The 64836-nt window shown below is 43.2% G+C and overlaps 4 protein-coding genes across 6 annotated transcripts; 2 read left to right on the plus strand and 2 right to left on the minus strand.

Annotated features, from left to right (window-relative positions):
• Positions 1 to 5871: 5871 nt before the first annotated feature.
• LOC114599042 (cytochrome P450 4B1-like) lies at positions 5872 to 22610 on the minus strand. Its single transcript, XM_028733571.2, has 12 exons — positions 22195 to 22610; positions 20448 to 20592; positions 19653 to 19697; positions 17022 to 17149; positions 14565 to 14689; positions 13779 to 13930; positions 11407 to 11513; positions 10689 to 10879; positions 9583 to 9716; positions 9232 to 9296; positions 7947 to 8029; positions 5872 to 6473 (listed from the first exon to the last, which is right to left on the minus strand). Exons 1-12 carry the CDS (start codon positions 22351 to 22353, stop codon positions 6296 to 6298), a joined length of 1512 nt encoding a protein of 503 aa, XP_028589404.2. The 5' UTR covers positions 22354 to 22610; the 3' UTR covers positions 5872 to 6295.
• Positions 22611 to 24624: 2014 nt separating this feature from the next.
• EFCAB14 (EF-hand calcium binding domain 14) lies at positions 24625 to 40021 on the plus strand. 2 transcript variants are annotated; one of them, XM_077928763.1, is made up of 11 exons: positions 24625 to 25145; positions 26536 to 26684; positions 30292 to 30437; positions 31091 to 31189; positions 31649 to 31759; positions 32421 to 32522; positions 34132 to 34320; positions 35917 to 35997; positions 36730 to 36838; positions 38095 to 38226; positions 39305 to 40021. In XM_077928763.1, exons 1-11 carry the CDS (start codon positions 24913 to 24915, stop codon positions 39478 to 39480), a joined length of 1527 nt encoding a protein of 508 aa, XP_077784889.1. In that variant the 5' UTR covers positions 24625 to 24912; the 3' UTR covers positions 39481 to 40021. The 2 variants fall into 2 exon arrangements, with proteins under 2 accessions (XP_077784889.1, XP_077784890.1); XM_077928764.1 differs by having other exon boundaries at positions 24628 to 25145; positions 35917 to 35982.
• A 5217-nt stretch (positions 40022 to 45238) lies between these two features.
• TEX38 (testis expressed 38) lies at positions 45239 to 49542 on the minus strand. Of its 2 annotated transcripts, none has more exons than XM_028733577.2 (3): positions 49436 to 49542; positions 47791 to 47877; positions 45239 to 45784 (listed from the first exon to the last, which is right to left on the minus strand). In XM_028733577.2, the coding sequence occupies exons 2-3, from the start codon at positions 47804 to 47806 to the stop codon at positions 45297 to 45299; spliced, it is 504 nt and encodes a 167-aa protein (XP_028589410.2). In that variant the 5' UTR covers positions 47807 to 47877; positions 49436 to 49542; the 3' UTR covers positions 45239 to 45296. The 2 variants fall into 2 exon arrangements, with proteins under 2 accessions (XP_028589410.2, XP_028589409.2); XM_028733576.2 differs by lacking the exon at positions 49436 to 49542 and adding an exon at positions 49063 to 49187.
• A 977-nt stretch (positions 49543 to 50519) lies between these two features.
• ATPAF1 (ATP synthase mitochondrial F1 complex assembly factor 1) lies at positions 50520 to 61025 on the plus strand. The gene is made up of 9 exons (XM_028733572.2): positions 50520 to 51028; positions 51806 to 51914; positions 52886 to 52921; positions 53507 to 53569; positions 55358 to 55408; positions 56395 to 56442; positions 56698 to 56793; positions 59603 to 59710; positions 60555 to 61025. Exons 1-9 carry the CDS (start codon positions 50784 to 50786, stop codon positions 60753 to 60755), a joined length of 957 nt encoding a protein of 318 aa, XP_028589405.2. The 5' UTR covers positions 50520 to 50783; the 3' UTR covers positions 60756 to 61025.
• Positions 61026 to 64836: the final 3811 nt, after the last annotated feature.

Below are 64836 nucleotides of genomic sequence, written 5' to 3' on the forward strand. Positions count from 1 at the left end.
TTCTTTTTATCTGGATTGAGTTTCAGTTTATTGGCTGTCAACCAGCCTATTAGTGGCTCCATTGCAAATGAGACATGGAACTGGATATAATCTGCATATTGATGACACCTCATTAAGATTTCTGACCTCTTCCAATAGCTTCATGTAAATATTGAAAAGCGTGGCAAACAAAAATAGAATCCCATGGAACTTCATAGCAAGAGATCGAGCACATTACCACTTTCTGAAACTGGACAAGGAAGCAGGAATAGAACCACTGAAGACAGTACAGTGGTATCTTGGTTTAAGAACAGTCCACTTTAAGAACCATTTGGTTTACAAACTCCGCAAAACCGGAAATAGTGTCTTGGTTTGAGAACTTTACCTCCGTCTAAGAATGGAATCTGAATGGTAGAAGGGCACCGGCGGCGGGAGGCCTCATTAGGGAAAGCGCACCTCGGTTTAAGAATGGTTTCGGTTTAAGAACGGACTTCCGGAATGGATTAAGTTCATAAACCAAGGTACCACTGTATTTCTAGTTCCCAAACCAGCCAATTTATCAAGAAGGAATGCAGCTGATGAGAGACCGAGGAGAAATTTCAGGGCCACGTGCCTCATCTTTCTCTCCTGGTATAAGTCATCCATCAGAGCAGCTAAACCAATTTTTGTGCTGAACCCAGACTGAAATAAATCTAGATTATCAGCTTCATCCAGCAGTTTTACATAGGGTTGACAGGTCTGAGGATGTAACCTGAAATTTCAGGGCTTTAGCCTCTTTCATCTTACTTCTAGAGGAAGAAGGAAAAGCTTAGTTGGGGACATAAACTTTGAGGACAGAATAGTTTCTGTTTGGCTTGGAGATTTTTTTGCTATATCTGTGTCCCCATGTTCATAAGGCTCTATCCTGAGCCACCAGACTCTGCTCCCTGACCCAATAGCTGCAATATTCCAAACATATTAACCAGGAAATGCCCTTGGATTTATTAATAGATTGGTTGATCCACCCTGGGATGCTGGTGTTCCCAGGCTCCAATGATGATTCTCCGAATCTGAGCCTCAGGGAACAGGGTGACCTAATTTCATACCAGGCTCTAGCGATTTTCAAAGCAATTTATCCTGCAGTTTCTCCTGAAGAACACTATTTAGACAGCATTGATCTCATGTTGTTAGTGTGTAGGTAAACCTATAAAGTTATCTATAGTTCGTTGAGGATGAGTTATTGCCTGCTTAATTCATGAAAGGAGGCCAGAGAGCTCAAAATAGATGAGAAAAAGGTTTTACAGGAATATGCACCCAACACCCCATATGAGCTATTAGAGTTAGTGCTGAGCAGGCTTTCTCTTGCTTCATGCAGAACGTCACCAGAGCTAATTTGGCTCACATTATTATCTCATTTAAGATCAGCACCATTTTAAGCAAAGGCCAGGGGAAGCAACCTGGAGGCCTGCTAATGCTAACTCTCCCCCCCCCCCCCACACACACTTTTCAGAAACATGGGGCGGCAGCTTTTCTCTGTTTATGCTATCAGTAGTAATTGCGTACATGGAGTTTTAGGGGATGGGCAGTACCTCTGGTGGGGGACATGTTGTGCTCCTTCTAGGGTTATTTGTCTAACTTACATCTCCACCCTACACTCAGCTCCTAGAAGCTGTCAGCATGTGACAGTGGCCACACCCCGGGAAATAGCTTCCACTGGCTGGCTAAACCAAAGGAAAGTAGCCAATGAGTCTCAAACCCTCTGTGAGTTAGGGTCTTCGCCTGCATGCAAAGACAGGCTCCAGTGGATTGAGCCAATGAAACCAATAATATGTTCAATGGTCAAGAATGTGGTTACTGCACGGGCCGTAGAGGGAAATGAGGGGAAGAGGGGGCTTATCAATCTGGGAAGGTATTCCATCTTGGAGAAGGAAAACACTGATCCTAAACCTCCACTGCCTTCTGGCTATACTCATTCATGAGAAAGACCCCAAGGAAAAACCCATACCTGCTGCCTTGCACAACCTCTTCAGGAGAAGAAAAGGCTAAGGAGTAAACCCTACACAAATCCAGATGGAGCCCCTAAGATGATTGAATGGCGTATTGTCCACTTCCTTCTGGCAATTCCTGCAGCCAAACTGGTGCCAAATGTATTGCTCTGCTTTCCTTTGGGTCATATCAGTGAGGCCAAGGGGGTGGGTCTTGTTGTATGAGCAGCCCAGGACCTCCATGCACACTGCCCAGGTTTGCGGCCCTGGAGGTCACTTCAGTGCTGCTAATACAGCAAAAACAACATTGTAGGCAGCAGTTAAGAGTTACCGGTTTCGGCAGCCACAGCAAGCGCTGTGATTCTCCAGCCGTTTGACTTCACCTTTGTCTCTTGAGACAGACCGATGCCAACACAGCAATAAAACTATCAGTACAACTCAGCTAGTTAACCTGAGTTAATCATTAAGCTTTATAAAGCAAGTGCCCCTGATGGCTATGCCTAAGGTATGGAATCTCAGCCATCTTGTCCAGTTGGACAAAAGCTAAATTGCAAAAGCTTCTGTTTGCTTTTACGGTTCAAACTGGTGGATAATGTGATCCATTGTGATCTGAGGCTCTGCTTAAGTTCTAGTGCAGAGCTAAGCAATGAAAGGTGCAAGAGACCATTTTTTATTCCTGTCATTCACCGTGCTATGAAGAATATACATGAATTTGTAAGATAGGGCTGAACACAGCAACACTGTCCTCTAAGCTCATGTGTATGTAGGATGGCCAGGGTAAAAAATAAGGAATTTGCTCTTGCGCCTTTAATAGCTGTGTAGAAGAGGGGATTCAGCAGGTATAGGGTGACCTGAACAATTATGTAGAGGACACCTGTCATTTCTTTTTTCTTTTTAACTTGGCCACCCTAAACTCACATGTTACAAATTCAGCCACATTCCCTGTCAGGGCAGTCCTTTGCATGTTTACTCAGGAATGATTATTACTAGGTTCAACTGAGTTTATGCGTTAAAAGCACATTTAGAATTGCAGCATTGTGGTGCAAATCACCAATGGGAAGCACATCCCATTAAAATCGAGAAGGTTTATTTCTGAGTCACATCCTTAGGAGGATAACAAAGCATGTGAAAAGCATGTTGTTGACTTTTACTGGGAAAACTGCCAACCTCTCCAAACAGCCCAATATCCTCAGTTCCAGAATTCTGGATCTTACACAAGACTTTTCTGGCAACCGTTTCAGAGGCAAATACAAACAAAACAAAAAATAGGCTAGGAGTTTAAAGGGGTGGGGGAGTGAGCTTGTTTGTGTGTGTGTGGTTGCTTGCCAATTATAAAGGGTCAGGTTCTGGCATTGTCTTCTAATATTGAATCAGATTTCATGTCTCAAACAGAGGGCATATTTCCACACAAATTCATTCCAGCCATGTACAGTCGTACCTTGGAAGTTGAACGGAATCCGTTCCGGAGGTCTGTTCAACTTCCAAAACCAAAACGCAGCTTCTGATTGGCTGCAGGAAGCTCCTGCAGCCAATATGAAGCCGCGGAAGCCCCGTCGGATGTTCGGCTTCCAAAAATAGTTTGCAAACTAGAACACTCACTTCCGGGTTTGCGATGTTCAGGAGCCAAAACGTTTGAGAAATAAGCTGTTCGGAAACCATGGTACGATTGTATCTCAAAAGGTTAATTGAGGGTATCGGGTGGAGTCATCTAGACTAACTCCCTGCAGTGCAGGAATCCTGCCCACAGCTGTCTCCGGGTGGGCTTGAATCACCAATGTGTCTGATTAACAGCTTTGTAAAATGCAGTTATGTATGGAAGTGAGAGCTGAACCATAAAGAAGGCTGATCGCTGAAGAATTGATGCTTTTGAATTATGGTGCTGGAGGAGAGTCCCATGGACTGCAAGAAGATCAAACCTATCCATTCGTAAGCAAATCAGCTCTGAGTGCTCACTGTAACGACAGATCGTGAAGCTGAGGCTCCAATACTTTGGCCACCTCATGAGAAGCGGAGACTCCCTGGAAAAGAACCTGATGTTGGGAAAGATGGAGGGCACAAGGAGAAGGGGACGACAGAGGACGAGATGGTTGGACAGTGTTCTCGAAGCTACAAGCATGAGTCTGACCAAACTGCGGGAGACAATGAAAGACAGGAGGGCCTGGCATTATCTGGTCCATAGGGTCACGAAGAGTCGGACACGACTAAACGACTAAACAACAACAAAAATGCAGTTATTATTTGCATATTATGGATTGAGAAGAGAAACCAAATGAATATGGCTTGGATACAATTACCCATGGAACATTTGACAATAGCATATTCCTTTCAAGCCAATCCTATACATGTCTACTCAAAAGTAAGCAGCACTGAGTTCAATGGGACTCACTCTCAGATAAATGCGTAGAAGACAATGTTCTTTGGTTGGTACGCAGCCAAATCATACTCAGAGTAGACCTGCTGAAATAATAGACTGAAGTTCAATTGGTCTACTGTAAGTAGGACTTAGTTGGACACCAGCCTCTCAATTCTAGCCTCAACGTGGTCACATTAACTTACATGGAAACAAAACTATAGCATTTGAATAGCTTCATTCCCCTTGAATGCAGTGGGACTGCAGCTCTACTGCATTTCCATTGCTCTGCAAGAAGGAAAAAATTCAAAACATTGAAGCCTTTAACATTGCTCCGTTCAAAAGAATAACTGACACCTCTTCATATATTCTCTTGTACAAACATGTCCAGCTGTTTGTTTCTCCCTACTCTGTTGCTTCCAAATGAGATTTTTCATTACAGCAGAGTAAAATTGGTTTCGTCTGCTTATCTTCTTCCTGAGTGTTTTGTTTTGTTGCAGTGCATCACAGCACAGCAGAAGTGCACTGGAAGAACTGCTGAAGAAGAGACCTCAAAGGCCTAAAAGATTTCAGTCATCAGACTCTTTTTCAGGGACAACTGTAAAGCAAAAACACATACACAGCTCATGTAACAGATCAGGGACCAAACTGCTGGAAAAAGAAGAGAAGGGTGGGGGGGGTAGCTAACCTGGCACACTCCAGATATTGCTGGACCACAACTCCCATCATCCTTGACCTCCTGGAAAGAGTTGCTGAGACTACTAGGCCTAGGCTGTGGTTTGTTTCCTTCAATAAAGAGTTAACTTCACTGGCCTCAGTAGATTTATTGTTTCATTGCTGACCTACTCCTAGCTCCAACCCTGACAGATGGCTTTTGTGTAGGAGAAGCCTGTTTGGTAACATGCACCCTGTCAATTGAGAATACATAAGTTCGGGAGGGGGGTGGTCTATCTGTTGCTGTAACCAGTGCTATTTTTCCTCTTAGAAATGTTTAGGGGTACTCTCATTTTCCTACTCATATTGAAATACTGCATCTCAATGTGCCCAAACTTAGATTTACAAAATGTTTAGGGGCATGTGTCCCCCCCCCAGAAAAAAAGCACTGGCTGTAAATGCTCTGCCGGGAACAAATCTGAGGACAGCTGCCTAGAGGCTATTAGTGTGTGCACATTAGTGAGTTGCTGTACATGTGTGCTTTTGTCAATAATGACTTAAGCATTAGACATGTGCCTTCCTAGGCTGGGCGTGCCTAGGTCAAGGGATACATCAAAACAACGAAAGAACAAAAATAAAAATTTAGAATTAGTAATAATTCCAAAGGTCAAACTGAGATAATTCTGACACGCATACCAGTTTCACTTTATAAAACCAGGGAGTCTTTGACTCCTCCAAATATAGTCCAGTCCTTCCCCTACACATGCTATTGGGTGTGCATACAGCCTTCCTGAAAATTCAGCTCTCCATGAACAGAAAGGCTAGTGATGATGGACAGGGAAGTGTGGGAAGGTAGGGAAGAGGTGAGTCCCAGATCTGCCCTTGGGGAGAAGCTTGGGTAAATCAAAGGAGGAATTTGAGCACTATGCCGCAATTGTCAGTTTTATTCTGTCAGTACATGTCTGTTTATTAAACAGCTGAGTGAGCTACTGTAGAGCCAAACCAGATGATACACAAGTGACCCACTCCTGGATACAGGTAGGTAGCCTTGTTGGTCTGCCGTAGTCGAAACAAAATAAAAAAATTCCTTCCAGTAGCACTTTAGAGACCAACTAAGTTTGTTATTGGTATGAGCTTTTGTGTGCATACACACTTCTTCAAATATACCCTCTCACTATATATAAGGGCCTGGTGACTTTTGTTTCAGTGTATCTGAAGATGTGTATATGCACACGAAAGCTCACACCAATCAATGTGCTCAGCCACAAATGGCTTTTATTGAAGCACCAAATGATTTATGCGACGTCCTGCTCCAAGTCTTCCACTGCACATTATTCCCGCCGCAGCTTCAGATTTGCGCCACTTTCTTCATGCGAAGGTGTATCCCTTTGTGGGAACGCAAGACAATCTGAGGGGTGGGGATAGGCGCAGGATGAGTCGGGTCAGGCGAAAGCTCGAACCGAAGCAGAGTCAGGGCCAGAGCCACTTTCATCTCGTTCATGGCAAACTGCTGCCCAATGCAGTTCCTGGAAGGACAAAGAGAGCGGGTTACAACAGAGAACCTCAGCTTGCGGAGACTCCATGCTAAACCTGAACCTTCCTGCAAATGCCCTTGACCCAAGGCTGGAGAACCTCCCTGGACTGTTTGATGTGGCCCATGACCTCCCCTGCAGCAGCTGACCCCCTAGTCCTTTCCCCCCTAGGTCCTGTACTGAAGGGGGGCAGGGGATTTTCAGGGTGTGGGAGCTGGAGAGGGAAGGAATAGCCAGCCTTTCCCCCACCTGCTTCCCTCCCCTGAAAATTGTCCCGGATAACAATTAGACATGGGGCAGGGGCGGAATTCCACTGATGTCAATGGAAGCTTCTTTCTAACTATTCTATGGGTAGATGATAGGGAGGCTGCTGGGAAAGGGGAGAGATAAAGAGAGGAGAGGAGGATGAATAGCAAGGAAAAGAGAGAAAAGCTGGGTGTGCACACACATCCAAACAGGTGCATGTGTAAATACAGGTGGGTGGGGATAATTGCTGGGGGATGCTTGTGTGTGCAAATGGAAGGATGCTGTGAGCATGGCAGAAGGGGGAGCAGCTCTACCCCCCCCACACACACACACACTTTTGGCGTCATTTCCACCTTAGGTCAGGGGTGGGGAACTTCAGGATCTGGCCACACCTACTGCATCCTATGCACCTGCCCCCCCCCCAATCACTGGCATGCAATTCTCATCAGATTATCCATAATGGACTCTGGTCCCCAGGCAGAGGGAGGATGTCGTCCCCCCCTACTGTAGGTGGGAATATATGTGCAGAGAGCATTGGGGGATAAGCCCAAATTAAAGCTCTTGTTGGCCAAAGGCAGCAATGGGGGACCTCTTTTCCATGTGACTGTGCCCAAAGGAATTGTGAAGTAGTAGGGGGCAGTGCAGAGATTCAGGACAAAGTGCTGGGCCCTGCAGCCCAGGCAGGGGATTGGGGGGCGTGGGGCATGATGCGAGAGAGCAAGTGGTAGGGGCAAACTGATAGTAAGCCACCTTCCCCTTCATTTCCCCAGAAACGACTCTGGGCCACAAGCAAGGCGGAAACTGGGGAGGAAGAAAGGAGCAACCCAGATGCCAAAAACCTTCTTTTTTAAAAAGTGGGCAGCAGTGGCAGGGAGAGAGGAGAGGAGCACCTGGGGCAAAAGAAAGTAGACTAGTGGAATGGCCAAAGTAGCAGGGGAGGGGTGGAAGTAGCAAGCATGCCCTGCACCTGGATGCCACCTTACCCAGGACTCCTGCATGATTCCCCTCACCTCCCCCATAGATGGAAGATACTAACGCCGACCTCTCTGCAAGATTGGAGCTACCCGAAAGTGACTTTGTTGATATCCCCCATGCTAAAAATGCATTTTAAATTCATCTTCACTATGCCAAGCTTACAGAGTCTTCAGAGTTTAGCTTTTCCACTACGATTTAATATCTTAAACACTGCTCTAGTTTACATCTATATTATATAAACGTCACCGTTGCCCAGCAGAGAAAGGCAGGAAGGCATGAGAGTTTCTGTTGGATACATTCTCAGGAGAAAACCTCAGAGGATCAAACACCTAAAATGAAAGCATTCATTATTTAAAAAGAGAAACAAACCCCAAACATCAGTTTGACATTTTAAAAGCCATAGAATGTTAATCAGCCCAACATCTGGTGGAAGAGAAACGTTTTTATTTGGTGCCTAAAAATATGCAATGAAGGCACCAGGGAAGTCTCCCTGGGGAGAGCATTCCACAAGCCAGGAGCCACTGCAGAAAAGGCCTGTTCTCTTGTTGCCACCCACTGAACCCCTCGTGGAGAAGGCAGTCAGAGAAGGGCCTCAGGTGATGATCACAAGGACTGGGGTGGTTCTTATGCAGAGAGGTGGTCCTTAAGGTATTGTAGCTTTGAGCCATTTAAGGCTTTATTGCTCAAAACCAGTACTTTGAATTGGGTCTGAAAACTAATTGGCAGCCAGTGCAATCAGGCCAGGAATGGTGTGCTCAAACCAGATTGCCCTGGTGAGCAACCTGGCTGCTTAATTCTGCACCAGCTGAAGTTTCTGAACTGTCTTCAAAGGCAACCCTAAGTATAGCTCATGACAGTAATCTAACCTAGAGGTTACCAGAAGATAGACAACAGAAGTTAGGCTATCCCTATCCGGATAAGGGTGCAGCTGGACTACCAGTCAAAGCTGATGGAAGGCACTCCACACCATCTTGGCTGTGAGTCTTAGGGGATCTGCTCCCTGCCTTGCAGGCCTCTTTCACCTGGCCTAGGAGGACGGGGACTGGACTGACTGCAGCTACAAAACTGAGGCTGCTGAGGATGCCAGAGACATTTTGGCTGCAAGGCTTGAGGGACTGTTTGTGTGGGTTTGTTGTTGTTCTTGTTGTTTTGTATTAGGGAGGGGAGATGTATTTGGAAGCAGAGGAGCTGTGGAGAGAAATGGGAAGCAATCACAGGGGTTCAGGGTAGGGGGGATATGGTGTGGGAGGTGGGGCAGGCCAGGTAAGGGGCACAGGTGACGATGCCATGTGTCAGCCCCTCCTCCAATATGGGGAATTGCAGTCAGTCTGCAGCTGGTATTGCTGAATACCGGGTCATCTTGGAGCAAGACCTCCCTCATCCATGAACTGATTGTGAATAAGGAGGACCTTTGCTGCATTAAAAGCTTGTTTTTGCAGAGTGAATAGTATTTAGCAATGACTTCACACTAGCAAACTGAAAGAGCATTGTTGCCTTAAAGTGAAATAGCTAGAATACCAAAGTACCATACCTCAGGATCCTTCCATACGCTGGGATTCTTGTGGATGAGATGAATGCTTATCGCAACCCAAGTTCCTGGGAAGCAATCAACATGGAAAAAATGTCAAGTTGTGTTACAAGACCCTGGGTTATCTGTTTGTTGAGGGAGTAACCATAGTGTTAAAGTGGGTTTGAGGCAGCAAAGCTTCAGATTTAAAGTCATGAATATTGTAATGACCATTTTGAATTCACCTAGGAGAAGTGATTCATTGCTAAAGCGCTCTTGCTATAATCTATAACTCACTTTTACAATGGAAGACAATGTGGGTCACATCTATAAAGACAAATTCTGGCTATGTGAGCGGAACAAAATGAAGCAAACCTTCAGGTAAAGTCCGTCCATCAAAGAATGTGATAGGTTTGCTGAGCTCTCGGGACACTCCTGGCACTGGAGGGTAAAGGCGGAGGCTCTCTTTAATGCATAGGGTACAGTAGGTCATCTTGCCAAGGTCATCCCTGAGGAAAAAGAAAGGCAAGTCAATAAAACAGGTGAAAGTTCATCCCCAGCAGCCCAGCTCTGTTCCTCAGGCAGACCAGTCCTATCTTCTCACTGTGCCAGGAGCTGTTATGCTGGTGCCACCATAATGTTGTTGAGAGTCCTGCGCTCCCTCAGCAGATGGAGCACAGTAACTGCAGGAGAACCAAACGCTAATGCAATGCCACCAACACAATGTGGGCAAAGGGTGGGGCCGACCGGAAGAAAGAGATTTGTAGCATTATTATCAATTTATGATAGGGTGGAAGGTTCACAGACTATGAAGGACCTGCTCACAAATTTATTGACAGCTGCATGAATTACTATAGCTAGGAAGTGGAAGGGGCAAGCAGAATATAACATGGAAGAATGGTATAAAGAGGTGTGGATTATAGCTATTAATGATAAATTAACATGTGCCATTAAGGTAAGACGGGGATCTAAGGAGATATGGAGGGGGGTTGTAGAATTTGTACTGTTAAAATGGAGAGGGATCAAACCATTGCAAGAAGTGTTGAAATTTTGGGAGGCTGGATAGTTACGATGGAATGGTCTTGGTGGTGGAGTGCACATATTCTTATTTATTTATGATTATTACTTTGTCAAAATAAAAAATAAATAAAAGGGGGGAAGAAAGGGATTTGTTTCTTTGCCTCTCCCTTTGCCCCTCTCTCACACAAATTACAGGCAGCAATGACAAAGCAATGGAGACTGGTGGGGATGATCAGGAGGCAATGCTTCTGGAGCCCTACTCACTTTGGGGTTAAGGATCAGCCAACTACTGAGGAAAACTCTGGCCAGAGCCTTGAGACGGGCTGGGCAGTCTCTCCTGCAAGCTCAGTGCTATCCCCCCACTGTACCCCTGCTTTGCTTGGCACATCCTTGGGAAAATGGGTGTGTTCTCCTAAATTCCCTGTATTGTGGAGAACTGTCCAATAAAAATGCGCACTCACCAGTGGATGGTGTCACGTTCCCCCAGAATGGCCTTGATCTCCTCCCTGCATTTCTGCTGATGTTCCGGATTTGTTGCAAGGCAATACAGCAGCCAGGAGATCCCACTGGCTGTGGTATCGTGGCCTTCAAACATGAAAGTGTCCACCTCAGCACGCAGATCTTCGTCAGATAGCCCACTACCATCTTCATCCTAAAGACAGATAAATGTCACCTGGGGTTCATTCAGGGATCCATTGTTTCTGACCCTTTGCACAATGCATCTGCAAAACTGCATGATTTGCAGCATTCATTTTCACAGAATGTGGGTTTTCTTGGCACAGAATGAAGAAGTAGCAGCATTCTGCCGTGCCAAAAGGCAGGATAAATATGATGTCACCATTTGTTCTTTGAAGACAAAAAGAAGTCAGTACAGATGTTGAAACACTGGTGCAATATTTTCCTTCAATCGTATTTTGTTCCTTCCCCTCTCCAAAAAGAAAGAGTTGCGCACTGCTTTCTCCATCATATGAAACTTCCAAACATTCCAAGGAAAGCTCTGGGAGATTTAATTAGTGAAGCTTCGCCTCAAGTATGCAAAATTATGAACGATGGTTGCAAGATCCTACATTCAAGTTAAAAAGTGTCACCAGTATTACAAGTCACTTGGAAATCACAGCTATATTTGGTGCAACAGATTCAAATATTGAAATGACTATGCCCCCCCCGCCCACTACTCACTTTGGCAAAGAGAAGGATGTCGAGAAAATCAAGGTGCCGCTTTTTCTGGATCTTCTGGAGTTCTTCTTCATCCCTCAGAGATTTCTTTCTCTCTTTGATTATCTTATCTGTGTCGGAAAATGAATACTATAACAGCTCATCAGAAATTACTAGCTCACTGATCAGATTCGTTAAAATGACTATGTTTAGTCCCTTACACATTTCTGGATAAGTGAATGTTTGCCATAGAATCATAGAACTGTAGAGTTGGAAGGAATCCTTAGGATCATCTAGTCCAACCCCCTGCAATGCAGGAATATGAAGCTGTCCCACCCAGAGACTGAACCTTCAACCTTGGTGTTATCAGCACCATGCTAGTGTATTTTAATGTGCATGAACCACTAATATTCTTTTTTAAGACTCCATCTCTTGCATACTTCATCAAGTATGTTCACATCTACTATATTCATTTGGAGCAAGGACTCTTATACCACATTCGGGGTTTCCCACAAAGACTTATGGGAACTGAAGCTTGTTAGAATTCTTGCTGAGAATTGTTAGGAGGCCCCCACTTCCACTTGAGGCGCCACGGAAGATGGCTGACAATACCATCTCTCCAGCTCCCACAAGGTAATTAGAGGCTGAGATGGGAGTAATCAGCCTCTCAAATTCTTCCCGGTGTAAGGGAAGATGCAGTCTCATCTGCGGATGCCCAATAAACCACCCCCAAGTTTGTAAAGAAGGAGGGGGTGGGGGCACTGGATGGAAGGCCCCCGAGGGAGTTCGGATCTCCTGGATGCTGTCCCCGCGAGCGCACTAAGTTCCATTTCTTAAGATGAAAAATTGGATTTAAGTTTTGGACATGCTTCGAGTGAGGAGGTGAAAATTAATCTGCCAATTAAGCCAGCCACTGAGGTGCCAAGAGAGATGGAGAGGAAGAAAGAATAACATCTAAGAATAACATCTAAGTCGGTATGTTGGAACGGAAGGGAAAAGGGGGGGGGGTAAAGCTTTTTTTACTATGATTTATTACAATTCCTGACAACACCCCCCCCCCCAGAAGAACCATTTACATTATTTACAGCAAGTGAGATGGGAAAATATAAACTGTGTGGAAATAACAATACTATATAATTAAATCTTTTGTTTTTTGAAATGCTTGGAAGAAGATAAAAAACCCTCCAAATATTGATATTAGAAAGAAGCAGGATCTCGTTAGCCGCTGGAGACACTTCAAAAAACTTTGGAAAGACTGAGCTGCAGAGATAAATAGTCATAGGGGGAGGTGAGCTCTTAATTTGTTATTATATCTGCACTTCAAGTCCAATTTGGCAACTCTCCTCTGGAAAGGCTAATGTTTGATGCAACCGGTCTGGGAAAATTAATGAGCAAATGCCTAGATTTGATTTCATCGGAACTGAGAGAAGATGGAATGACTTTTGGACTGATTCGGCATAAACACCAGCGTGTGAGGAGATACTGCAACAATAGGCTTACAAGCTGCAACAATAGGAGAGTCAAGCATACAAAATTCACACAGAAGCACATCATTGCTTACTTCAACTCGCCTTCAACTCAGAGGCCATGAAAGAAAAAAGGTTAACAACAGGAAGATTTAAAGGAACTATTGGAAACTCAAGGCAGTAGAGATATAAGATGATCAGAGCCCCCACCCCAAACTTGAAGCATAGGAAGTCCCCCCAAAAAATTATAATTTGGCAGAATATTTGGACTATATGATATGTATTTGTATAATTTGGAATATTTAATGTGATTTGATTGGATTGTTAAAACGGAAAAATTAATAAAAATTGTTTTTTTAAAGAGAGAGAGAGAGAGAGAGAGAGAGAGAGAGAGAGAGAGAGAGAGAGAATAGTTAGGAGGCCCTTAATAAACTATAGTTCCCATGAGCCTTCGGGGGAATCCCCATCTGATAAAGTGATATACGAGTGCTTTAAATGGATGATGTGGGTGTGACATAGGCTTTTATTTCATGACAATTTTAATGTTTTGCATGCTAAACTCTGGAGGATTCCCATGACCTTCACACAAGAAAGAGCTGTATAGGGAAACAGGAGGACTATAAGCAACATATGGCAATCAAAGCTAATCACTATCTTCAAGCTAGTGGCCTCATTCACACAACCTTTTAAAATAACGCGAACCCCCTCAGAACAGATTTAGGGAGACATGCAGGGGAAAGTGAGGGAAAGTCCTATTGTGCGAGCATCTTTTTTTGCACTGACCGGATGGTTCCTTAGCCACTGCATTGGATACAAGCTTAAATGTGTATGGCCGCTTCTCTATTCTCTGGGTCAGTAGCAGCCTGGCATTGCTTGAATCGACTTCTAAAATCTAAGGCAGAAAAAGAAAGAATGATTCAGGGAAATTACCTGTATGATGATGGGCAACCTGGCAAGCCTTCCGAAACCGATATCCTTCGGGGGTAAACCAGTAAATCAAATCACTCTGACCCAGGATTGTATGCAGTCTGGCGTACACTAAGCAACACAGATCCATGACAGCTTGGACGTAGGAATTCTCCCTGAAAGTCAAATGATGAAATCCTGGTTTGGATGCCAAATCTTACCAATGAACATTGTTCTTACAGTATAGTTTTAAGACATTAAATTAACTCTGTGCCACCAAATCAGCTCTGTGGCACCAAATCGTACAACAAAGCACATGAATAGGTGAATATTTCAAAATGTGAAAAGGGTGTGAGAAAGCTCTGGCTTTTCAGTTGCTAATACTGCTGTTCCCTCTTATAAATACTATATTAAAAGTTCAATTTTATTTTATTTTTGAGAAGGAAAGGTTACTACACTAATATAAACAACATTTTCTCAATGACATAATGTTTATGCATAATAAGAAAAATCTGGTTATTTTTGTAAGCTACTGGAGTTTTCATCTAATTACATAAGCAATCAGCGCTGAATCAGATCATAAGAGAATCCCAAACATTTGTGCAAATAGCACTGAATGTTATGTTGTTGCCACATGTGGTAGTTTAAGAGGGCATCAACTGTGTATTTCAGAGTAGTGAACTATGGTGTGGAATGCAGAAAGTAAATTCAGGAGAGCCAGATGGATCTTTTAAAATTACCGCTCAGTACATTCCTAGTCTGTGAGAGGAGCCTTTTGTCTCAGAGCTAAAAGACATTAATACTACTAACCTGTCCATTTGGCAGTTGCTGTTATAACTGAAGGCGCATTTCATGATGCTGTCAAGAGTCATCAAGCTCACGTGTTCAAAGAGCTCCACTGATTTACCTTGTGCGATCAGCTGTTCCCATTTATCCTAAGACAAGAGATGAGAAATGGTTCATAACTAATCTTACCGCTGATGTTCTCAGAGTGCAAAACCAAATCTAGTTTTTTTAGACCATGGGAAAAGCACATTGCGCAAAGCAGAAAAGAGGGGTGTCTTTGCGAGATCTCCCTATACTGGTTGGTGGGCCTAACTCTGAAAGAGCCTAACATCCAAAGGACTTGGAAAGATTTCCTGAATATTTCTCGTAGAGTAAGGCACATAGAGTCTAGTCCTTATGGGGGATTTTTAAGTAGGAAAATATTAGCATGAAGACAGGTAAGTTCCAAATAATGGAGCTCTCCCTTTTGCGTGTCTGGAGCCTGTCTACTGCGTTTTCTCTTTGTACTCTGGGTCTCAGCAATTTCTCTTCCAGCTTTTGAGAATCCTTCATTCCCAGCTCTGGGGCAACTATGTCTCAATGAAGAATAGACTTTGGGCACATCCAACTTTACTGCGACTTTATCAAGTGGCAGAAGAATCAGAACTCTCCTTTTTCTGACTCCCGACACACAGATTTGAAGCAAACTTTTCTTGAGCTTTGATTGTTAGCAACCTGTCTGATATGCTTTATGGCCTAAGACAAATGGCCCCTTATTCATGGCTCCCATATAGGCTGCAGCCCCTTGATAAAATAACCAGACAATGTTTTAAACTTGTCTCTTGGTGGCTTTCATTGCTCCTTGTTCCTTTTCTATGTTGCTGTTTTTGAAAGCCACCTTGAACTGCAGAAGATATTTTAAATAAATATAAATGGTATGGAAAAATACCTGGTGCATCCTTCACCAGCCTGGTGTACCCCAGATGTTTTGGACCAAACTCCCAGCAGCCCCAGCTAGCTCAGCGACTGGGGCTAATGGGAGCTGCAGCCTGGAGGGCACCAGGTTGGCACAGACTGATCTGGTGTATAAAACAGGTGTAATCCAGCTCATTACATTAGAATTCTACCAATCCTGCTGCCCACTAACAACAACTTTCTCAGCATCTGTCCCAAGACTTTGGCATTGTTTCCTAAGGGAGGCCCAACTGTCTTCTTCCCTACTGATTTTTTAGTGGAGGGTAAACACTTTTTAGTATTATTTTTTTAAAAAAGCATTGGGAAAAGTCTTTCCTCCTCCCAGGAGGGGAGGGGTTGTGAGCGGGAGACAATTCCCGCGTCATGCAGGGGGCGCTCCACCCCCTGCTTCAACTCCAGGGCTGGCGCCATGCCCCTCCCCGGTTGGGCACCCAATAGGGAAGCTCGGCGGGGGCGGGGCTTGCTGCTCAAACGCAGCCGCGCCAGCCATCCCCACCATTGCACACACATTTTCTTTGAGTCACCCACCCTCCACTCCCTTTAGATTAGCTGTTCCTGAGACTTTGCTATGGACCTCTGGTTGGTCGCCCTGTTTAACCAGGGGGCCTGGTAGGAGTTTTTTCCAATTGGCTAAATTGGCCCGGCCTCTTGGTTTTTTTCGCCTACCTCGTAGCAACCGTCACAACTTTCGTGGTATTTGGCGGTTAGGCATTGGAATGTGTTGTTGGTGTTTTGGGGGGCAAGGTGTGGCCATCGCCTTCCCCGACAATTTTGGGTATTCCGCTAAAGGAATCCGGCGGTCGTGGATCCTGTCCGATGTCCGTGTGGCGGGGGGCCATGGCATGACCCTCGGTGACATCAGGAAGAGAGCCTATAGTTGGATTAGCATCAACAGGCTTCCCCTACTGGTGGTTAACCCCTCCTCAGACTCACCCCTCTACGAGTGGGTGGAGTCTAATGTTCCGTGGTCCAATGCCTAAGCCAATACCTTCTCACATGCTGTAATCAATAAAGTTGTGGCCTTTACCTTACCCATTAACCTTACATTCTGTGTCCACGTGTCTTTATTCCCCAAGCGGGAATCGGGTCCTCGAATCACAATATAGAATTAACAGAATGCTAGTACAAATCAAGTCAGCCTCACAAACAGTGGAAGTATTGCTTTGCACTTACAGCAACAGTAGACGGCAAGCAACATTTTATGGCATGAATTTAGGGTGCATGGAGGGGAGAAGAGGAAGTTAGAGAGGAAGCTAGCTTAGATCAGACAGGGAGAGAAACACAAGTAAGCTTTAACACACTAAGATAGAGTACCGCTCCACCTACTGTTGGAGCAGACTAACAACTCCTTCAGTAGCCAATACACGGATCTAACTATGCATTGTTGCTTCACTCCACCGTATAGTACTATCTCATTTTTATATTTCAACTCTTGGTTAAATATTAATTGAAATGATTTTAACAAAGCAGCATCAGCAACAACAACATGTTCCAACAAAGCCAAGTAGTTACCGCAACAGGACTTACCAACATTGTTTTTGTAGACTCTGCTATCAGCGTCACATAGGGTTTCAAAATGGAATAATGGAAACCTGGAGTGAGAAGCTTTCGATGCTGTGCCCACTTTGGCCCATGCAGGACGAGCAAGCCTTTCCCTATAGGAAAACATACATTTTCTTTCAATTGAGCATCTACAAACATAAGAGTCTTGGTATATCAAACAGAACAATCTTCTCTAGCCATCAGAATTCAGCTACAATTGTTCTCTTTCTCTCTCTGTTTATTTCCTCCAAGTAGATAAATAGGTACCGCTATAGCAGGAAAGCAAACAGCATTTCCGTGTGTTCTGGCTTCTGTTATAGTGTTCCGTTGCACCAAAAGCAGTTTAGTCATGCTGGCCACATGACCCGGAAAGCTGCCTGCAGACAAGCGCCGGCTCCCTTGGCCTGAAAGCGAGATGAGCGCCACACCCCATAGTTGAATTTGACTGGAATTAACCGTCCAGAGGTCGATTACTTTTTTTTACATTTCTATTGTAGCCAATATATTGTACTGTATAGTTAAAGCCATGGTTTTCCCAGTAGTGATGTATGGAAGTGAGAGCTGGACCATAAAGAAGGCTGATCACCGAAGAATTGATGCTTTTGAATTATGGTGCTGGAGGAGACTCTTGAGAGTCCCATGGACTGCAAGAAGATCAAACGCATCCATTCTTAAGGAAATCAGCCCTGAGTGCTCACTGGAAGGACAGATCCTGAAGCTGAGACTCCAATACTTTGGCCACCTCATGAGAAGAGAAGACTCCTGGAAAAGACCCTGATGTTGGGAAAGATGGAGGGCAGAAGGAGAAGGGGACGACAGAGGACGAGATGGTTGGACAGTGTTCTCGAAGCCACAAACATGAGTCTGACCAAACTGTGGGAGGCAGTGGAAGATAGGAGTGCCTGGTGTGCTCTGGTCCATGGGGTCACGAAGAGTCGGACACGACTAAACGACTAAACAACAACAAATTGTAGCCAAATGGCAAAAAATAGACACATTTTGTCACAATCTGCCCTAAGGTTCTTGATTTTGTAGTATCAATCAGGCCTTTTCAATTTCATGTTTGCATTTATGGCTTACTTGCTGTCTGTGTGGTTTGAGTGAACTTGTTATAATAATAATAATAATAATAATAATAATAATAATAATAATAATAATAAAAAATTTTATTTATATCCCGCCCTCCCCAGCCGAAGCCGGGCTCAGGGCGGCTAACAACAGTCAAATAGTCAAACAGTCAAATTCTAAAAACATTCTAAAAACATTTCATTATAAAAATTAATTAAAATCAAATTGTTGGCAACCGATTAGGCAAAATTCTGTGCAGGTTGCCAGAGGAGGGAGTCAGGCTGCGCCCTGACCAAAGGCCTGGTGGAACAACTCTGTCTTGCAGGCCCTGCGGAAAGATGTCAGGTCCCGCAGGGCCCTAGTCTCTTGTGACAGAGCATTCCACCAGATTGGAGCCGCCGCCGAGAAGGCCCTGGCTCTAGTTGAGGCCAGCCTAACCTCTCTGAGGCCTGGGACCTTGAGGATGTTGTTATTTGCAGACCGTAGGTTTCTCTGTGGGGCATACCAGGAGAGGCGGTCCCGTAGGTACGAGGGTCCTAGGCCGTATAGGGCTTTAAAGGTTAAAACCAGCACCTTAAACCTGTTGTGAAATTTCTATACTTGCTCCTTGCTCTACAGGTCTCTCTCTCTCCCTCTTTCTTTCTTTCTTTCTTTCTTTCTTTCCTTTCTCTCTCTTACTCTTTTCCACCTGTAGCAGCTCTGTAAAAATAGGTGGCGGTTCATGTTTGAGCTGAGATTCATGTTTCAAACACAGCAAGTTGCCTTAAGCATGCATGCCACCTGATGCCTAAGTGCTCAAAGGTGACACTGCATTACACAATAGTTTACTCCCCACCCTCTTCTTGAAAATAAGTATGGGGATTGATGTGGAATTCAAACCTGTAAGGTAGAATTGTGCTGTGGCCGTGTGTATAAAATGTCATTCCAATATCTAAAGTTAAATGTAGCTAAAGTATTGCAGACAAACAGGGTGGTATCCCACATTCCAATTCTGCTAGTGCAAGAGGCTTCTGCTTGTGTGAAGGAACTTTCCCCTCCTCTCCTCTGCAGCTTCCCACACACTTTCAAAACCAGATCTGGTGGTTGGAGACCCCGAGGAAAGATTTTGAGGGCACATGAGGGCTGCAGGGAGGAGGAGAGGATGGTGAAGTCCCACTGCATGAAGAGAAATCTGCTCACAAAACAGTGCATTTCCCCCTGTCTACAATTTTATTAGTTCATAACACTTTGTAGATTTTACTTCTAGTTTTCAGAAATCACACCTAAATAGCCCAGCTAGTATCTGGATCCAATTCACTATCCTATTGGATTCTATTTTTTTTATTTAAATATCTTCCAAAATAAATGTCATGGGCAGTATACTTAAGAGGAAAATTTTAAAAAACAAAACCCAAAACATTTAAAATCTAGATGTGGAACGCCCACACCGACAGTCCCAGAATGTACACCTTTTTAATTCCTAGAGAACCTATGCTATTTACAGTATTTACAGCCTGTTATGAACTTACATTAATTCTTCTTCATAATAAAGGCCTCAAATATACATACCTATCCATGGAGTTATGTTCCGATAGGCCAAGCTGTCCTTTGGTTCTGTAAAGGGCAAGAGAGAAAGTGAAGAAGAGCAAAGAAGACAAAACTCAGTACTAACTCATAGCACTCATAGCATTTACTAATGTAGCGAACCAGTTCCCACATGATTCAGGATGATGGTACATGTGAAAGAATCACACAGGATATTGCATGTCCATCTAGATAGGAACACAGGCAAATCTTTTGCAATTCTAATTGAATAAGCTAGCAACTAAATGCTGTTGTGCATTATTGCGTTGATTTAAATGCCTGCTGGAAACAGCCAATCCTCCTAGCCTACCTTTATCCAGGGATGTAGCCGGGGGGGGGGAGTAAATAAGTAAAAATAACAAACTGACCAATTGTGTCACAGATAACTTGGTTCTGCCCCCCCCAAGGCTGCCCCCCATAAAATAAATCCTGACTACGACCATGCCCCCTTCATTGAGAAGTCCTACAAGGGTCTCCTGCTTTGTGTGTGTGGCTTACCAAAAGCCAGATAAAGCAACCACCAGCTCCCCAACTCCTGATGTTCCATTCCATTCCTTTGGGGAAACCTGGTTTTTCTGCTGCATAGGTCAGATTTACTTACGGGCAACGTGGGACACCATGCAAATCTGGTGGATAATATAGCATCTGTGACTTCCCTTTTCCCCACTGTGGATAACTGGAACTTATCATTGGCATCTGCAACTTGTATCAGAATAACTAGGAGGTCAACAATGCACATGTACCCCAATCAACCAGATATCAATGCCTTTTTTTTTTTACCTGCTCTTGCGAGTAACGGTTTTGCATAATCAGGGTGTGTGATATTTACACAGGCAGAGAAGTTTCCAAACCACAAAGGAAAGGCAAATGGATACAGAAGGCTCCAGCTTTCTACCTTCTGGAAAACCTTGGAAACAGGTAAGAGCTGCAACAAATTAAGAGAGCAAAGAAGGAGGCGAAGGTGGAATATTTTCCTGAAGGGATCAGAACAAACATTCAATCTAAATTATGCTTGAGAGTGATAGAACTAGGATCCAGCACAATACAGGAGAAGGAATAAACCTGGAATGTTTAACTATAAAACTAAACTATAAAATAAAATTTCAATTAAAATGCCTGCTGAAATAAAAAAAATATGTAATCACTAGGTTGGTAAAGAAAAAGCATTTTATATGTGATGGAGATTGTGTAACTGCACAAGGGGAACATGAACATGGAAATAATGCCTGGAAGAATAAACAGAACAAAACTGAACAGAAAAGATATACGTAAACCACAGCAAGACCCATGGACTTAATTCTCCAGGCTATTTCCTGAACACAGAAAAACTGGATTGGCCTATATTTTGACATTGCTAAATTCGGCATCTGGCACCCAGAAATGAGAAGGGGGTCCAGGAATTAGAAGGGGAGACCAGGCACACCACAAACTTTAACAATATATTGTCTCTGGTCTGCTTCATCTGAGCAGAACTTTATCCCAATCGCTGATCAGAGAAGTGTGGGAAGACAAACTCCATGCCGCAAAATGTGGCTGTGGCTGTTAATGTAAATGGCTCAAGGGGTGGTATTAAACTAAGCCTTAATCAAAGTAGACTCACTGAAATTTATCAAACTAACTTAATCATCAACATTCATTTCAATGGGTCTAGTCTGAGTAGAACTCACTTGAATGCCACCTAAGGTTCATAAACATGCAAGGTGACATTGGTCAATCTAGATAAACAAGTCATTGTGTTTTCAGGTCACCAGGTAGGATCAAAGGTCTGCTGCCTTTCTTATTCAGGTTCGGCTTCATACTTCAGAAATTTACAATGTAACCTTTTCCTCCAGGCTGAGTTGCTACCAATCCGAGCTCCATGGGCCAGTGGTCTGACTCCATATAAAGGCATCTTCCTTGTTCTAATTGCTTCTGTTAACTTAATAACAATAACAATTTATTATTTATACCCACGCATCTGGGTGGCTCCCAAGAGAATAATAATAATAATAATAATAATAATAATAATAAATAAAAAGTGATAAAACATCAAAAATTAAAAACTTCCCTAAACAGGGCTGCATTCAGATGTCTTCTAAAAGTCAGATAGTTGTTTAATCAAAGCACATACCGGTAAATAATGCGTGTTTTTATTTATTAATAAATGATACAATCCATTAATAATAATGTCTCTTAATAGTTGTGAATTTTACTCAGCTGCAAGCAACACCTCTTTGGATCGGGGATGGGGAAACTTTTTCAGCCCTTTTTCAGCCACATTTCCTTGTGGGCAAAGTTTCCACCAAGGAGGGGGAATGGGCACAGTAATGAATGTACCGTAGTAGGCTAGTTTTTACGTGCACTCACACGCCCCTGGGACGAGTGGCCCTGGGTGGAGGATTCAGAAGGGTGTATCAGGTTCTCCGGATGATGCTGGACCCGTCCCTCACCCCCACCCCACCTCGCGATGTTTTGTGCGCTGCGGCGGCGTCCGGATTTGAAGCTGCTTTTCTCCCATGCACAATAAGTCTCCTCTCTTTTCGCCTACCTCAGAGATGTTCCCATACAGCCAGTGGGTGGGGGGGCCCGGGAAACAGCTCAAAACCTTCAGTAGCTCCTGCCTCCGGCGATGCAACTGGATGACTTTGACCAGCACGCACGTTAGGCAAAAGACAATCGCCAAGTGCCAAATCCGCCACAGATCCATTGCAACAGCAGCAAGTGGGCTTCAGAGCAGGACGCGGCCTCGATCAATGTGCCTCCCACGGACAGACGAAGGCGGCGCTTCCTGCATATTATGGATGACCTCGGGGCAAAGTGTCTGCAATCGCGCAGTTGCCCAACATACCGGGTCGCCGTCAGAAAGGAAGAAGCAACCGAGGCCTCTGGGAACCTGGGCGATCGGAGAGATAGGAGCAGCTTTCTGCGGCGGGGGCGCGGGGCTGTGTCTGCAGGGAAAGGGTTAAAAAGCGTTGCAATTGCTACTGCCGCCGCTGCCAGGCGTAAAGCTCCTGAGGCAGACTGCAGCCTCCGTGGTTGCATTAAAACTAACCCAAAAAACCCACGTCACTTATATCGTTGCCGCTGTCCTCGGTCATGAAAGTATTCAACCAGAATTAAATATAAGATGATCCAAAGGTCCGCCCATTCCAGCATCCTGTTTCGCAAAAACGGCCGGCTGGGATTTAGATACACGCTTCATATGATCCTGGAGGCAGTATACAGCTATCAGTGATCAGCAGCCCTGGATAGACTCTATGAATTTGCCTAATCCCCGTTTAAAACTGTCTAAGTGAGTAGCCATCGGCACCACATCTTGTGGCAGCAAGATAATATAATGATGATGATGCAGTATTTAACAGCCAAAATATGGGAGAAGAATGATGAACAGGTGATGTAGATGCAAATGATACCCAAATGATACACCTGCACCTCCAGGATAGAATCATCAATGAGATGGCATTGAGTTGCATCATCGTCAATGCTTGGCCAATGACAGCCAAAGAGGGAAACACAAATAAGGAACTGGTTTAGTTTTCTTTTCTTCTTACATATTTTGGCTATTACTGGCATAGATTCCCAAACAAAATGCTGGACCCCACAGTTTACTGTCAACTTGCAGAAGACAATCTTCAAAACGTATGGTAGCAGCTGACAGCATGGTGAGGTGGTGGCACTCACCTAAACATCTGACAGCTGAGTTGCCACTGTTTACTAGGCAGGAAAGGGAGAGGTGGCTGCGAATCTGGTGGTCTTGCTGGTGTGTTTGCATTGACCTCCCTGCTGCTTCATCCTCTCCTCCTCAGATAAGCAGCAGTGACTCAACAGCCAGGAGATCAGATGAGTGATGCCACCCCACCACACTGATGTGTGGGTAAATAATTTGTGATAGCCCAAAAATTATTTTCAGTTGCTTACCAGCAGTTTCTGATTCTGGTCTGCATATTCTGGTTATTGGCACAAGGGCATCATGCTTGATAATGTTCTACCCTCAAACAAAGCATTGGACCAGATGCAGGGAATTCTTTTATGGAGGTGTGGGCTAAAGATTTGTAGTGCCCCGAAGATTATTTTAGGGTGTACACCCCAGGCTGCTTAATCACTATATGTTTTGATTACTATTTGCAGCATCTTGTGTCCAACGAAGTATTGGACTCAGTTCAATGCCATCTTGTAGAGGACAGTCTCCTGGAGATGTGGGTATATATTTTACGTGACCTAGTTTATTTTGGGCTGCCCAGCCCCAGCTCTATAGTCTCTTATAACAATGTTATATTACATTACACTGGCTATTATTGAAACATTTATAATTTGACATGCCCTTTATGGATGTAGGTGCTGTTCTTCATAAGAGCGTTGCTGGTGGTTTTTGAAAATTGTTTCTGCAGACTTATGCTAACTTGCGCATGATGCCCACTTTTTTATTTTCTAACCCTTCCAAACTATGTTTACTAGATCATCTAGGTGAAATTACCATCAGTGACCATTTTCCGATGGATATATATTAGAGGAACAGTGCTATTATCGTTAGCTCAGATTTATTCACAACTGTCTCAGATGGTTGCTTAAAGTTAAACCATAAACAGAACAGAACATGTTAACAAAAGACTATGAGAAGCATCTGATCCAATGAGATTCAAGGAGACCGAGTCTGAGCCCCAAGTGCATCTTGGTCAATGGCCGTCTCACTTTCCGACCGGAAGCTGCTCAGTACGTTTCGGTCATTACAGTGCTTAAAACTGACCTAATACCCCAAAGCTATATACAGTACTGGCCCTTTAATAATTTCTCTACGTTCTCGCTGTGGGCTGGCATTAACTGGCTCAGCAGCCAATGAGAATCCCCGAATACATCTACGGTTGAGAGAGGCGTGACAGGCGAAGAGGAGTTGCCCTTTTGTCCAATAGGAGCGGCCGATGCTGGTAGGCGCCAGAGCAAAGCCGTCCAGCCAGCTTCCTCAACCCTTTCCAGCCAATGGCAGCGCCTCGTATTGGCCGGCAGGCGCTGAGGGCGAGGAGGAAGCTGCGCCCGCTCAGCTGCCATGGGTCGGGCGGTTGTGGCGGGAGGAGCAGCCGATAAGAAAGAGCAGCAACGGCACCGCCGGCGTCTGAGGGCGCCGTGCCAGCCCCGCTGAGGCTGCTCCAGGGCGGTCGGGGAAACCTCCGAGACACTGAAGCTGGCGAGCCGTGGTCCGGAGTTGGGAGCCCCTCCCGGGTTGCGCTGCTGCCCGGCTTCCCCGGCTCCTGCCCCGGCCCAGCAGAAAAGGATGAAGAAGCGCAAGGAGCTCAACGCGCTCATCGGACTGGGCGGCGGGAATGGGGACCGGGGAAGCGGGAGCGGCGGCGGCGGCGGGCGCAAGAAGAGACACCCGAGGAAAGGCTCCGCCTCGGGCCACCGGCTGCTCCGCACCGAGTCCGCCGAGAGCAGCAGCAGCAGCTCTTCCGGCCCGGAGTTCGGGGACGGCTTCGGGCTCCCGGGCGCCCGCTCCCGCTTTGCCAAGTGAGGCCCGCAAGAGAAGCAGGGAGGGGTTGCGCTTGGGGAGGAGGGGGCGAGGGACCTCGGTCCGTGGAGGGTCAGGCATGGCTCGGGCAGGACGAGAGGAATGTGAAATGTAACTTTAGATACGATGTATTATTAGTCGGGGGCTGCCCCATGCGGTATTTGGGACTCCAGAGTGGGTTGGGTGGGTAGGGATGAAGGGACGGGGTTGAGGTGCATGTGGAAGAGTTGATACGTGACTAGCTCCATCGGGAGTATGCTGAGAGGAAAGGGGTTGGGGCGTTGGGAGTGTAAGGTTGACATGATTGCAGCTGAGTTGGAAAGTTGGTGACTGGGTGGGTAACATTTGGGTGTGCTGGGGTTGAAAGTGAGTTAAGGCTAATGAGGATCTGGAGCAGATTGTTAACACAAACAGTGAGTTTTTGTTCTGAGAGGGAAGCTGTCTGCGACATGAATAGCTGGGTGTGTTTCTGGTATAACTTGTTGCTCTTGCACTAAGCCCAAGTGTGTGGGTGGGACTACTAGTGCCATTCTTTTTGCTTGGTTATTATCATTTTGTTTATTTCATTTATTCAATTTATATCCCATGCTTCTTCCTGAAGGAGCCCAGGGACTGTTCTGCTAAGCTTGTTGTTGTTTAGTCGTGTCTGACTCTTCGTGACCCCATGGACCAGAGCACGCCAAATATAAATCTCCTGAATATAGCTTCGGATGCTCATAACCATGCTCTAATACATTTGATCTTGATTGATCTATACCTCTGGTTAATGCCTTTCCTGTGGTCTTTGGTATACTTTCTACTGGTAAATGGCAATCTGATGTATTAAGTCTTCAGTGCAGTTTGTTGTAAAACAAGATTCTGTTTGAGTTCTGGAAGAAGGAATCCTCAATACAGATGTGGGGAACCTTTGGCCCTTTTAAATGTGGTTGAGCTACAACTCCTGTCAGCCCCAGCAAGCATGACAGGAGTTGTAGTTCAGCAACATCTGGAAGGCTGAAGGTTTCCTGCACCAGTTCTGATAAGACTTATCCCTAAATTCTGCTTTGTGGGTCATTGTGAAAAAAGGTCAAATTCCTTCAAGCTTATTAAAACAGAAATAGTTCTTGCAATACTTCAAATTTGACTATAACCCCCCCCCCCCAAAAAAAAAAGCTGGTTGTAGTAATTTGTAATTAACGTTAAGACCAGGGAAATGTACAGAGTGCTAGATATTCTGATCCTGTGCTATTCCGTGCAGGTACCCTTTTGCCAGCTTTTGTGTGCATGTTTCCATTGGATTGAATTGTGAGAGAGTAATATATTGCATTAATATTGAATACAATGTAAGTGCCAATTTTGTGTGATATTTGGCCATTGTGATGTAGCTGAACCATTTATTTATTCATTTAGGGGTGACTACCTGCGATGCTGCAAGCTTTGCTACCCATTATGTGCTTTTGTCATTTTGGCCGCTTGTGTGGTAGCTTGTGTTGGCTTGGTATGGATGCAGGTTGCTCTCAAGGAAAACCTGGATGAATTAAAGGAGCGGTTTCGAACCAGTAAGTACTGATCTTTGGTTTTCCCTTTCTTTATAATAACTTGTGGGATATGGGACAAAGTCTTATATAGCTGGTAATTGCCAAAAACACACTATTTATAGTCTGTTTTAATATGAAGCAAACATGTTGACAAATGGTCATTTGTGTACAAAATACTATAACTCTGTTACTAGGTGTTATAACAAATCTTTTGCCATCCTCTATAAGCCACAGGTGATTACAGTGGTACCCCGCAAGACGAACGCCTCGGAAGACGAAAAACTCGCTAGACGAAGGAGTTTTTCGTTTTCTTAGCCGCTTCGCAAGACGCATTTCCCTATGGGCTTGCTTCACAAAACGAAGCTTGCCCCGCAAGCTCCGGGGATAGCGGGGAAGCGCAGCGCATCTTCCCCGCTGTCCCCAGACCTCTTTTGAAGCAAGGGGCAGCAGGGAGAAGATCGCTTCTCCCCGTTGCCAGCCCCGCAATCTCCGCGCGCGCCTTCTCCTCTCTCCCCGGACCCCTTTTGAACCAAGGGGCGGCAACGGGGAGAAGCAATCTTCTCCCCACCGCCCCTTGCTTTAAACAGGTCCGGGGACAGAGGGGAAGGCGCGCACGCCTTCCCCTCTGTCCCGGAGATTGCGGGGCAGGCAACGGGGAGAAGCAATCTTCTCCCCGCCGCCCCTTGCTTTAAACAGGTCCGGGGACAGAGGGGAAGGTGCGCGGCGCTTCCCCTCTGTCCCCGGACGGTCTCCATAGGAACGCATTGATTGATTTTCAATGCATTCCTATGGGAAACCGTGCTTCGCAAGACGAAAAACTCGCAAGAAGAAAAAACTTGCGGAACAAATTAATTTCGTCTTGCGAGGCACCACTGTAAAAACACATGGCCATACAGTGGTGCCCCGCAAGACGAATGCCTCACAAGACGAAAAACTCGCTAGACGAAAGGGTTTTCCGTTTTTTGAGTTGTTCCGCAAGATGAATTTCCCTATGGGCTTGCTTCGCAAGACGAAATGTCTTGCGAGTTCTTGCAAGTTTGTTTCCTTTTTCTTAAAGCCGCTAAGCCGTTTATAGCCGCTAAGCCGTTAATAGCCGCTAAGCCGCTAATAGCCGTGCTTCGCAAGACGAAGAGACTCGCGGAACGGATTAATTTCGTCTTGCGAGGCACCACTGTACATGTATTTTTTAAAGGCGGAAGCCATATTTATTGGCATATGTCTTATTTGAACTATTTAATGTTTACAAATCATGTAATTAGATTTCTGTGATCCTTGGTGAATGTGTTAAAAAAATTCAAGTACTCAAGAATATTTTGAAAGGCTGAGTTGCTAAAGTATCCTAAAAAATTGCAGCTGCTTTGTCTTGTGAGTGGCAGTGGGTAGACAAGTTCACATCTCTGTGTCATCTGATGGAGATTGTGAACAGGGAAGATCCATATTGATTTGGCGCCTTGCTAATTTTACTAGACGTATGAGATAGAAATTGTCATATAGAACTTCCAAGGAAGGCTAATACCATGAGGTGAAGGGAACTGCATAGGAGGAAGTGATTTTCTTCAAAGTTGTTGATGCTATATAGCTATGAAAGATAAACAAACTACCAGTTCATTTGTAACCAAGCTTTTCTTCACTGTAAACTCCAAAACACACTTCTGATCCTCCTTTTGTGATCTGTTAATCTTGGAAGGTATACATACATGTATTGATCATCACAGCAACTATAATTTGCCCTTTTGATATAATTTATATACATACCTGGATACTTGGTCCAGATCAGGTGATTTGTGAGACTATATACTGGCATATAACAAACCACTTTTGCTGTTGACCCAACTCTGTAGGGGAGAGGATTTCACAATTAATTGGCGTGTTTCCAGGAGGAAAACCACTAACGGCAATGGTGAAATACTATCTTGTTTTTTATTATGACACTTTCAGGTCACCCATCAGCTTTAGAGCTTAATCTTCAAAGCACTATTTATTCTTCAAATAGGTTACTTGGTTTTATGTCTGTTAATGAACTGTCTCTAAAATGTACTGTGTTGAATATGACAGTTTTTCATATAGGCTGAGCAATTACTGCAGTTCTCAGCTGTATTTGTCGCTTTTAAGAACTGAATTCTCTACTAAGAAAAAATTAAAAACGCAGTGTACTTAAAAAGCTCTCTGGTGTTCGTTCTAAAAGCTTTAAATAGTTCTATCCAATCTTGTAAGTTTTGACGCATTCAGAATTCAATTTTATTTCATTTTACCGAGCCAGGTCCAAGGTCCATCAATCTAAGGTTGTTGTATTAATCTACAAAGCTCTGGACAACTTAAGTCCAAGGGTACTTTAATGACTGCCTGAACCTTTATATCCTAGCTCAATCAGTGATATGATCTGTAGGAGCATTGCTAGTTATCCTTTGAGTCACTGAGGTTCAAATTATGTAGCCAGTAAAGAAAGCTTTCAGCATCATTGGCCCAGCCCTGCGAAATGCTGTTCTGGTTGAGATTCAGCAGACATCTGCTTTAGTCTTTAAACTTTTGTTGAACACTTTTTATGTCACTAGGCTTATGCAGGCAATTAAGAAAAAAAGTAAATGTGATAACTGGTAGTTTTAGATTTTGTCAGTTGTAAGCTGCCTTGATTTTTTAATGAAACACTGATAGTACACATATTTATGAAAAAATATAATAAAAATATTCTGGAATAAAGCTGTGTTTCTAGATATTAACAGACTGTTAAGTTTAATGGCATAACTGTTATGAAAGAAAATTACTAAGGAGAGCATGCTCGGAAGCATATTTGAAACTTGAAAGAAAGAGGTTATATTGTATATACACTTCATAAAGTGGTAGTGGGAGTCCCATTATACTTAGTGGGTGAAATTCAGCGTTGTGCTCTTCCAACAGCCAGTATGGTTTAGTGGTTAGTATTTTGGAGTAGAACCTGGGAGACAAGAGTTTGAATCTCTGCTTGGCCATGAAGCTCACTGGGTGATCTTGGGCCAGTCAGTCTCTCAGCATAACCTACCACACAGGGTTGTTGTGAGGATAAAAATTGGGGAGGGACTATATATGCCACCTTGAGCTCCTTGGAGGAAAGGTGGGGTATAAATGCAATTAATAATAAACAAATGTACAAGCAGCTTGTGTATTGCTTTTTTCTTGTTATGTTGCTGAAGCATATGACACAGCTGAAGGCGTAAGGACATAACAATGATTGAGTAAAAATGGAATTCAATAAAGATTACTAATAGTACCTTAGCATCATATCGTCTGTTCATCAAAATAATTCCAATGGTTATTTAGTCATTAGTGTATATAACTCATTTCCTTGACAAGAATAAACTGCCTATTTAATTCAACTTCTCTCTCTTAAGAGCAGACACAGATTACAGGAAGTTGGTTCCTGCAATACATTTTATGATGTCTTTCACATATGTCTGTTAATCTACAACTTTGTTTAGCTTACACTTTGTTCCTAAATGCACAGTGTGAAAGCTTGGCTAAAATCAATTCTAATATGTTTAGAATTCAATCCCAAATTACAAAGCAATGAAGGCATACCTATTAAAGAATTTCTGCTTGTGTTCTCAGATCTTCGTGTTGATGGATAACTATTGCTTCTGACTTTGTGTTTTAGTGGAGTCTAATCAAAAAACCTCATTCCAAGAAATTCCTAGATTGACTGAAGATCTGCTTAATAAACAAAAGGAACTGGAAAAGATTGAGAATGGAGATGCGGGATTAAGCAAAATATGGGTAAACATCACTGAAATTAGCAAACAGGTAAAGTAAGTGACCATTCAAGTAAAGTTATAATCTAAACCATTTAAAATATGTCTTATAACATCTTAGTTGAGCCATTTGCTGTTATTGGTATGGTTGCTATTGAAGAGCAACATTCTGGGTCAACGTGTATGTTGACATTTTTTAAATTGGTAAAAGTTATTAATCCATTCTTTTTACTGTCTGTGATAGTACATAATGCTAAGCCATAAAGTATGTTTCCGTAAGCCACACAGTACATTAGTTGTGTGCTGGTTCATGCAACCCAAGGGATCCTGCTTCACTTCTCCTTTGTGCAAGCAGGTAAACAAGCCATAATATAGGTAGGTTACAATAATTACCGAAGTTGGGGCCATGGTTTGCTTTCTCCCTGACAAACCATAGTAACTAAGCCACCAACAAAGTATGATTTAGGAGTGGCTAAAGTGGTCATTTGTTAGGAGGAAAAAAACATGATTTCATGTTCAGATGTCACTCAAAGCTATTGACTTTGTGGTTTATTCATGTGCTTGTGCAAAGCAGCAGGGCATAAGCTGCATGCTCCGGCATGTGGCTTGCGCACCCAGTATTAGGTGCTGTGCCATTTATGTTTAAATGATTTATCTGTAACCTACTCTGAGAGAGAATGAAATAACATCTTCCTTTCGTTTTAGATTTCTTTGTTGATGTCAGCTGTAAATCACCTCAAAACGAACATTAAATCTGCTTCTGATTTGATTAATCTTCCTGTCACAGTAGAAGAGCTTCAGAAAGTATGTACTGCACCAAGTATATTGTGTTTATCAAATTCTGCAAGCTACAAAAGTATTTTGAATCAGAGTTTTTTGAACCACTGCTATCAGTGTACAATGGTGTTAACCACTTGTAGGAAGTATGTAGGTGGGAAATGATACTGCTGCACTGGGTCACATTGCATAATGTCAGGATGTGCGCAGTTTGTTCAGTATGACTCTCCCATGTGGTTTTTTGTAAGGTTATATGGGTTGTTTGCATTGTATTGCTTGGTATTTTGGGTTGGGGTTGCATGTTCGTGTTGTTTGCATTGTTGTATTATATTACAAGTTTCTAAATGTAACCTGCCCTGGGATCTTATGTGAAGTGTGGTGGTTATTATTATTTATTAGCTACTCTTCTGGAATTAATACATTTGAGTCTCACACTTTTTAATATACCATTGATACTACAAGATTATGATTGGGGTTTTTTTCCAGAGTGTTGCTACTATAGGTAGCACTGTAACTAGTGTTCATCATGATGTTGAGAGTATGCAGGCAGCAATTGAAGAACATAAGAAAACTATAGAGACACTCCAAAATGAGATGGTAAGGATTTGTATTAATCTGATAGTAGTTCATTCTGTGATAATTCCCATATGAACTTCATTTTGGCTATGTCATTTGACAGTAAAAAAATGTCTTTTTAAAGGCAGTCAATGTTTTGGATGAAAATCAGTATTCTCCAGTTTATTATTGCAGAACTCCATATTAAAGTTTAACAGGGATGGGAAGCTTAAGTCTTTCAGATTTCTAGATACTATAAACAAATTTGTAAATATTGGTCATCTTTGAGGATGTAAATAAGTTAACGATTAATGCCCAATTAATAGGGGATTGGGTGTCTAGCCTCAATGGACTTTCCTGATCCACCCTCTTCATATGCTCCTTGTACTATTTCTTAAATCAAGCAAGGCAAGTAAATGTGACTTTAATTATAACAAGAACCTTTTGAGTAATTGCAGGCTGAGGGAGCATCACATATCTCCCATGTTTCCTAACTGCTTTCCATCCATACAATACTTGTCACATTGCACTTGTTTATTTATTTTGAATCTCTTAAATACATTTACATGGAGCACCAGTATATTTGTGTATATCACAGCCTGCTACCCTCTGTCTTCCTAGTTTTGTGTTTGTGAAAGCTTGGTTCCCATGTTCAAAGTTTAAATAACTGGTTTCAAAAATTCATTTTTACTACTTTTATTAGAGTGAACTCGCAGAAGATGTTAGAGGAAAGCAGCTGCCTTCATTTCCCTCCTCTCCAACCCCCCAAATAAGTGAGAAGAATCTGACAGACAGTTGTAAACAGGTACAGCTTGTTGCTGCTTTAGATGCTTTGCAAATCAGTATTTCAAGATTTCTGTAAAACTATTTTAAACTAGGATTCTGGGACAAAGAAGAAACTGTCAGCCTCTATTTTAAGGAAACATGGGTTGATATTTAAGATTAGTTATACTCGGAGTAGACCAGGGGTAGGCAGCCTAAGGCCCGTGGGCTTCTCAGTCTGGCCCGTGGGTGGTCCGGGAATCAGTGTGTTTTTACATGAGTAGAATGTGTGCTTTTATTTAAAATTCATCTCTGGGTTATTTATGGGGCATAGGAATTGGTTCAATTTTTTTCTCTCCAAAATATAGTCCGGCCCACCACATGCTCTGAGGGACGGTGGACCAGCCCACAGCTGAAAAAGGTTGCTGATCCCTGGAGTAGACTCATTGAAATTGGTGTCGTGGGCATTAATTTCCCAGGATCTATACTGAATAGAACTTCATAGAATCATAGAATTATTGAGTTGGAAGGAACCATAAGGATCATCTAGTCCAGTGATGGCCAAACGTGGCGCTCCAGCTATTTTGAGACTACAATTCCCATCATCCCTGACCACTGGTCCGTTAGCTAGGGATGATGGGAGTTGTAGTCCCTTAACAGCTGGATGGCCAAGTTTGGCCATCACTGATCTAGTCCAACCCCCTGCAATGCAGGAATCTTTCGCTCAGGTCTGTCTCTAACCATTAGTGAAATACAGTTTCCTAGGCAGAGAGCAGAAATAAAAGAGAATATGACAGTCTTCATAATAGGAAGCTGGATATTAATTTTAGATTGTGATTTGTGTAATAGTCTCTTCCCTCAATCCCTTGTATTGCATCCAGCACAATGTGGAGTTCTGGAGAACTAAGAAGCTTGCTCACACACTATGTTGAGGCAATTTAGTTCATTTTAATTAATTTATTGTCCAACTGTGAATTCTGAAAATTGAGCAATATGTCTTTCTTTGCTTGTTAAAAATGAAAAACATACAATTTCTTTGAAAGAAATCATCAATATTAAAACAGCCAACAACATGGCAGTTCTTTAAATAGATCTCCTAGTTTTGTGGTCAGTCATTTGCCCTAGTTAAGTACTTAATTTGGGAGTAGTAAATTGCTATGCCCACTTGTGAAACTGCCTTGCAAAACACTGGCAAAGTGTATTTATTATAAAATAAAGATTCTTACCAGGGTATCAGTAAAATATATTAAATAACACAGTGGTATTAAAACAATATGTTGGCAAATTATTTTGTTTGATCTGCTAGGCTTTGTACTCTTTGAAGGTAGCTTGCACTAAAAGAACTGAACATAAGGCCGGTGTGATTTAGCACACCTCTTTTCACAGAGGGTAGTTGCTGAAACCCAGCTTTCAACTTTCAAAGATCTAACAGACCTCCTTCATTTAAGGATTTGTCAAGTGGCTCTAAACCCTATTTGAGCTGCAATCCAATGACACTTGGGAATATGCTTTGCTGAATTTAGGAATTTATTTATGCCAGCATAGAGTCAAGCTGCAGATGAATGACAACAATTGCATAAGTATAAACTGCTTACTCTTAGTTATTGCTGTTTCTATAATAGTGTAATAACATTTTTTTCTGTGTTGAACAGGATAACCAGTACCTACATACCTCTATAGAAGAGGTAAACTCAACCCTAATGTTGTACCAGAAACAGAATGATTTAAAACTTTTCAATATGGACTCCACAGTTGGCAATCTAAGTTGGAGAGTTGCTTCATTAGAAAATCACATGACAGTGAATAAACTGGAAAAAAGAGAAAACCTGACCCTTGGCATGGTAAGTGCCTAGCTATTGTGGGTGTTTGAGAAACAATTTTTTGCAAAACAGTTATGTTTTCTGTCTATATGGATTTGTTGTGCTGCATAGTGGTTGAACTGATACTGGGAAAGCCACACTATCCAAAAAGAATTTGCAATTAACGACTCAAAAAACGGAAAACCCTTTCGTCTAGCGAGTTTTTCGTCTTGCGAGGCATTCGTCTTGCGGGGCACCACTGTATAGTGAAAGAGGCCATTCTCTAGTTATCTGGATTCCTTCTATCACAAGCTTTGCACTGAATTAATGAATTTCTGCAACAATATGAGCTGTCAGTTGGATATTCAGTGATGCTTTCTGTGTTACTGTGGATCTTGGTCACCTTGAATTTCTAATTTGCTTGTACAGCTTTTGTTGACTGAACAGTAAAATCCACTATACCCTTAATGTCTATGAAAACTATGCTTCAGTTTTATTACAAAGTTAAAACTGCAGTCCTACACACTACTTGGGAAGTAAACCCCATTTATGTCAGAGGGAGTTGTTTCTGAGTCGACATGCATTGGATTGGGCTTGGATTGCAAGATTGTAGGGATGCAGTAGTAGTGCTTGCATTGCAAGTAAGATCCTACCTGAATCAATTAATATTTGTTGCAGCATTTTGTGTAGTTACTCTCATCTATGCATTGAGACTCTGCACCTAGAAAAATCTTGTATGTCAATAAGTAGCCTGAAATGTTGACAAAGCCAGATTCTACATGCCTACTTCATGTTTTCTCCCTGAAAACATTTTTCTTTCCATGTTCTGCAAGATTTTGGGACACATTGGGATGAAAAGAAAAGGAGCTGGTGGAACTGGCTATCAGAATGGCAACTTGGCTGGGCACTAGACAAAATGATATTTTTCTGTGATTCTCTTCTTTTTAAAAAATTTAAACACAGGAGTGGAAGTACTATGGTGAAATGGCAAACATCTAGAGCAAGTGTAATAGTTGAATGTATACTTTAATGTTTTTAGGGGATTAGAAATCTCAAATAATGAAGTTGGAAATCTTGGCCATATGTAGGACTGAAAACTGCATAATACAATTGCCACCTAAGATGGCAAATGTAGAAGGAAGGCTAGGAGAAGCTGTATTGATCAGGTTGTATTGGACATTGGCACTAAAATGTGTAACTCTCATTAGATTTTAGTTGTTCAGTATATTGGATCCCCAACTTCACCTTTCTGGCAGCACTGCTGTGTGCGTGTTCCTGTTGTACAGTTATTATACAGTCATGCTGAGTGGCAGCCTTATTGATATGCTATTTCAACCTCCAGTGTACTTCTCTTTTTCTTTTTGCTTAAATAGCCACTGGGTTGTGCTAGTTGCAGACTAGGACTGTCTGAGCTTCCATTGATCTCAGCATGTCCTGGTGAGCCTTGTATATTAACTTTTCTCTCCAGTATAGTTGTTCAAATAATAGGTCTTGATGCTTTCTCACACAGCTACATTTTAATATCTTTGTGATTACTGGCTAGTCCTAGGGTGTTCATTTCTTGTATCGCTTAAGGGTAAACTATATTTTAGAAGACGACACAAACATAAGCCTTTCTTTTGGTTCTGCTTTTTGCAGGTGAGCGACTTAACTACCTCGGTGAAAGTAGAAAATGAACCAAGGAATGAAACTACTACTGAAAAGGTACAGGGCATGGAGGTAATTCTAGGGAAACCAGAAGTAGTGTTTCAAAGCAAGCCATATCATATTACTACACATTTTTTTCCTGCTTTCCCTAATTTACCCATAAAGATAGGAAGGTGTTTTAACAAACTCCAGCTAAGGAAATATGCAAAATGGTACAGCTTCAAATTTCTAGTAATATATAAGAAATCTATTCTCTGCAATGTATAAAACTATATATGCTGGAGATCTCTCTGGCTTGCTCTTAAAAGCAAGCTACATGTTGCACACCAGAGAGACACTCTAAGATCTTCCTAGGTAATAAGAACTTACTAAGGATAAACAAGGTTATGCAGATTTTGATAAAAGGAAATGACCATTTTAAATGCTGGCTGGGTGAGGTTGGTTTGTGCAGAGTATCTTATTTTTCACAAATAAGGTACTCACTCGTACAGAAAATGCTATAGTAAACTGGTCCTGTTGAATATGTTCTTGTTTTGTCAGGTTAGTGGGCAAGTGAAATTATTATTTTATTTTGGCCTTATTGGTCTATGGAAAAAGTGTATTGTAGCATCTTAAAGAAGATTATGTTATCTAATCCTATGGCCACCATAATAGGTCACAAGGGTTCTGTAGAACATATGGGTGATATGATGCTTATAGATCAAGTACTTAGACTTCTGAACTGTGGAATCTTGCAGTTTATTACAACTTAGTCTGAAATTGGCAGTGTTTTTTCGTGGAAATATTTCTGTTGGTATTGTACAGAATATAGAAAACGGGGATTCTCAGGTATCTATGTTAAGAGAGAAGCTGCAGCTGATCAACGCTCTGTCAAGCAAACCAGAAAGTGATCGATCTGAAGCATTGAAAAAAGGTGAATGTTGCATATAGTTTTACTTCCTACACTAAAGTACTATACTGCTGCTTTAGCTTATTTAATCATGAGTCATTTGCACTACAGTTCCTTGTACAAATGAGCAAACCGGGTGCTGAAAGGAGTGGAAATATGTCTGATAGCTGGCCTCTAGTTACGAGCTTCTGACCGAAGCCTCTCATAGCTCATCCTTTATGCAAAGACAAATAACAAGAAGTGTAAAAATATAAGTGCTTACTTTGGAAGGGAAAACTATTAGCAGAACCACATTATTAACAGGAACAATTGAGGCATGTACAATTCAGTTCCAAATTTATCACTTCTATCACTTTCAGCATATGAACTGTTTTGATCATTCAAGTAAGCATTTATACATGTATATCACTCTTACTGTGCTGTAATGAAAAGGCAAGGTAGCTATCATGTCAAAGTCCCCAGTAAATGATCAGTCAAAATATTTTTCTTTGCCTTATTGAGTTAATACTCTGGCATAGAAACACACGTGCCACATCAGTAAAGCTAGGTTATACATTTGAAATGTGCTTTTCCATTCAAAATGCACAAGAAGAAGCAAGTTGGAAAAGACTGGGCCATTACTTTTCCATGTTCAAAGGGGAAAGCCCTCTGCCTCATTAGAAGATACTTTCTATAAAATGTTAAAGTCTGGGGTTACCAGTGTGACACCCACTAGCACCAATGCGTCCACCAGTACCAGTAAATATACTCTCTGAAATCTGCAATACGTGAGTGTCTGTTTGCTCTTCTGGCTCAATTCCTGTTTGCACTGGCTCAATCTCTCCTACATTGAACATGCTCCCTTTAAAGATACCCATGTTACATTGGATGCCAGAATTGGACACCCCCTTCAGTTGGAACAAGGGGAGAGGTGCAATGAGCTTCTTTATGAGAGAGTGCAGAGGTAGCTGATGTAGATGCCTTTCCCCATAGGCTGGGGGGGGGGGCATGACTGCATCACTTTGCTCTGTTGCTTTTTCTGTTCTTTTGGATGTGGAAATCCTTTTGTGACTGGCACCGATGGCACTTTTTCAAAATTTCATAGATGCCCACTAGCCCAAAAAGGTTGCTGCCACCTGCACAGATTTTTCCACTAATGACATCTCTGTTATGTTACTGTGTTGAAAGTGCCAAATTATGTTGGATACCATCTTCATGTAGCCTCCCTTTTTGAAGCATAATTGCCTTCCACCTACTCTTGCCAGATAATTAGCAACAATTACTGTAAAATTTCTTGACAGGAGGAAAACTCCAGAGCACTACATCAAAGCCTACAAAGCTTCCAAGACTTTCTTCAAGATCAGTTGGCAGCAGTTTTGAGGGGAATAGACACCCAAGAGACTTGTCATTACCTGGAATATCCAACATAGAAGGTAACCACTTATGGTTGGAAATGAATGGATCATAGAGAACATTTTTCAAATGTAGCATAAACAATCCCAAAGGACCTCTCCAAGCTGAGTGAATGTGCAGTAAAATAGCAAATCGATTCAATGCAAACAAGTGTAAAGAGATGCATGCCTGGGTAAAAAGATAATTTTATGCACTTACGGAGTCTGAAATGGCAGTAGGTGGCCAGGAACAAGACCTTGAGGTCATAGTGAGTAGCTCAAGAATAGCATCGCAATTGCAGCCAGTCTGAATCCTTAAGATTATGGAAAATGCAGTGGTAAACATTTATGCCTGCTTAAAAGCCTGCAAAGATGGGTAACTTAAGGGAGGTAGATTCTTGTCTGTTTGGATATTTTTAAAAGATTTGTGCAGTTGCAAGTTGCATGCTGTTCAGCCATAAGTGTTCAAAAGTAGAGAAAACAGTGGTGAAGATGTATAAAAGATATACAGGGTGAACTGAAACACTGACCAGGATTTATTTCGCAGAAGTACAATTTACTTTGTAATGTTCTCAAGCAAATCTGAGGTTTCTGGTTCAAACTGTTGAGAGAGGTCCAATATTTTAGCAAATCAATGTTGCTTTTGTTTAAATGTCCACAGAGAATGATTCTCTTTTGGGCTGATTCACATCTAGCAATCTGAGAATGAGTCATGCCTCACTTACCTCCTGTTATCACTCCCCCTCCTTACCTTACATGCTGAGAAAATATTCTGCTGTGCTATGTTTAAGCCACAGTTTCCTGTTAGCTCTGAACTGGGGAAACTGGGTGGATTTTGACTAACAACCTGGTTTCATATCCTGATTAGTAATGAGAAACTGGTTTAAACGAATGGCAATAGAAGCAGCAACGTTGGCATGCAAGGGAAGGAGGATTGTGGAGGCCCAGTGCTGGTAGTTCTTGGCTTAAAAAACCGGCTCTTTATCTACTGGAATGTATATTACAGACCATATATTGTGTATTTTGTGTGTCTGGTGGAAAAAGCTACTGCTGCTGCAGGAAAGTGTTAATACTTCTTAGCTACTGTCTGTTCTTTAAAATTATTTGTTCCTTCTTGCAGACCTTCAGGATTTATTCAGGACCATCAGCCAAGACTCTGATGGCAAGCTATCCTATGAAGACCTGCAAAAACTGGTTGGATCTGCAGTGTATGATTCCCAGAGCTTTAAAGAATTTGATACAGATGGAGATGAGAAGTATTCCTTACTGGAACTAAGGATGGCTTTAGGTTTATAGTATCTCTACATATATAAATAACAGTATTGAAGGACTACAGTAGCTATACAAGAGAAACTGATAAGTTAAAAGCTACATCTGGCACTTTCTGAATTATATACTAATCTTTGCAGCTAACTTAGTGTACATGTTGACACCGTTTTAATTTTGTGTTCTTTGGAAAATATGGAAAGCTTCTAATTTTTGATTTAATTTAAGAGATACAGACTCCTCAGATTTTCAGTTTTGAACCTCTAATCCCGAGATTATTTGGTAATGCCTAAACTCTGTTGACAAGTGGAGGGCACATAGATGCAACTAAATTTTCTCTGGATTGAGGTTTAGAGGATTATATTCTGCCATGGTTTTGGATAACTGGGCTGCACCTTAAATTGCACTAAGAGTTTTAGCTCAAAGTTTTTATTTCCCTTATAAGGGAAGCACTTGTCTTCAAATTAGAATATGTGTGTATATATTGACAGACATGTATTTTATATTTCAAATTTGCCTTAAATTAGCTGCACTTTAGAATAAAAAAATAAAAGCATCTATCTTCACAGGATGGGGACTCTTTTCCTTGTAAATATTTAAAATTGAATCAATTACATCTGAGTCAACTTGGCAATCTATTAAAAGTAATAAGGATCCCAAAGTAAGTTGTGTTGGAGGAGGCTGGAAAGACATGTTTCTCCTTAGGGACCACCCTTTGGGGATCTGCTTTTCCCATAGTTGCATGGGAATCCATGGATAACTTTCAGATACTAAGATACCTGTCTACCAGACTCTCAGAAGGACTTTTGTCCCTAAAGATGAGATGAAATAAAGTTCCTGTTTATTTTATACTCTGAACCACGAGAGATAAGAATAATAACTAGTTCTTTCCCTCTGCCAATCAATTTCATATGGATTGTTTAGTATTAAAAACTTTTAGAAGAAGTGCAGTTACTAGCCTTTCTGTAGACTTCCCTCTTATTTTGGCTAACATTTATTGAATTAAATTTCCTCACCTTAATACAAATCGCAGCAAGTCAGAGGTCGTGTTACGTGGGGGTTATGTTCCTGGTCAGGAACCCCTGGAACCAGGGCCGCTGCAAGTTGGAGAGCTGCTTGCCCAGCTTGGGGGAGGCTGTACAAGGGCTCTGACAGTGTCCTAGAGTCCTCCCATCTCCCTTCCAAACCCTAGTAAGTGCTTACCTAAGCAGGAGGGCTCTGGGAATCTGTAAGCCTCTAATGGATAAGCCCACAATCACAGCTCTGCACAGGTGTGTGTTGGGGAAATAAAGATTGGGTTTCTGCTGCTCTCCATGTATTTATTTCCCCACCGACCTGCACAAAGCTGTAATTGCATTAGTAAAATAAGCATAGGTTGGGACTTACCTGTACTCTCATTTTACTTCTGTCATAATTTATGTGAGCCAGGAAAAGGTTGGGGATATATGGGGCCAAACATGGAGTGTATGTTTGCATTTGTACATAGTGTTGTTTTTTTAAAATAGCAGTGTGGTGTCCTGATCCAGGTTGGCAATGTGGCATGAGTAAAGGTAAAAAAAAAAGCATGGTAAAGGAACCCTGGATGGATTAAGTCCAGTCAAAGACAACTATGGGGTTGTGGCGCTCATCTCGCTTTCAGGCTGAGGGAGCCAGCGTTTGTCTACAGACAGCTTTCCAGGTTATGTGGCTTGCATGACTTAAATCACTATTGGTGCATGGAGGAGCATGACGAGTGCCAGAGTGGGGATTCGAACCACCGACCTTCCAATCGGCAAGCCCAAGAGGTTCAGTGATTTAGACCACAGCGCCACCCGCGTCCCTTGTGGCATGAGTAAAGGTAAAGGTATCCCTGACCGATAGGTCCAGTCGCGGACGACTCTGGGGTTGTGCGCTCATCTCGCTCTATAGGCCAAGGGAGCTGGCGTTTGTCCACAGACAGCTTCCAGGTCATGTGGCCAGCATGACTAAGCCGATTCTGGCGAGCCAGAGCAGCGCACAGAAATGCTGTTTACCTTCCCGCCGGAGCAGTACCTATTTATCTACTTGCACTTTGACATGCTTTTGAACTGCTAGGTTGGCAGGAGCTGGGACTGAACAACGGGAGCTCTCCCCGTCGCGGGGATTCGAACCGCCAACCATCTGATCAGCAAGCCCAAGGCTCTGTGGTTTAGACCACAGCGCCACCTGCATCCCTGTTGCATGAGTAGAAGAGGGTTAACCCTCCCCGCTCCCAGTATCGTGATGAAAATCCTGCCTTCTGAAATTGTTTCATAGGGCAAATAGCTTGTGGGAGGGATTTCCATTGGGATCACCACACAGAGAGTAAAGATTAACCCATTGATTCAGCACCGCAGTCCATATCTGGATTAGGGACTCCACATGTGCTGTTTTAAAAAGTGTGTGCAAATGTGAAGAGTCTGTTGATGTATACTGCAGCTTGGTCCTTTTTACAGTTCCCTTGCTTAAACTTAAGAACTCTTTGATATTTTAAAAGGATTTTACCTTTTCACTTTTAATTTGATCAGCAAAGTAACACAACAAAGTACAGACTTTACAGTCATCTGAATATGCATGCCATGGACAATAATAATAATACTTTTATCTATATGCCACCTATCTGAGTTGCCCCAGCCACTCTGGTCGCTGTTAACAGAAGACTAGTGTACATGGAGGTCTGATATAATGTTGGTTTACTCTAGAGTAGATGGAAACGATTCCTCCAAAAACATTACAATAATGAAAAGCCTTGAAAACCAAATTTCTCTCATAGGTTCTCTAATTTTTTACTACCAGTTTCCTACCTGGGCAAGTTGACCTTGCCCAGTGAAGTAGAAAAATATTTCAAGATTACTGAAAACCAGTGCTCTCTCAGACAAGCATCAACCACTTTTTTAATCTGCTTTCTGTATAAAACTGTTGACCAAATTAAATGAAGCAATAAAAATAACTTGGCTAGTATTTATTTGTACCTATGTAATATGATTGTATGCCAAATTGTTGAAGGTATTTTTGGAAGATTGGTTTATATGGTTAATATGGAAGGAAACTCTTTTCTAGCCCCACTCTTAAGCGAATAACTGATAATTGTTTAATTTGTTTTTGAGGTGTATATTTACCATAATAGGGAATCCCATTCAAATACTTGGGAATATTCATGGCTGGCTGGATGCTCAACTACTAAAGTGATAGTCCTCCAGAACTCTACCATCTCAGTTTTCATGAAGGGAAACATGTTTGGAAACCATCTCACTTCAAAGGATGCCTCTCATGCAGAAAGCTTTCCAAAGCCCAGTTCATGTTGCCTCAGCAGCAAGGGAATTGTACAGAGACTTGTGTGTTGTTTTAATTATATGGCTCCTTCCCACAGTAGCATTTTCCAGCTCCTGAGTGTGTGTGTGGCACATGTGGGAGAGAACCACATCATTCAGCAAACTCACATGGGTCAATTTTGCTGGTGTGATGTGGGGACCTAAAAAGTAGGTCTCCACCCATCTCTGATAACATGAACTGGGCCTAATTTCTTCTCTCTGAAGAAGAAACCAACTACTGTGGTTAGGACAATAGTTGCATATGTTAACAGGAACATCCATGGGGCTGTGAAGACTACAGCACCAGTAACATACCAAGCAGAACTAAATCATGTATTTTAGGGAATACAATTTTAGGTCAGATTGCTAACAGTTTGCTGCTTGTGTTTTACAATGCAACAGTGTTTTGGTATATTTTGTAGGCTGTGGAGCACACAGCCCCTTGCAGTAGTGCTAAAGTAACTTCTCCCAGCAACATATGGAAATAAAGGAGGGAAATGGGATTGAGCCACAAGCTTAAATCCAAGCTTCTGTTCAATGTTTAGTATCCTCAGCATTGTGATGTGGCATTCTGTGTTGGGAAAAAGCACATAGATGGTTATAGCTATGGTTAACTTTCTTACCTGCTTCTTCAAGAATGCCAACGAAACTGGGATAGCCAGTTTAGTGCTGCAGTACTGAAGGCCTTTGGGTGAATACTGAGTTTCTTATTTTAACACTTTTGGAATGCTTCCAGTGAAGATGAGGCATTCTCTGAAAACTGAAGTGATCTCTGTTGCCCTTTGGCCAAGATTGAAAATATGTTGGTTGAGAATTAATACACAATAATAAAATTTGTTTGTAGCATCTCTTGAGAAGGCAGAAATGAAACTGATGTGTATTTACAAAGCAAATGTGTGACTTAAAACGTTTGGTTTGGAGTGGTCATATAAAAAGAGGATTTAATAGTAAGGACTCCACAGCATTAAGAGCAAGAGACAGTTTATTTTTCTCTGAAGTATTTAAGACAGCTGCTTCTTTGGTGCTGGAAAGGTTGTACAGTGGTGCCTCGCAAGACGAAAAGAATCCGTTCCGTGATTCTCTTTGTCTAGCGGTTTTTTCATCTTGCGAAGCAACCCCATTAGCGGCTAAGAGGATTAGCGCTATTAGCGATTTAGCGGCTTAGCAGCTATTAAAGGATTAGCGGCTAAGCTGCTAAAAGGCTATTAGTGGCTTAGCGGCTTTGAAAAGGGGGGGGGGAGCGGAAAAAAATGGCGAGACTCGCAAGACGTTTTCGTCTTGCGAAGCAAGCCCATAGGGAAATTCGTCTTGCGAAGCGCACCGCAAACGGAAAACCCTTTCGTCTAGCGGGTTTTCCGCCTTGCGAGGCATTCGTCTTGCGGGGCACCACTGTATTGATCTTGTCCTTTGTGTGTGATAGCTACAGTGAAGAGAACTAAAACTATCCAGGAAAAGTTGAGCTATTACATGTTCATATCCTCCAGTGTTGGTTGTCATAGGAGAAGCTTTTCCGCATAGTCAGTTTTGTGGGTTTTTTTTAGAATTTTGAATAGAATTATTTGCTAAGATTCTTAGCTTTGCTTTGGTTTATTTTCTTTATAATTTGTGTTAGCCTACTTCGCTAAATATTTTAGTTGAGCGTTGTGTAAATAAGTAATTTATTTTAAGCTGCCCTTCCATATATATTGGCTGAATTGCTGACATCTTATAAGCAAATTGGATATCTTTTAGAACTGTAGAAAAACTTGTATGAATTAAAGCTGGTTTTAGCTACAGAATTTTGCACCTATCATGCATTTGTGAATGTCAAATTCAAATAAAAACACTTGGTTTGGGGTGTAATTGGCATTTTATTTTCAAAATCAAATTTTATATTAAGGAAATGCTTTGCGGCATAAGCTGACAAGATGTTTATTGCTGTTCAAAGCTTGCAGCCGGCTCAGTTCAGAAATGTTAAAAATTGTGTGGCTTTCATTCCATTATGCACACAGTTGGACAGCTTAATCTTTTCCTGTGCTAATAATTCTCCACATTGACACCCATCTCATCATCCAATTCACTTGTTCCATTAGTGCAAGGATTTGCATTGGTGTAATGGAACTTCCGCTCTTTTACCTGTGTGTGTGTACCCTGTACCTACCACCCCCTATCTGCTCTGGAGAGTTGGGGGAACCATGGGGATAAGTTGTAGGGGGCATACAGGGAAAGGAGAGAGGGAGAGAATTAGGTTGCACAAGCAGAAATTCTCCTGCCGGTGGAAAATGGTTGTAGCACTAGTTTGGCTACAACCCAGAGACTTCATACCATTTTGGGATTGGACCCGAGCAGCATACTCCTGGGGTTCTTACCTGAATGCCAGGGATTGAACCTGGAACTTTTCTATATCCTAAGCATGTTCTGTCCCACTGAGCTGCAGCCTTTCACATACAACAGAAATCAGAATGACAAACCTACACAGTCTGTTTTGAAATTGTTCTGCATCTGGTCTTTATTTGGGGTACAATTAAAATCATGAAGACTTGCTGGTTCATCTTACTGCTAGGCAGAGATGCTGCTACAGAGATTGTATGCCTCCTTTGTCAACGTGGCAGATTTCAGAGGGGAGTTGAATGGCATGCTTTTGGTTCGGATACTCGAGCAAGGGTAAGAAGCTGAATGCTCAAGCAGTGGCGGCATGTGAGAGAGCACGCAGGTGCATGGTATTTCCTGAAACACTGGCTTGTACGGCTCTTGAGCTGATGGGATGGAATCGCCACTGCTATCTATGGTGATCTCACTGGCCAAGAAGCTGTCTTGTGGTTTTCGGATGCTATCAGACTCGGGACTGCAGGCTTCTGCTTTATTTCCAGGTTCAGCTTCCTTGTGAGCCAATGCGCGCTGGAAATACGATTCCGTTTTCAGCTGTTTCACCCAGGCTTTTGCACGTCGCTTCTGCTGGATCCCTTTCCTCCATTGAAGAAATAGCATACAAATGAATACCAGCATGTAACAAAATCCTAGACTTCCAAAGTAGATGGGCAGCAGACCTGCAGATAGTCAGAAGAGTAATGTGTACTATAATCTAGTCTTGTAAGACTAAAACACATGGCAAAGGCATATACTTTAAAAAAACAAAAACAAACACACTTCTAGTATGTAATATTACAAAAATGATTCCAAAATTCTGTTTTGATTGAAAGGTTTGTCCACATTTTACCTTGGGAAACGTGTGTATTTGTGTGCATGTTAGTGTTTAAACAGCTAGCTCACAACCCCACTCAGTATGGACTGTTTTTTAATACATTTCCATCAAAATAGGGGCATAGCAGTCCATAGTTGGTTTCACTACGGTGCACCAACTTTTGGCCTCTGACATGGAATTTAGGCTTTTGGGGATGTAACTTTTTCAAGTTTGTGTGGTTTTGGAGAAAAGTGAAGGTGGTGTTTGCAGAGAGCTTTTGGAAATTTTGCTTAATGTTTTCCCTAATTTTTATAGAGCTGATTCTGAGTTATGACAATCAAAGCTATGCAACTATGGGTTGTGATCCAAAAAGGGATAAAGAGGATTAGAATGACTATTGAACTTCTTCAGATGCTGCTACAGCAGCTGAAGAAACAAATATGTCAATCCTGACTACTTGGTTAAGCCTTCAACTGTGGAAACTGATAAACACATTAAAATAAGTTATGTTATGAGTTCCTCCTTTTTTATCTACTTCCATTATAAGATAGCAGAATACTATGTTATCAAGTTTATAGTAGAATTAATGTCCAATAGTTTCCCAAGACATTTCACATTATCCTTATTGGATAATCTGTGACGTCAAATTGTGATTAACAACAAAGCTGCATTCCTCCATCCTTTCTCCCTGCTCTGTTGTGAGCATGGGGGGGGGGGGGATATTTGGAGGTTGTACTGGATATGTATGGATCATATATATCTCAGTTAAGAAAATGGGGACCAAATGGTAGCAAGGTCATCCTGCCACCTGCTAAGGAAATGTGATGTTGTGTAGCCACCACAGGGCTTGCCAATTTTGTTGTTGTTGTTGTTGTTGTTGTTTAGTCATTTAGTCGTGTTTGACTCTTCGTGACCCCATGGACCAGAGCACGCCAGGCACTTCTGTCTTCCACTGCCTCCTGCAGTTTAGTTAAACTCATGCCGGTAGCCTCGAGAACATTATCCAACCATCTCATCCTCTGTCGTCCCCTTCTCCTTGGGGGTCGACATCAGGGTCTTTTCCAGGGAGTCTTCTCTTCTCATGAGGTGACTAAAGTATTGGAGCCTCAGCTTCAGGATCTGTCCTTCCAGTGAGCACTCAGGGCTGATTTCCTTAAGAATGGATAGGTTTGATCTTCTTGCAGTCCATGGGACTCTCAAGAGTCTCCTCCAGCACCATAATTCAAAAGCATCAATTCTTCGGCGATCAGCCTTCTTTACGGTCCAGCACTCACTTCCATACATTACTACTGGGAAAACCATAGCTTTTTATACGGACCTTTGTTGGCAAGGTGTTGTCTCTACTTTTTAAGATGCTTGCTAATTTATGGCCCTCCAAATGTATTGGACTACAGCTCCCATCATCCCCAGCCAGCAGGGCCCATGGTCAGGGGTGATGAGAGTTTGAGTCTACAGCACCTAGAGCGCACTATGTTTGCTATATCTCACCTACCAAATTCAGTCTTGTGGATTCTGCATGGAGGATGAAATGGGTCTGCTTCTCTGTCCGTGCCTCTAAGTGCTACACCATAATTCCAAAAGTTTTAACAGTTACTATTTAAAGGGGAGAGTTTCCACAGAGTTAAACAAGCATTGGCAAGCAGGTGCCAGAATGACATAACTCTGCTTTGTGATTCTGGAGTAGAAACTGGCATCATCATTCTCTTCCTCATACATACACACACACACACACCCTAATGTGCCAGATACAGCTGTAGCCAACCAGTCTGCCCATGAACATGCCCTAGAGCAATGCCATGCACACAACTGCTGCTTGTACCACCTGCAGAAGAAAAAGTTAAGCTTGCTTAATGCGTTAGAAACTAGACTTACCACTGGAGATAATCATTATTGATCCACAAACACTTGGGAATGTGTAAAAACTGTCTTCACAATGTTAGGCTATTTGTTTTTCCAATTCTATGGAAGGAAGGAAAAACGAACTAAGAGAGTATATGGATGAAATGATTGGTGTCGTTGGAATAGAACTGCAAAGAGCTGAACACTCCAAAGCCTTATCATGAGACAATGGCAGCTAGGATACCATTCTGGGGGGGCCTCAAAACACAGGACAGCCAGGCAGACAAGCAGGAGAAAAGGAGGATGACCTCCTCCTCAGGTGGAGAAGGCCTTCCTTCCCATCCTGGGCTTCCCTTTGCAGGCTCTCGGCCACAGTCTGCTCCAGCCTGGCTTTCTTCCTCCTCTTCTACCTGCTTACTCATAAGGACGTGCCCCTAGGATTAGATTCTGGATTTTGTTTGTTATTGGTACTAGTAGTCAGGGCTGTACCCCATATTAGTCCTACTCAGAAGTATTTCAATTGAAATAGATGGGCCCTAGTGGGTTTGAGTAGGACTTGGTTAGATAATCACCCTAGTTTAGATCCTTGGTTAAATAATTGTCATTGTTATCCTTTGTAATTGTAATACAATTGTAATTGTTTTTTCTTATTATTTTTGGAACCTATATATTTAGTTTTCTCTTGTTTTTTCATCTTCAAATACGCCACATCAATAGATTCTGGCTGTAAAACTGTTTATAAATCTGTTAATATCATCAGTAATATTTCTCTTCCTCCCTTCCCTCTTCATCATTTTGGGCCAGCGGTAGTTGATGGGAACCCTGAGCAACCTCCAAGAGAGCAGTACTACAATAGCACGAGACTTCTGCCAAACCTAAAGGGCTGGCAGGAGGAAGTGGGGAGCAGGCATGCCCTATGGTGGCAAGGTTTTGGGAACAGATGATGGATGGCATCAATAAAATTGTACGTGTCACCAGAACCCCCGAGCTGGCTTCACTGAATTTGTATTTGAAAGAAAACCAGGACCTTAACAAACCCTTAATCCATGGAACGTATCATCACCAAATTTTGGAAGGACCTTCATGCTGCCACCATAGCAACTTCAAACAAGAGAGTGTGGTAGATAGCTGTCTTTGTGGGGAAAAATGTGAAAAAATTAGCACAAAAACCAAAATTAGCAAAAGGAATAAAAGGAATAATGGTGAAACTTTATCACATGCACAAATATTCCAGAAAATTAAAGACCACCCCAAAGGCAATACGACCACTTGTGGATAGTGTAATAATCCTCTGTATTTTGTTACCTGTCATAAAGCAATATACTGCCTCTGTAAGGGGAATTCCAGCATCACATTGGGGTCTCTAAAATGGAAATTGAGGCGGAAGTTTTGTGGGTGGGAATTTAGGGGAGGGCCAAGGTCTGGGGGTCTGCCTGAAGATGCCCAGTGGCAACAGTAGCCCTGGGACAGAGAATCCTTGGTTCAGTTGAAAGCGTGGGCAACTGCCACCTTCAGCTCAGTTTCAAAGTGCCGTTAACTGCCATCTTCAGTCCAACTGAATGCACAAACAACTGTCCTCTGCACTTTCCACTGAGCTGAAGAAAAGTGTGCCCTACTTAATGGACAAGGTTTTTGATTTGATTGATTTGATTTTCACTGTTTGGAATTTTAAATCTACCTCAAAGGAGGAGGATAGGCAAGGCTTGGCTGGCTGCACAAAGTGTCTGCCCTGGAATAAAGCAGCTTCTTGTGTGTCTGACCACTCCATATAAATGGCCTTCTTCAACCTGGTGCCCTCCAGTTGTTGCTGAACTACAAGTAACATTGGCTCCCATCCAGCAAGTGAATTAGACTGGAAAGACAATCAAGGAGCGTCTTAAAAAACTTGTCAGGTGGGAGCGGGGCATCCATCTTCAGGATGGTTCCCCTCTCTGCCCTGACTTTGCCTGTGGAAATAGGAGAAACAGCTCCTCGTTATGCAACACAGGAGGAATAAGACAGTTGCCTGCACTTCCAACTGAACTGAAGATGACAGTTGCTCACACTTTCAAGTGAATTGAAGATTCTCTCCCAGGCCTGCTGTCGCTACTGGATATCTTCAGGCAGCCCTCGAGGCCTTGGCTCACCCCTTAATTCCTAGTCCCAGGAGGGCAAGGCAGCTGGATCTAGGGTACCCTTATAGTTCCCCATGACACCTCCCATCTCCCTGGGACAGTGAAAGAAATAAGGCAGGTTGTGAATGTGTCCTTGCCTCATAGCATCTCCTGAGGTGTGGTAAGGACAGGGCTGGATTTAGGTTTGATGAGGCCGTAAGGTACTGAAGGTAATGAGGCCCTTTATATGTCCAGCTGTCCTTTCTTAACAACAAATTGTTGCTGTTTTTTGTGTTGAATATGTGGTAATTTATGGACCTAATAGGTATCTGAAGCCATTTGCACATGTTGCCATGCAACCAGTCCATGCAGAATGTAGGCACCCTATATATAGAAATGAGCAAACCAGTGATATTTTGGCGAGCAGGCGGGGCTCATTACTTACATCATAGGAGCCTACACAACACAAAACGCTGTTGCTGCATGTAGGTTTTATTTTTTTATCTTATATATTGGAAATGTACATCCAGTGGTTTCTTCCTTTAAATCTTTTGGGGGCCCCCAAGAGAGTGGGGCCCTAAGCTATAGCTTGTTTAGCTTATACGTAAATCTGGCACGTATAGACCATCCCGTGCTCTACACCTTTGCCGTGGAGAAAGGATTTAGCCGTCGGAGCCGGTCTGGGGGAGCTCCCTCCGTACCAAAACTGCACAGGATCGACCTGTAGCTGTAGCAGCAACAGCAGCAGCAGCAGCAGCGCACCCTCGGAGATTAGGGGGCTTCCTGTACCCTCCTTCCCCGCGTCCGCCGCCGCCCATTCAAAAGGAGTCGCTGCAGCTCGCCCGCCCGCCGCCTGTTGTTTCTTCCTCCCCCGGAACTTTTGTGCCGGGCCGCGGCGGCGAGGAGGGCGGTGTTCCGTGTTGCTCTCCGCGGATGTGGGCCGACAGGAGCGGGATGGCGGCGGGGCACCTGCAGCAGCTGTGGTGGGGGGCGGCGGGGCTGGGGCTGTCCCGAGGGGCGCTGGTGGGGCGCTTCGCCGCCCTGCGGCCTCTGGGCCTGCTGCTGCCCCCGCAACCTCGACTTCTGGCGGTTTCGGTTCGCGGGGCGGCGGGCGGCGGCGGCCTGGAGGCGAACCCCTTCTTCGCCAAGTACCAAGGCAAGATCCAGGAGCTCCGCAGGTAACAGAGGAGGCAGAGATGTCCCGGGCAGAGGATCGGGGAACATGATGGGCCCGACTCCCTCCTGAGTTACTATTATTTTGCGGGGGGGGGGGGAGAAGCGGGGATCTGATAGCAACCTCCAAGTCCCAAACTGAGCAAGGGTGCCCTTTCCCCCGCTTCGCTTAGGCAAGCTCTTTGTGTATGGCAAGGGAAGTCCTTTTTTTTCTTAAAAAATATGTTTGGGGTACTCTCATTTTGACTCAAGAAAATCACCATTTTGTAGTTCAAATCCGGGAAAATAAAGGCAGTAAATGGAGAAAAGTACAAAGATTCACAAAATGTTTAGCGGCATCCCCCCCCCCCAAGAAAAAAAGCACTAGGCAAGGGTATGCATGCAACCCTGGGTACACTTGTAACTCGCAGTGGGACCCGCTTCAGGATCAGGCTCTCACCCGCCTCTCCCGTATTTTAAAAACTTTGCTTTGCCACACCTCCTCATATGGTTGTTTACTCTCCGCCCTAACCTTGTGTGGATTCAAGGTCCCCTGATTTAGGAGCTGCTATCAATCAGAAAGAGTTGCTGCTTGTAGCTTTGCTCTTGCAAGACTTAGCCCTGCGCTTATGGGTTGCTGCTCTCCTGCCATCCTGTTGTTTTGCTCGCGGGGATTGAAAGGAAAGCTAAATGGATATGTTTTTGGCCCACCCTGAGCTGCTTGGGATCGGGCGGGAATAAGCTGGAAATGAAACACCCGCGAGTGCCTGGCAGCTATATAATCAGTTCGAACTTTGATTCAGATCCAATCCAGAAATTTTTGAATCCCGACTGGATCAAAGGAGCGAAGTGAAAAAGCAGCCGGTGGGAGATTCGAAGCAAGCAGAGTTTATCAGACTGATGGAGGAAAAGGCAAGGCCAATATCCAAACTCCATTTGTCAGATATTTTATTTATTCCTGACTTCTGTTTACATGTGTGTGAATGTGTGTAGCTGTGCACAGATGAGTCCCTGTCTTGTTTATTTTATGCTAAATGCTTTTCAAACAAATTGATGAAAGCTTTTTTGATGGTTGCTAGATCTTGCATTCCAGTTAGCTTAACAAAATGTGTTTGTTTTGGTATACACACACATTTTACATGACCACACAGAAAATGTAACTAGTGCAGGTTGGCCACTTACCTGTATATCTGAATCGGCATATGTTGGCATATCAATAAAACACTGTTTCTGAAGAAAAAAGTAGGTATTCAATGTTTTCAGATGATTTTTATACGTTGTAAAAGCCACCAACAGTTTTTGTAAATGCTTGTGTTAAAATGATTAGCAATTGGCGGGGCGGGGTGGGGGGAAGCTGCTATCTCCTTAATTTGGTGCTTAAAAAAATATACTTTGATAATACAGTCCAGTGCATGTCTACTCAGAGGTAAGCCCCATTAAATTGAATGAGACAGTCTTAGGTGGGTGTGTATACGGTTGCCCTGTAAAAGTTTTTAAAAGGACTTTATTATCAAATAAACTGACATTGCTGCCCAGTTATTTTTGTAACAATGTATATTTTTATCAGAAAAACTCTCAATAATATCAAAAAAGGTTTTCCCTATAAAGGATTGGAAGTTTTTTTATTTCGGGGACCCCCCCCCTCCAAATCTGCAATTTCACATTATATCATCAGGAAATCTGTGTTCTACGCTACCATTAATTGCAATGTTTTCCACACAATGCCTTGGCCTATGTATTATTTTTAACTATCTGGGTATGTGTGTGTGTGTCTAGATTGCTCTCCTTCCTGGATAAATAGCTTTAACAATTTTTTCATTAATAAGGTTATGATGGCATGAAGGGTATCTATTTAAAATAAGTATTTTTATGTTTAATCTTAGTTCAAAGAATCACTTCATGGGTTCACAAAAAATAAGGTAAGCTGGTATTTTTGTAAAGTAGCCTTTCTTTTCTTATTTATCTTACTTGGGATTGTGTATGAAGGACTTGACTTTCAGTTCATGTTCAGCCTTTGGCTTATGTGTGACTGTCAGCAAAGTTCTCCTTCTGAGGATGCAGACAGGCAGCTGTTTTTTTAATGAGATCTTCTGCATAAAGTCTTGTGAGGAACCAGCGGAGTCTAGTTCTGTGACCGCCAGCCAGTTGCCTTCAATCTATTTGGACTACAGCTTCTTGTGCTGGCTGGTGCTGATGGGAGTTGTCATCCAAAACAGCCAGAGGGCACCAGGCTGGCAGAAGCTGTGTTTGATTGCCTCTCATGAGCTGTCAGATTTTGTGCTCTGTTTCCTGCCTCCCCCCCCCCCACCTTCTCCCCTGACAGCCCATTAGGTTTCACAGAAGTCTTATAATTACTATTATACCTTCTTATTGGGCATTGCTGCATTTTTGTCTTTCACGATGGATTTGTCCATGTTTGTATGTGCAATAATCCAGACTTTTTGTTTCTTTTCCTCATATCATATGTTTCAGTTTATGTCGTTAACTGTTGTCATTTGTTACAGACACTTGATTCTATCCTTAATGTGGAGATGATGAAACGGAAGAAGCCCGACGAAATAAAACAGGTGACCCAAACTGAAGTGGTAGAAACATTTTCCATTTAGCTTTTGTAAATCTTTTATCTCAACAGAAAGTATTTCTTCATGTTAACTTGTGAAAGTAGATATGTAGCTATAGATATATATCCAAGGGCTCATAAGACACTCTGGGCCATTTCACACATGCCTGTTTCTTACATGGAGACACTAGCTGTGAATAAAAATAGGGGACTGCTATCAGGTGTGAAATACAGGGAAGTGTCTGTTATGGATCAGGCAGCTGCTATTCACTACACTTCACTCATAATGATAAACTCATGGTTGTTATGCAAAGAGATAATTTCCTTGTGAGAACAGTAATGGGCAGAAGTCTGTTGCCATATATTGCTTGCCTGTTCACTGAGATCTTCATCAGATGCTGTTTGGGTGCCCCTTTCTTTCATTGTGTGGTGTGGTGGGTCCCTACCAAGGACAGGGTCTTTTTTGTAGTGATAGCCCACTTTTAGAATACTCTCTGGAAGAAGGGTCACTTAGTACCCACCTTGGTGTATTTTTAATATCAGATGGAGACCTTTTTGTTTTCCCCAGGTCCTTTTAAACATCAGCTGATGCTTATTTATTTAAATAGAATAAAACCACCACACACACCCCGCCCGTTCTGATGGCTGGATTGTATCCAGCTAAGTTCTACTCAGTTAAGCCCATTAAAATTAATGTACCTATGTTTGTCATTCCCATTAATTTCAATAAGTATGTTCAAAGTATGACTACCACTGGGTATAACCCAGAGAAAACAAGCAAGAAGAAAGGGAGTGTGCGTGGGGGAAGGAGATAAGATGCATACACACTGATTGATGACATTTTCAGATATTCCAAAGGGTATCTTGTCAACCTAAAGATTTTTGTTGTTGTTTTATACTTCTGCATGCTATCTTATTATTATTTCTTTTATGGTGTCTATATATTTGAATTGTTAGCTGCCCTGAAAGCCCTGCTGATGGATAGGATAGACATCCGTGAATGGCTAACTCCTCATTCAGAAGCTTGATCCAGCCTCCCCCCATCAATTTTTTCCTATGCCCCTAGACTCAATGGAATTATTTGATGGCAGTAAAAATTAAAAACATCAGATACTGTGCTGGGATGGTTGTAGCCCAGCACCCTGTTGAGGATTCAACTTAGCCCCTCCTAGAGCATCTGATCAGTCAGTGATGAGCAGAGAGTGGGCCATAATTTCCACTCCTCAGAACATTACCTGAGGAGAGGGAGGCTATGTGTGGGCATGCAAAAATATGTGCAATAGTGTTGGGTGGCTGCACCCACCCCTAGCATGTGACCCCAGGTGCTTGGCCTAAGGTGAATGTGGCTGGGGGGGGGAAGGTTAGCCACGTAGGCAGTAAATAAATAAAATAATTTGTGCAGTGATCCTCTGTTTATTCCAAGCAGATCGAATCCATCAGGGCTGAAAAATGCAACAGTCAAGGCCAAGCTTCCATTAGTATTGACTAATCATATAAGTAGTAATGTGAATATAGGATTATTGCATTTGGGTGGTTTTCAACAAAGGCTGCAATTCTAAACCTACTTACTTGTGAGTAAATTCTGTTGCATTCAGTAGGACTTACGTTTGTGTAGACATGGTTAGGATTGTAGTGTTAGACACCCTCAGGTTAGACCGATTGAAATTCATGGTAAATAACATAAGTTCATTGATTTCAGTGGGTCCACACCAAGTATGACTTAGTTAGCTATCACTAAGTCATCTTAGGTGATGGTCTATGAAGTTAATGTACTCCTTCCTTCCTTTTCTTTCAGATATGGAAGCAGTATTATTCTGGAGAAGACACAGTTTATGCAGTTATTCCTGTAAGTACAGTCAATACACAACAGTGTGATTGCTGTCAGGTTCAGGGCACACAGGTCTGCTAAGCAGGATATATTTTGCTCTTAGCAGTTACAGTTAAGTTAGTAAGTTTATTGTGCTAGCTGAAGGCCATGACAAACCATACAAACACTATAAAAATATAGAACAAATCCTCTGCTTAAACCAACAGAACCGTGCAATGGAAGCGAGACTATAAATGGGAAGCCACCATGAAATACAGTGTATTTCAAATTATATCTCCTAATCTTCCTTGCAATGTACTGCTCTTTTGTCCAAATCCTCCTTTTTTGCTGCCACTGCAAAAAGGGCCACTTTATGAGTCACTGAGGTGTTTTGAGTTATTCAGCAGCCACAGAACCCTCTCCTCCAAGAAGGGACTGATTTCTTGAAGAAATGAGATTAAAACAGTGTCTCTTAGGTTCTGTGTATAATAGGCAATGTAACAAATAATGAAAAATGTTTTCTACTTGCGGTTGCCTACATATACAGAGTCCATCTGCATATGGAATCTTCTTATAAAGTCCCTAGATATTGTAAGTGGCAGTTAGCTATTCAGACAAGAACACTCAAGCACCTCCGATGGATTGATCTAAACCTGCAGCAAAATTGAATATTCTTAGTACTGACAAGGTGTTGGAATTCTTCAAAAAGTATGGCATTGTATTATTATTTTTGCTGAATTTTCACACACATGAAAATCAGTCTTATTGATTTTATAGGCCTTCAGAAGTTAAAAGGAGGTGTTTTAATGTTGATATGTACTGTGGTTTACTGTCATTTTTAATATTTGATTTTTTGAGTTAACCATTCTTAATCCTTTGTTATTTGCAAACCACTGCAAGCAATTGGAATGATGGGATGTAAATAAATGTTTTAAATAAACAAAAGCAAACCCCAAACCCCTAAGCTTTCTTTACTAGCACTGAGAGTTAGTTAAATATCCTTCCCCTCCCCCTTCTTTCTACAGGGAAAGACTTTTGATCTGATATGGAAGCGAGTTCAGGACTGCCCATCTGTAAGTATAGCACAAGTGTCTTGATTGATTTCTTTTGGAATGAAGCTTTTTATCAAGGTTATCATGCTTCCTACCCACCTTGATTTATTGTGGCTGCAAAATTTTATTCTTGAAGCTTCTAAGTTTCTGATTTCATCCTGAGCTGGGATTTGTTAACCGCCCAGAGATCTTACGATGAAGGGCAGTGTATAAATCCAATAAAGAAAGATAAAGAAATTAATTAAATTTAATTAACCTATTTGATTTCCCCACCAGTTTCTATATCCACTGCCAAGAAAGGAGGGCTATGAATTTTTTGTGGGACATTGGTCAGGACCAGAACTCCACTTCACTTCTCTGATAAACGTTCAGGTAGGTGAACTTTGGCAAAACTGATTGCCAGAAACAGACTTGGAAGTAGAAACTGAATGTGGTTTTTTAAATTACATTTGTCCTGTGTAAAACATTCCATAAAACACATGGCAATTCCTTGTTTCACGTGGACACTGTTAATGCAGTATTACTTGAGCTGCAGGATTTCAAGGGGTGCCTTTTCTGTTATGAGGCTTTCAGAAGATTCCTCTAAAATGGAGGCTAAGGCAGATATTTGCAGATACAGTGGTGCCTCGCAAGACGAAATTAATTCGTTCCGCAAGTTTATTCTTCTTGCGAGTTTTTCGTCTTGCGAAGCACGGTTTCCCATAGGAATGCATTGAAAATCAATTAATGCGTTCCTAGGGAAACCGCTTGCCAGGCTGGGGGTGCGGAGAAGGGCTTTTCTCCCCACCGCAAGCCTTCAGGACAGGTACGGGAACAGAGGGGAAGGCGCGCAGCGCTTTCCCTCTGTTCCCGGGGCTTGCGTGGGAGGAGGGTTTTTCCTCCCCACCGCCAACATTCAGAACAGCATTCTGAATGTTGGCGGTGGGAAGGAAAACCCTCCTCCCACCCCAAGTCTTCAGGAAAGCCATCCGAAGCCGGGCGGCGGGAGAAGGTGTCCCCGCCCCCCCGCCCGGCATCGGAACTTCGTTCCGATGGCGGGCGGCGGGAGAACGCGTCCCCGCCCCCCCCGCCCGGCATCGGAGCTTCGTTCCGATGGCGGGTGGCGGGAGGAGGTGTCCCCGCCCCCCCGCCCGGCATCGGAGCTTCGTTCCGATGGCGGGCGGCGGGAGAACGCGTCCCCGCCCCCCCGCCCGGCATCGGAGCTTCGTTCCGGTGGCGGGTGGCGGGAGGAGGTGTCCCCGCCCCCCCGCCCGGCATCGGAGCTTCGTTCCGATGGCGGGCGGCGGGAGAACGCGTCCCCGCCCCCCCGCCCGGCATCGGAGCTTCGTTCTGATGGCGGGCGGCGGGAGGAGGTGTCCCCGCCCCCCCGCCCGGCATCGGAGCTTCGTTCCGATGGCGGGTGGCGGGAGGAGGTGTCCCCGCCCCCCCGCCCGGCATCGGAGCTTCGTTCCGATGGCGGGTGGCGGGAGGAGGTGTCCCCGCCCCCCCGCCCGGCATCGGAGCTTCGTTCCGATGGCGGGCGGCGGGAGAACGCGTTCCCACCCCCCCACCCGGCATCGGAGCTTCGTTCCGATGGCGGGCGGCGGGAGGAGGTCCGAGGACAGTGGGGAAGACACGCTGCACTTCCCCGCTGTCCCGGAGATTTCCCTATGGGCTTTCGTCTTGCGAAGCAAGCCCATAGGGAAAATCGTCTTGCGAAGCAACTCGCAAACGGAAAACCCTTTCGTCTAGCGGGTTTTCCGTCTTGCGAGGCGTTCGTCTTGCGGGGTACCACTGTACGGTTGTTCATTTGTCCTTACTGTTAGCCTTATAAAAGTGTCTAACCACTTCAGAGCAAGACAAGATACTCAGCCATGTTTCAAAGTCAGCTTCGTGCTTTGCTTGTTCTAAACTGTTCGTCAAAGATTCTGGGTTTGGATGAAACAGGAATCCCTAGTTAATTGAATACTTACCTGGTTTGGTTTGCTCCGGCTGTGAAGGGCTTGCCATGCACGGCCATAAGGTTCATTCTTATCTCAGTTTATTAAGCTGAGATATTATTGTTCAAAGTCTCTTGGTACAGAGGTGTGTACAGTACAGACATGGGAAGTTAAACAGTTGTTGGAGCTAACTGTGTCCTGTAGTAAAATAATTCCTTGTCTTTTCCTGTTGAAAGTTCATTCAGCTTCTTTTAGAGAAATTCAACATCCCATCACAACTTTCAATATCCCATCACAACGTTCTCCTGTTTTCTTTGTTTAAGTTTCCCTATTCTTTGCATTCCCATGTGTCTTTTCTGTGCTCTCTTGACTTTGTAGTCCAGAATTCAGGGAGTCCTTTAATTCAAGAGACAGCCTATGAAGAGGAAGGTTGCCCACATACTGTGCTAACATTTCAAGCTACGTTTTAAATTTAACATGGTGAGAAGGACACAATTAGGGCCCAGAATGCAAAAGTCCTACAGCGTGTCCTGTTTGGATCTCTCCCCGCTTTTTCTCTGGATGGCAGCTATCCTCTGTTTTAAGAGAAATTGTTTTTAACTTTTAACTCAACTTAAGATTGAGAGTTGGAATATTTGTGTTCCTACTGGTTGACGAGCAAGTATATCTTCATAGATGTTAACACATTGGTCTCACTAAAATAATTGTGAGAAAACCTTGCCTGGAAAAATCAAGTAGTTCAGAGTTTTTCAACTTTAGGCTTCTGTATGACCCATTCTAAAATAGTTTCATATTGTTGTTGAGCAGAGGTTTCCAAACTTTTCATGTTGGTGACACTTTTTAGACATGCATCATTTCGTGACGCAGTGATTCAGTTCCACTAGCAAACCGGAGGTTAAATTAACCCCTTTCCAGCCCTGGGTGGAGCATGTGCAGGATTCGCATGACACAACTACACATTGCAGCTGCCACACTAACGTGTCACGACGTGTGACACTAACATGGAAAGCTCTGTTGCAGAAGCTTCAGATTCCTAAATATCAGCATATTTTTCACATGCAAACCTAGAATGTTCATTAGGACTATTAATGTTTTGATTTCCTATATCTGGTGGGTAACTTTTTGGGCCTTGAAGGTTTAAGATGCATTGAATTAAGTTTTGAAATGATTAGCTCATTATTGAAAGTTCTGGCTTCTGATCTTTTGCTTGAAGGTCCACCTTGCATATACTTCTTAATAATATATTTTTTTATTTCCTTTAGTCTCGAGGGGAATCTGCACCTACCCAGTTGGTCCTGTATCATTATCCTGAGCTACAAGAGGAAAAGGGCATTGTACTGATGACAGGTGAAATGGATCCTAGATTTTTGGTAAGCATCTTGCTTCTCACTGCCAGATGAAGAACTTGAACTCCCAGCTCTATTTCTGACAAAGGCTTTAAAATGTAAATCAGATCAGAACATAGGTAAGGCACCAGGTTGCAAGGTAAAGCAGGTCCCTTCACCAGAGGATAAGGGAAGCCAGTCTGCAAATCCAAGGCTAGCACAGGTTCATTCCCACTGTCATAAGCTATGGTTTATGCAGGCATGGCCAAACTTGGCCCTCTAGCTGTTTTTGGACTACAACTCCCATCATCCCTAGCTAATAGGACCAGTGGTCAGGGATGGTGGGAATTGTAGTCCCAAAACAGCTGGAGGGCCAAGTTTGGCCATGCCTGGTTTATAGTGTCCAGGACACAAGCAGCATGTTGTTCCCTCCTTTTAACATTCTTGTTAGGTTTGTTTTTGCAGCAGAGAGTCTCCTCGAACCGTTCTCTTTTACATCTTTGTTTTTCAATGCACTGGGGGGGGGGATTTGGATTTGATTTTTGACATGAGTGAGCATTCAATCTTGAAATTCCTGCCCTCCTTCAATTGTGAGGTGTAGTAGTGTTGGGGGAGAGCAGTATTACGGTGGTGCGACATTCCATTTCATAACCAGTGTTGCCGTGGGGCCAGGAACCTGATTGACTCTGCACCACAAAAACAGGGCTTTTGCATTGCAGCTGGATTAGCCATCCCTATGACACAGAACAGGATACTCACGGAACATGGATCCACAGTCCATTCCTACACTTGGGTCAGCTGGTGAAAACAGGGTGGTCTTTGGACTGAAGAAGGGCTGTCACTGACCTGACAACTTGAATTGTGTGTCTTTCTGTTTTACATCTTACAGACTGTCACAGAAGCCCAGTGCCTAGCCAGCCAGGTGCAGCTTTTTTATGCCACGGACAGCGAAGAGACCTACCGTTTAGTGGAAGAGTTTAACCACCGGCCAAATGAGTTTAAGTACATGTCTGTAATAGGTGAGCTTGAACAGAGCAGGCTGGGGGAAGAACTCAGGCCTCAGCAAGACCTACCATCGTCCACTGCGTGAGTGGTGGGAGAAGCCTTGAAAAGACATGATGGGTATCGGAAGCGTTCTTGCCTTGAGTTCTGGAGCTGCTGCTTCTGACTGAAATAATCTTGATGGGAAAGGGGTGACATTGACATCTGATGGGGAGAATAATATCTTACCAAGTGACCTATACATCTGGGAGCATGGAGGTACTTGCACAGCCTTTGTTTCTGGCTGGTAGGAGAAAGAAGGAAAGCATAACCTTGATATCCACTTGATGGTGTTTGGCATTTGCTTTCCCCCCCCCCACCCAAAAAACGCACACAGACTAGCAAATTTCAGCATTTATGAAGGTTTATTTAAATCTCTTCATTCAGCAAGGGAACGTAATTGGACAGGGGGAGGGGGGGAGCTAGGAGACACTACTGTAGATGGATGCATCATAATGTGCTACGTTCTTAGACAAAATATATATTTTTATTATTTACACTAAAACACCCTTGACATATAGGAAACTACAGCCCAAGCAAAAAGGACAATTTCCAGCCCCAGAGAGCTTAAAAATCTGACAGTAGGACGTGAATAAGCACAAAATGGAAATCTGTTTAGGGCGACCAAATTTTGCAGTCATCTGGTACGTAAAACCAAAAACATTTTTTTCTCTTTTTAATCAATGAAGAAATAAATTTCATCTGAGGCTGTCCTCCATGAAATATGGTTGAATGTTTTCCATGGTGCTGCTGGCAATTCTTAGTACTGGAAAGGTGTTGGGTCAATTTCACCAACACTGACTAGAGCTGAGGAAATGCCCTGTTGCCTTCACCCTCTAAAAGCGCCTTTATGAGATAGAACTACATATTTTTAGAAATTGAGAAGGATCTTAAGCTATTCCTAGCCCCATAGATGTTGAGGAACTGGGCCGTGCGCGATTTTACTCGTCATTCATCTGTGAAGTGGAGATAATGCTTTGTTATCTTGTGTTTCCCCTCTTTCTTGCCGCTTTTGTGTAACGGGTTCAGAACCTTATTTGGCCCAGATGTTTGTTTCTGAACCTGACAGGGATGGGGTGAGAAGTGGCAGGTTCAGGAAAGCCCAGGTGCAGATGCCTCTGGTCTTGCAAGCGCTAGGCATGACTCTCAACCCACAGAGTTCTATCCATCTCTGGGTTGCATCTCTGGGTTGATCCGCTTACACAACGTAGCTTTCTGATGCTCTCCTCTCTCTTGCAACCCCACATCCTCAAAATCTCCTGAGGGTTGTAGGATCCTCAGGAGCAGATTTGGGAGGCAGGGGCAAAGGCACACAGAGAAGAGAAGAAGAGAAGGTCATGTTGCAGAAGTAGACCTCCCATATGCACAGCATTTGATGCATCCCTAAGTCATGGCATGAGCAGGACAACTTCTCCTTCCCCTGCTACCCTCAAAGTAGAATTTCTTTTGGGGAAGGGGGCAAATTCTGCTCATACCATGACTTAGCTGCATACCCCCCATAGACAGCAGGAAAGAAGGAAGGAAGGAAGGCATAAGACAGTATCTGTGAGTCTAATTAGCTGCCTTCTCAGGCTGGGATCAGAAATGAGTATCTGTCAGTCCCTTCAATCTACAGTAAAGGGGCAGTGGCAACTAGTAGGCTCACTGTGGTCAAATAAGGGGAGCAGGGAGAGAACTTGCAATTTTGAGAATTTTTTTTGAAGTTGCAAGTTTGATTCTTTCTATTTTGTGCTTCAGACTGTCTTCTCTGTTCTGTGATGTGCTGCTTGCTGAGAAAACCCCAGTGTTACCCCCCCCCCCTTAGTTGAAATGATTCAAGACCTTCTGCTTTGCATATCACGGGCTAATTTGCATATTGTTGAATACTCCGTTATTTGAAAACCAAAGCTTTGCGATACCTTGGAAAACAGGTGAAATGGGGCAAGAAAGAAAGGGAGAGAAGCAGGATTGCTACCTGATTCCAAGAAATTGCTTGATTAATCATGTGTGTTGATTGAATAAATCTTGTATACCTTTGCATATGAATAAAAACAATATTCTGAAAAAGCATACTACTTTTTTTTTTTAGATTATATGCACATGTTACACTAGGCACCTCTTGGGAGCTTTTGTTCAGAGGACTAAACTTCTTGTGCCTCTTCTATTATGGGATCTGCCACTGGTAATTTTTTCTACGTACTTGTATTGCAAACAATTCATCTTAAAAAATAATAGTAGTCTGTACCCAAATAATAAGGATACGTTTTTGGTCAATGAAAAGGGATTAATCTAACTGAGGCCACATATATACCATACGTTTTAAAGCGTACCACTTTTTACAGCCATAACTTTCCTCAAAGACCCTGGGAACTTTTGCACTGCAAGTTGTGTTCCTTTCACAGAACTACAGTTCCCAAAGCGGTTTAACAATGAGTCCTGTTTCCCAGAGAACTCAGAATTGTAGCTCCTTGAAGAGAATACGTGTCTCTTAACAACTCCCGGCACCCTTAATAAATGACAGTTCCCAGGATTCTTTGGGGAAAAGCTATGACTCTTTAAAAAGTTATACAGTGGTACCTCAGGTTAAGAACTTAATTCGTTCTGGAGGTCCGTTCTTAACCTGAAACTGTTCTTAACCTGAGGTACCACTTTAGCTAATGGGGCCTCCCGCTGCCTCTGTGCCGCCACCACCGCACGATTTCTGTTCTCATCCTAAAGCAAAGTTCTTAACCCGAGGTACTATTTCTGGGTTAGCAGAGTCTGTAACCTGAAGCGTCTGTAACCTGAAGCATCTGTAACCCGAGGTATACTGTAATAGTGTTTTAAGTGTATGATGGGCCTGCCAACCTAAAGACAAGATCTGAAGAGTAGTGCTGCATGTGGCCCTCAGCTTAATTAAATGTCGCCCTTCAATTCTTACTGGTGATGAGGGGAGAGAGGAAGAAGGGTGTGGTCCTACCCACCTTTAGCAGTAGCCTTGCCCACCACTGGTGTGTGGACCTCATCTGATTACCCTCAAGGGAAGGAGGCTCATGACAGATCAAGGGTTCCCACTCCTGTCTTAGTGGATCCTTCAGCCACAGAGGGGCAATTAGTCAGAGGGTAAGCCTTGTTTCCAAACTTTCACTTGTGCATCCTCCCACAAATATTAAGATTGGAACTTAATCTGGAGTTGTTGTTGTTTAGTCGTTTAGTCGTGTCCGACTCTTCGTGACCCCATGGACCAGAGCACGCCAGGCACCTCTGTCCTCCACTACCTCCCGCAGTTTGGTCAAACTCATGCTGGTAACCTCGAAAACACTTACGAACCAAATTCTCTGCAATATGTTTACCTATAGAATTCAAGTCTCAAAAGTCACCCTCTGAAGCAAAGTTGTGCCGGCTTAGATGAGGAAAGGTGAGGTGCTGCTGTGCATAGACCGGAATGTTTCATTCATTACTCCTGGCTTTGGCTCCAGGGGAGGAAGCGTGTTAGATCTTACACATTAGGCTGTCCCCATTCCTCCTCCTCAGTCCTGTTGCTCCGCTTGTCGCCATGGGAACAGTGAATCACTGTGACCTGGAGAGGCCTAGAGAAGCAAGAGTGGAATGCACTATTGACAAGACTGTGGGTGGGCAACTGCATCTTCCTTTATCAAAAAAGAGTGGTGGGTTGGGTGTGGGAAGTGCAATTTTGCCGACTTTTGGGAGCCTTTAAACTATGAAAGAGCTGCAGTCCTTCATTTAAATGACATTGCGAAAGCAGGGCAGCTAGCCATGGCCCTCCAGATCTTGTTGGAGCCTTCCTCCCATTAGCCTCAGCCAGCAGGGCCAGTGGTCAGGGCTGATGAGATTTGTAGTCCAACAACATACAGGCAGCCACAGGTTAGCCAACCCTGCTTTAAACGTTTTGCGGTTTTTGTGTTTTGGAACAGTTATTCAGGGCAAAGATAAGTAACTTAACATTAACTGAGCATTTTTCAGCACTTTCACGTGTCCAAAATGGTTTGCAAACATTAGCACAGTAACCTTAACCCTGTGAAGTAGATCAGCATTTTTATCCCCATGTTGCAGATGTGCAACTGAGGCTGAGAGGGAGCTATGTTGGCTGAGTGCATGGGTGAGGCAAGATTTGAACCAGTGACCTATTCAAGATACCAGTTCTCTCTCTT

The sequence above is a fragment of the Podarcis muralis genome, chromosome 5 (genome assembly GCF_964188315.1).
Source record: "Podarcis muralis chromosome 5, rPodMur119.hap1.1, whole genome shotgun sequence".
In the NCBI taxonomy this organism is placed as follows: Eukaryota; Metazoa; Chordata; class Lepidosauria; order Squamata; family Lacertidae; genus Podarcis; species Podarcis muralis.

Coding starts and splice junctions, on each gene's coding strand:
- ATPAF1 (XM_028733572.2), top strand. CDS start 50,784: ATGTGGGCCGACAGGAGCGGGATGGCGGCGGGGCACCTGCAGCAGCTG. Junction 52,922..53,506: donor ATGGGTTCACAAAAAATAAG/GTAAGCTGGTAT, acceptor CATTTGTTACAG/ACACTTGATTCTATCCTTAA. Junction 53,570..55,357: donor AGCCCGACGAAATAAAACAG/GTGACCCAAACT, acceptor CTTTTCTTTCAG/ATATGGAAGCAGTATTATTC.
- EFCAB14 (XM_077928763.1), top strand. CDS start 24,913: ATGAAGAAGCGCAAGGAGCTCAACGCGCTCATCGGACTGGGCGGCGGG. Junction 25,146..26,535: donor GCCCGCTCCCGCTTTGCCAA/GTGAGGCCCGCA, acceptor TTATTCATTTAG/GGGTGACTACCTGCGATGCT. Junction 35,998..36,729: donor AAAAGGTACAGGGCATGGAG/GTAATTCTAGGG, acceptor GGTATTGTACAG/AATATAGAAAACGGGGATTC.
- LOC114599042 (XM_028733571.2), bottom strand. CDS start 22,353: ATGGATCTGTGGCGGATTTGGCACTTGGCGATTGTCTTTTGCCTAACG. Junction 20,593..22,194: donor TGTATGGGAACATCTCTGAG/GTAGGCGAAAAG, acceptor AATTTGTTGCAG/CTCTTACCTGTTTCCAAGGT. Junction 8,030..9,231: donor GCGTATGGAAGGATCCTGAG/GTATGGTACTTT, acceptor CTTTCATTTTAG/GTGTTTGATCCTCTGAGGTT.